General features: G+C 42.9%; 1 long non-coding RNA gene across 1 annotated transcript; it reads right to left on the bottom strand.

Annotated features, from left to right (window-relative positions):
* Window positions 1–19,967: 19,967 nt before the first annotated feature.
* On the bottom strand, window positions 19,968–29,583 carry LOC308471828. The gene is made up of 3 exons (XR_013983166.1): window positions 29,485–29,583; window positions 25,375–25,489; window positions 19,968–20,198 (listed from the first exon to the last, which is right to left on the bottom strand). It is a non-coding gene; the product is annotated as an uncharacterized lncRNA (long non-coding RNA).
* Between the last annotated feature and the right edge of the window lie 42,506 nt (window positions 29,584–72,089).

Here is a 72,089-nt window from a genome sequence, read left to right as displayed (position 1 = left end):
CATAAAAAGGGAGCAGCTGCTCCCCTGGGCTACACCCATGTGTATGGATTAACTACGCCCAGGCTATGATCTCCCACATCCTGCATCTTGCAACAGGCTCTTCTTAAGTTCTCAACTACATGTTGTTGTTGTTGTTGTTGTTTAAATGCTAACTTGCACTTCTAATCAAAAGGTTGCCACAGGGCATGGTGTTGTACCCAGTGCTATATAATTTTAAGCTGATGGGGACAATCAATAGGGGTGTGGGGACACAGTGTCACCAGTACACTGGTACCTCTGGTTGTGAATGAGATCCATTCCGGAGGCCCGTTCTCAACATGAAAAGCCCACAACCTGAAGCGCTGTATCTGCGCAGGTGTGCGGTGCGATTTGGTGCTTGTGCGCATGCGTGAAGTGGGATTTAGCGCTTGTGCACATGTGTGAGCGGCAAAACCCGGAAATAACCCTTTCTGGTACTTCCAGGTCGCCGCAGGATGCAACCTGAAAAAAACGTATCATGAAGCAAATGTAACATGAGGTATGACTGTATGCTGATGATCAGAGCTAGCTGTATTTCTTTGTAATGTATGAATCAGGAGAGGCTGTGCATATCCTAAAGCAGTGCTTTGATTCTATCGCAGACTGGATGATGGCTAATACACTGTGGCTGATTCATGGCACGAGGGAGATATTATGGATTGGTTGTGCTCAGGTCTAGGAATTGGGTTGTATACTGGTTCTGGATGGAGTTGCACCCCTTTGCATGAGCAGGTGTGTAGTTTGGGGCTGCTCTTCAATACATCACTGTCACTGGAGGCCCAAGTGATGTTAGTGGCTCTGTGTTGGTGTGTCACCTCTAAATGGATAGGGATAGCTTCGCCACTGTGGTCTATGCATTTGTAACCTCATAATTAGACAAACTGTAATGTGCCGTATGTGGGACTACTACTGCACCTAGTTTATTTAATAGCTTGCAATAGCAAAGAACTACACTTGCCCTTAACATAACAAATGTTATGTGTGTTCATGTGTCTGCCTTTGTACTGGGACACACACATTTGTACTTGCAAATATACCTGAGAAGGAAAGAAGAAAATGTGTGTCTGAAGAATATGTCTGCTTTAAATGGTGTTGAACAATGAACATTAATTCCTTGAAAGTCTTATCCTTACTCCACTTCTACATTGCTTTTGACAAGATAACTATCCCTTTGCCAAGATCACATTTTAATGTATATTTTAGTTCTGTAACACAATCTGCAAAATACAGCGGCCCAAGGGGTCTTGGAAAACCTTCTGGGAACTGGTAAACTCTTGAGGTAATGGCAGTTGTCATCTGACAGAGAAATTCTCAGCTATACAATTTAGGATAGTGTTACAAAAAAGCTGACAAAGTTATTGTTCTGCTGAGCTGCATGTCGGGGGCAGACTGCTGAAAAGCCTATTAAACACCTGTGTTATATTAGAGATAATAACTGAATTTCCCTTCATGACACAGTGGAGTTTTTAAAGTTCCAGCTTCCCAGCTGCCTCATCCTTAAATGTGCAGGCATGGGAGTTGTTGGACACTGAACACGAGGGAAGCTGGAGCAAATGGAGGAACTCAATGGCCAGATCCAGAAGCATGTAAAACTCCTCTCAAAAGTTTCTGAATTATTTCAGCCAGCTTGAAAAAGTCACCACTGCTGAGTGTGTTCACAAAAAGTGAAACAATCCCCTCCCAGATAGATTGCCTAGGAGCTATTCATCCCCATTTCCATGCCTACTTCTACTTGTTTACTTCATGTTTCCAAACTGAGAAGTTGATAACCAAACCAAACCAAACCAAACCAAACCAAACTGAGAAGTAGATAACCAAAGCTGGTGGTTCTACACAATTTGTATAAATCATACTTTGGAGGGAACAGTAGGCATTAGTAGCAATGTTGGGGAGCCTGGTTTTTAGTGGGGAGGTTACTTTTTAGAAGAGGACAAAGCTCACTCCTGATTAAAGGCAAGTCAAGTTTCTTGAAAGTATGTTTTGGAACCAAATTTGGGAAGAAGGGTTTTAATGTACACAATATTCAAGGTGACCTCATCTGAAATAGGAGCTTAAAGGACATATCTGACAGCATGGTCCACTTGTCTTCAGCTCAAGTTGTCAATCACTTCCTTTAAAAGTGCCAGTTGCCATTTTCAAGGAAGCACACATTTTTGGCTCAGCACTAGATAGGTGTCTCTGTTTGTCCCTTTGGAGATATGGCAAGTGATCTGCTGACTTTCACCTGCACCTTCAGAAGCCTTGGTGAAGGGAAAACTCCCCTGCTATCCACAGTTCCTTTCAGCATATCATGATGCCTGCCCACTACTGGAATGAGAGGACTATGATAAGTGAGGATCTACACAGGTATCCCATAGGATATCTGTGACAAGATTGTTCAGCTGAATAATTTTTTTCCCTAAAAGCAGCTGCATGTGTAGGAAAGTGGTCCCCAAATCAAATCACCCTTTTCAGTGCTGCTACTATTAAAGTGTCTATACTGGGTGTTATGCTACATCTCTCTCTCCCTCTCCCTCCCCCTCTCCCTCCCTTGTTTCATCCCAAATAATAATAATAATAATAATAATAATAATAATTTATTTATACCCCGCCCATCTGGCTGGGCTTCCCCAGCCACTCTGGGCGGCTTCCAAAAAAATATTAAAATACTGTAATACATCAAACATTAAAAGCTTCTCTAAACAGGGCTGCCTTCAGATGTCTTCTAAAAGTCTGGTAGTTGTTGTTCTCTTTGACATCTGGTGGGAGGGCGTTCCACAGGGAGGGTGCCATTACTGAGAAGGCCCTCTGCCTGGTTCCCTGTAACTTGGCTTCTCGCAGTGAGGGAACCGCCAGAAGGCCCTCAGTGCTGGACCTCAGTGTCCGGGTAGAATGATGGGGGTTGAGACGCTCCTTCAGATATACTAGATAAAAGCTTTTTATCCCTCAAAGTAGTGAACAGCATAATAGTACAATAACATAAAATCTATTATCAAAACTATAAAAGAGCAAAGCCCATGTAGAACTTCCACGCTGCTTGTGCCATGGTGCAATTCAAATTGGGTCCTCTGTGGCTGATTTGTTAAGCATCATTGCAAACCTGGATCTTCCACATAATCTTTAGTTTGACCCTTGGAGTAAAAACCATGCACAGTACAAACTCCCTTTCAAGCCATGTTTTTGAACGTCAATAGCACTTCCTTCCTAAGCCTCCGGGCACTATGAAAAACGTTGTAACCTCCAAAAGGCAAAAAGAAACCCAGTGTATCAATGGATTAGGGATATGTGTTTATTTCCAAGTTTTGATTACAGCCCTTTGCAGTGCTATTTTTTTCTAGAAAAAGAGTTTCCAAAACTCACTGTGAACACCTCCCTCTTTCTCTGAGAATGGCAATGGTGCCCACCTGAGTGGTGCTGGAACTGAGTTCCGGCGAGTTCCGGCTGAAAAAAAGCCCTGGCCCTTTGACAAGTCTAGCACACCCAACTGTTAATTGCACATTTTTGAGGGCTAATACCTATTCAGTAACATATTTAATGCTAGAGGATAGCCACAATGGACATTTCTCCTCCCGCTGCAGAGTGTCTAGCAGTGGTTCCAGGTGTTGTTGTTTTCTCAGCATCCACAGATTTAATCCAGATCAGAAAAATCTGATTTTTGAAACCAGAACACATTGATGCATGCAAAACAGTCACAGACTCACACCCACATATTCTGGTTTTACGAGCAGAAATATGGTGTCCAGGATTTTGAGGCCTACCAGTAAATAGTGGCATGACCAATTAATGTTTGGGAAACCAAACACTATTCAAACTAACAAAGCCCACAGAATTGACGGCAATCACAGAATTGATGGATCCTTTCTTTGCTAGGCCTTCGTATGCCAAGCCAAGGACAGCCTGTGGAGACAGGCCACTTGATTTACCTCATAGTTATTTCTCACAGGATGAAAGGAAACGAGAGAAAGGAAATTAAAAGCAGACTCCGATTTCTGAGTCAGCACAGATCCATAACGGCCGGATCCTAGCTCACTCACTTACACAACCGGCAGTGGCATGAGTCTAGCATTGGTTAAAATGTGTGGTGGCAGCAACCTTTTTGCTCAGAAAATGTATCACATAAATGGAGCAAAAGGAAGAGAACAAGAAGCTAAAGCCAAATGGGAACAGTAGCCAGCAGCCTACAATAATTCTTTGTGTTACCTACAAAAGTGGCAATAAGCTTCAAGGAGGGTCAGGATTCAGTTCCTATAGTGGTTTTGTGTGACTTTGGGAGTGCCCCATCATCACTGTAATGGGAAGGAAGTGTATTTTAATCTTACAGTGCTGTTACTCTGAGAATGAATGTGGCGAAGACTGTAAAGTACATTGCACTTTGGGATTCACACTTTAAATTATGTACTACAGCTCTCCAGCTAAAACACTGTATACAAAAATGTGCATATTTGAGGAAAATGTGCATAAAAATGTATATATTAATAAAAATAGCAAACAAAAATGCATTATATTATGGGAAATTGCAATAACATGCTCTGGAGGTGAGCAGGGATTATGAACCCAAGTCTCCACAGTTCAAGTCCAAGAATCTTCCCACTACACTACAAAGCTTTCTGAGTATGGTCAAACACAATATGGAAATTCAGGCATCTTGCGGAGATTCAAATAAATATTCATATCTCTAAAGGACTTCTTAAGCAGTAGAATTAATCTGTACACTTTGAAAATGAAAACAAAAGAGCGGCTTTGTTGCATCTTTGTTGACTGGCAAATTTACATGCAAAAAGTCTGGATGCTGTTCAGGAGAATGAGCCAGCTGTGTACCTTCCAGAGTGCAAATGTTTAAGGAAAGGGGGTGTAAAGAACGTTCTGTAAGAGCAAGGAAGCCAGGACAAGATGGTCACAGCTAATTTAATATGTAGCAAATGTACACCGTAGAGCGCAATGTCAGCATGCCATGTGATTTCCCTGAAGTCTGTTCTTTTTCCTTCCAGCTACTCTTTGTGTACCAGGTTACCAAATAACAGCAACTCACCTCAACTTCCCCTTGCCTTTAGATCTACATCCATCAGACTGGGAGAGACATAATAGTCTTGTTTATAGGTTGTTTCCAGCTAATGTATTCCACCCCGTGTGTACCAGCACTACATGTGTGGAAACAGTTAGGCAGCTTATCTGGCGTTGAGCTGGACTGTGATCAAATCTGTGTCATACTTGAGTGTGCTTTATTGCAGATGCACTGCCATTCATGTTTCTTGTTTTTTTCTTTTGATTCTTCTGTTTTCTTGAGAGCCGGACATCATGGCTCTGGTGGTAGCCGGTAAACAAACTTTTATGGGGTGCTTCATACAGAATATTTTCCTGAATAACCAGATGCTTTGTTGTTTAGTCGTTTAGTCGTGTCCGACTCTTCGTGACCCCATGGACCAGAGCACGCCAGGCACTCCTGTCTTCCACTGCCTCCCGCAGTTTGGTCAAACTCATGTTTCTAGCTTCGAGAACACTGTCCAACCATCTTGTCCTCTGTCGTCCCCTTCTCCTTGTGCCCTCAATCTTTCCCAACATCAGGGTCTTTTCCAGGGAGTCTTCTCTTCTCACGAGGTGGCCAAAGTATTGGAGCCTCAGCTTCAGGATCTGTCCTTCCAGTGAGCACTCAGGGCTGATTTCCTTCAGAATGGATAGGTTTGATCTTCTAGCAGGGTCTTCAGATCACTCATGTTCCCCCCTCGCTGAACTTAAATTGAGTTCATCTATATTGATATGCAGCTGATAATTAAATATGCTAAGTTTGTTCTTGGTATGAGCTTTCATGTGCATGCACACATCTTCAGATACACTTCTTATCTGAAGAAGTGTGCATGCACATGAAAGCTCATACCTAGAACAAACTTAGTTGGTCTCTAAGGTGCTACTGGACTTTTTTTTTTTAATTTTTAAAATATATTTCTACTGTGTCTGACCAACACGGCTACCTACCTGAAGTTAAATATGCATATGACTGCTTTGCCACATGCTTCGGGTTACAAACACCGCTAAACCGGAAGTAGTACCTCGGGTTGAGAACTTTGCCCCAGGATGAGAACGGAAATTTTGCACTGGTGGCACAGGGGCAGTGGGTAGCCCCATTAGCGAAAGCACGCCTCAGGTTAAGAATGGTTTCGGGTTAGGAACGGACCTCTGGAACGAATTAAGTTCGTAACCTGAACTACCACTGTACTTTCCTATTCTTCTTCTAACTACCAGCCATGTGGGAGGGGGAAAGACCCACCCATTTACCCTGCAGCACAGAGTAACGCCTTTGGTTATGGCAATCAAGGTGCTTAAGTGGCCAGCTAAAGCCATTGTCTCACAAATGCCTAATTCAGCAAGAGAATCCTACATCAGATTTTAACCCTCGCTGTGTATGGCACCTCAGGTTTGGATTTAGTCTTTATCCCTCTTCTCAAATACACTGTCACTGTATATGTGGTTTGAATCCAGCTATTGGAATGAGGTAGGCGTCTATCACAGCATACCACATACACAATACTCATTTCTGTTGTGTGTGATCCAATCTCAAAAGGGGATGTATTTGAAAAAAGCATGTGTGGATCACTTTTGATGGTCTGGGATAGCTGTGGTCAAAGTATGGGGTCAGCCATCCCTTTACCCTCAATTCATAGCTTCACTCTCTGGAAATGCTTTTTGTTCTTGATCTTTCTTTGTTTTGTTTTTGTGTTACCTTTGCCACAACATCTTTCAGAGTACCATTGTGGCTATGACATACATTGGATGGAATATTGGCTGGGTTCAAATCCTCCCTCATTCAGCCATCCGGCTCCATGGCCTGGAGAAAGTTCTTGCTTTAACCTACTCTGCCTCAAAGGTTATTGTGATGGTAAAACAGGGTGTTGTCATCGATGCCACTGCAAGCACATTGGAACAGAAACGTGCTAAATAAAGGTGGTGCTCAAACACAGGTTGAATTGGCTTCGAGGTGGCTTACATTTGTACCTTACGTTAAAGTACAATTACATAGTCTCAAGGACTATGGCCCACACTGCATGGTCCTGCTTCTCAAACCACATAGTCTGGTATGCTCCTATTAACGTCCATCAGGCTGCTACAGGAATGTTACAGGGAAAGGAGCCTGAGGATTGCAAATGGTAGAAAACAGAGACGAGTTTATTTTCAGAAAGAAAGAAAGAAATCTGGAGCCCACTCTGGATAGTAACAATGAGCCTTTAAAGTGCTACACCCCCCCCCCCCATTTCTTGCTGTCGTAATTATGGTCTCATTAAGATTCCAATAAAGAAAGTCGAGAAAACGGTTCACTTTATTTCTTGTTAAGGAAAACAGAAGTACCCACACTCCGTTTCTCTCCCAACACTCTATGCTTTTAAAATATTTGCATTTTAAATTCCTCCCTGCAAATAAGTCCAAGCCAAATGTAAATATAACACTTAGATTGCTCCCTGAAGAGCATACTTTCAGCCAGTAATCCCCTGCATCAGTTTGGAACTGAGCTCCCCCCCCCCCCCGCCTTTTTCGTTGCAAGACTCCATAATTTTACTGTATTGAGTGCAATTTGACAGGGGATGGTGTGTTCTGAGAGACATAAATCTGAGATCCCACTAGAGCTTGCTCTCTGTCAGCTCTTCTGTCAACTGATGTGGCCTTGTGCGCATCCCATAGTGGGGAAATGTCTTGTTACTTTGACAAAGTGACTGGGATGAAGTTCTTTGGCTAGACCTTGAGTGGATTATGAGCTTCTAGGAATGAGAGGCAAGGTGTAATAATAGAATATATGGGAGCAGAGCCATAGAACATGGGCATGATCCAGCCAAAGGTAAGCATACATTAAGTCCCACTGCTCTCACAAGGAGAGAGATACAGGCATTGTGCTTAATTTTCCCATTGAAGCTAACTGATACAAATGTTTGCTGCTGAATAATTTTTTTCTTTAAAAAAAAAAAAAAGATTTTGGGGTCGGGGGCTGAAATGTTTCCTGTGAATTTCCCCTCTTTTTTATTTGTTCAAAGCCTTTGCTTGGATGCTGATTTTATCCCATTCATCTCCCTGCTTTCAAATTAGGTCTTTTTCTTAGGAACAATGACATTGCCTAGATATGGCTGCATAATGTTTTTTTTGTGTGCTAATTCAGAATAAGGGCAATGTGAATTCAGAATGAGGGCAACCTCAAGCTGAATTCACTTCATTTACCCTCAGTAACGTCAGCACGTGGCTAAATCTGATTGGCAGTATGCGAGAGAAGCTGAGCCCGAAAGACAAAAATGGCAGTGAAAGCTTTGTGCCAGGCTGAAAAGAGTTTCAAGCTACTTTCACCTGCTCCTCCTACCCCAAAGAGGGAGCAGGAGTGCATTCTTGAATGTGTGGTGCCAAATAATTGCTCCTTTCCTTGAGGGTGATGATGGCAGAAATGATTGTGCCTTCCCTTGAGAAAATTTCAGCAATAAAGGGAATATGGGTAAGATGAGGGTTTCAGGCAGTGTTGCCAGGCAAACAGAATGAGCAAAGCTATAAAGTGAGTTATATAAAGGTGAGTTATATAAAGTTATTCTACCTTCTATCTGGGACCGGGTGGCACTGTGGGTTAAACCACAGAGCCTAGGGCTTGCTGATCAGAATGTCGGCTGTTCGAATCCCCGCGACGGGGTGAGCTCCCGTTGCTTGGTCCCTGCTCCTGCCAACCGAGCAGTTCGAAAGCACATCAAAGTGCAAGTAGATAAATAGGTACCACTCCGGCAGGAAGGTAAACAGCGTTTCCGTTCACTGCTCTGGTTCGCCAGAAGCGGCTTAGTCATGCTGGCCACATGACCTGGAAGCTGTACACCGGCTCCCTCGGCCAATAAAGAGAGATGAGTGCCGCAACCCCAGAGTTGGCCATGACTGGACCTAATGGTCAGGGGTCCCTTTACCTTTACCTTACCTTCTATCTGCTTAATAGCTTTGATTCCCTCTCTGTGCATGAGCATATAAACCAGGGTTGGATTAAAACATTGATTTCCTTGGTGTCCAGAAGTCTTTGAGATTATAGATGTAGTAGTGTCCAAACCTTTCCCAAAGAGGGCCAGATTTGATGAAGTGAAGGGCTGTGAGGGCTGACCAAAGGGCTAACCAAAGTTGTTGACCATTTTTAAGGATTGAAGTTGTGGAGGGTTTTACCCCAGGAAATAAACTGCCAGAGGGCTGGATTAAACCGACTGGTGGGCCAGATTAGGCCCCCAAAATGGACTTTGGACATGCCTGCCTGGTGTGGACCTCTGCACAGAAATGCTGTGAGAATAAATGAGAGCTGGAGTGCAAAGCAACCATGCTAGGCAGCACATGGCAAAGTTCCTTTCTCATTGAAGATGACAATTCCCTCAGTATGCTGCCCCAAAGTCACCTAAAATCATTCCAGCAAGTTTCTTAGATCTATAGGACACTGTGTAGCAATATTAATAAAGCTGCTTTGAAGTCTCAGCGCAAGTTTTCTAGTAAGGAGCAAACCTATGGGATATATGTTGGGAAAGCGTATTTCAGAAGCAATTTCATCACCAGGAGTAACACCCAGAGTTGCACAGCGTTGCACAAGCAATCATCCACTCATGCAATGGGTGTTCTCCTTCTTCCCTCCCCCTGCCAGCAGCTCCCTGCATTCCCCTACCCCACAAACTGCCCCAGAGGAAGATCCAGGGCTGATCTGAGTTTGGGGTTGCAGAGAGAGGAGACGGAGGGGAAGTCCTATTGTGGAAACAGAGGTCCATCCTGCTGAAGTGTGGGCACAGATGGATGTTGTCAACCCTGGTATATTTTACTCTTCTGCTTCCAAAGCCAAGGCAAATATCCCCCACCCCAAGTTAACATTAGATAGATCCTCTTAAGGAAGGCAGGACGCGGGTGGCGCTGTGGGTTAAACCACAGAGCCTAGGACTTGCCGATCAGAAGGTTGGTGGTTCGAATCCCTGCGACAGGGTGAGCTCCCGTTGCTCGGTCCCTGCTCCTGCCAACCTAGCAGTTCAAAAGCATGTCAAAGTGTAAGTAGATAAATAGGTACCACTCCAGCAGGAAGGTAAACAGCGTTTCCATGCACAGCTCTGGTTCACCAGAAGCAGCTTAGTCATGCTGGCCACATGACCCGGAAGCTGTACGCCGGCTCCCTCGGCCAATAAAGCGAGATGAGCGCCGCAACCCCAGAGTCGGTCACGACTGGACCTAATGGTCAGGGGTCCCTTTACCTTTTACCTTAAGGAAGGCAAATTTATTAAGCCGTGCTCATTCATGTTTTATGGATATAAAAAATGAACTGAAGATTGTCTATTTTCCCCACATCAACACCAAACGTAGGAAGAATCCTCTTTTAGAGTATTAAAGCAGGGAGGTTAAGTTCATGCAAAATGCAGACATTGAGGAGCACAAGTTTCATGTGGCTTTTAAAGCGATGATTGTTTAACACATTCAAACAACAGCAAAGCAGCAACAGAACTTAGATACTCATTCACAAAAGATTTGGAGGGGGAGGAATAGGATAAAAAGCACATTTGCTAGGAAATGGAAGTCAACCATTAATGGGGAACCTGCGGCCCTCCAAACGTTGTTGGGCTCCAACTCTCATCAGCCCCAGCCAGCATGTTGAATGGTTAGTGATGATGAAACTGCAGTCCAAAAACATCTCTGTTGTTTTCTCATACCTGTTGTAACCTCACTGTTTATTTATCAGAGGCCTTGGTAAAAAGAGGGAGGGGGTTAAAAGGAGAGAAAGGAAAGGAGGGAAGAGATGAAGGAGAAATGGAACAGAAAGTGTTAAGACAAAAGAAACAGATGGTTTGCATCAATGCTACGTCTGCTGTGTCCTCCTTACCAGGAACAAGATACAAAATCCTCCTTAACATCTGGAGAATTATGAAGGAAGCCAGAAGAGTTTTGATAAGACTGGCAACATTTGCCTGGGGGGTTCTGATCATGCACTTCTAAGCAGTTGAATTCACCTTGGAACTGAAAACTTGGGAAATGTTCCACTATGCCTTCATATTCATAAACCAGTGTTCCTCAACCTGGTGCCCCCTGATTGTTTGGGACTACAGTTCCCATCAACCCAACTCAGCATGGCCAATGGTCAGGGATTATGAAAGGTGCTGTCCAACAACATCCAGAGGGCACCATTTTAGCATCACAACAGCCCAGTGAAATAGGTCAGATTGAGAGAGAGGGACTGACCCCAGGCCACCCAATGCAGTACCAACTGAGGGTGTTTGTGTGGATGTCTTCACCCGATGCCCATTACCTGATTTATTTCCCTATAAAGGTAAAGGTACCCCTGCCCGTACGGGCCAGTCGTGACCGACTCTAGGGTTGCGCGCTTATCTCGCTCAAGAGGCCGGGAGCCGGCGCCGTCCGAAGACACTTCTGGGTCACGTGGCCAGCGTGACGAAGCTGCAACTGGTGAGCCTGCACCAGCGCAGCACACGGAAATGCCGTTTACCTTCCCGCTATAAAGCGGTACCTATTTATCTACTTGCACTTAAGGGTGCTTTCGAACTGCTAGGTGGGCAGGAGCTGGGACCGAACGACGGGAGCTCACCCCGCCGCGGGGATTCGAACCACCGACCTTACGACCAGCAAGTCCTAGGCACTGAGGTTTTACCCACAGTGCCACCCGCGTCCCTTATTTCCCTATAGGTAAAGGTAAAGGGACCCCTGACCATTAGGTCCAGTCGTGGCCGACTCTGGGGTTGCGGCGCTCATCTCACTTTATTGGCCGAGGGAGCCGGCGTACAGCTTCCGGGTCATGTGGCCAGCATGACTAAGCCACTTCTGGCGAACCAGAGCAGCACACGGAAACACTGTTTACTTTCCCGCTGGAGTGGTACCTATTTATCTACTTGCACTTTGACATGCTTTCAAACTGCTAGGTTGGCAGGAGCAGGGACCGGACAATGGGCGGTCACCCCGTTGCGGGGATTCGAACCACCAACCTTCTGATTGGCAAGTCCTAGGCTCTGTGGTTTAACCCACAGCGCCACCTGTGTCCCTATTTTTTTCCCTGTGGCAAGCTCCAATTTACTGAAGCTAGCATTTATGCCTGTGGAACTGCTCCCTAAACTGTACACACCTCAGCTTAAACACAACTTCCATTTTCTAACCCAATGGAAGTACATCAAACCGGAGTATTTCTCAAGAAGCTATGGGGTACCTATGGGGTGTGGCTAATGTCATGTGCACTTGGCGGTGGGAGCTGGAATAAGTGGTTATGTTGGGTGGCTGCAAAGAGGAAGCGTTTTGTTGTGCTATCACAGTACGGTAAATATTCATCACCAAGGAGCCCGCTACAAGAAAGCATGGATTCTCTGTGCCTTGAGGCAGGGGAAGCGATTAGAGTTGGAGTTCTGCTCTTCAAAAAAGGCATCAACAAAAGACATCCTCTGGCAGGTTTTCTAGCTTTATCCTTTGTTATTATACACACTTATGCAAATGCAAGGAAGTTCATCTCATCTGTTTTGCTTTACATGCTTAATGAGAGACACATTCTATCCTGAAGCTAAAATATGTAAATTAGGTTTAGAGCTTTCAAAGAAGCATTAGATATGTGTGCATTAGAGCTGGCTGGAAAGAGAAATTTCAGGTTTTGGAAAGTAGATTTTCAAGACTCCCATGTGAAGCACTATGCACGTCGCAGTGCACTCATTCACCAAAGCCTGCTAGGAAGGTGAATTTGTCATATGCCTGTAACCGGCTACTTCCTTGAAATCAAATGGCATTGCGTTCCAGTTGTGTAGGGCTTTAAGCATGCAGAGTATGATCTGATGGCACTTGAGACTATCAGCTTGCTGGAGCTGAACAGGTCTGGCTCTGGGTCTAGTCAGTTCCTGGATGAGAGACCACCTGGGAGCAATTACTGTACATTGCCTTTAAATGCATGTGTGATAGATAGATAGATAGATAGATAGATAGATAGATAGATAGATGATAGATGATAGATAGATAGATAGATAGATAGATAGATGATAGATAGATAGATAGATAGATAGATAGATAGATGATAGATAGATGATAGATAGATAGATACAACACACCACCTTAGGTTTCACAGTGGATAAAAAGGTGGGGTATAAATTCAAGAAAATAATAAATAATAACACATCGTCTCACAATATCTCTGAAAGGATAGTCAATTCAATGTGTGGACTCAATTAAAATTTCATTTTCATCAATAATTATTTTTTAAAAATTCAGGCAGAGATGATGCTCTTCCGCTTCCAATAATTGGGTTCTGCAATGCTGATATAAACAACACAACACAATTTTTCTGATTTACAAAAAACGAGCAAACCAAATTTATTAACAAGTGTAGCAACCATGTTTTGATCTTCGGGGGGACCCCAGTATTGGTATAGTATTAACTAATTAATACTAACAGTATTAGTATTAACAGTTCCCTGTTAGGCACCCACTAAATTGCCACAGCAACTTCTAAATGGTTTACAGGTATAAAAACAAATGAGAAAAAAACACATGTACAGTGGTACCTCGGGTTACATACGCTTCAGGTTACAGACTCTGCTAACCCAGAAATAGTACCTCGGGTTAAGAACTTTGCTTTAGGATGAGAACAGAAATCGTGCAGCGGCGGCGCAGCGGCTATAGGAGGCCCCATTAGCTAAAGTAGTGCTTCAGGTTAAGAACAGTTTCAGGTTAAGAACAGACCTCCGGAACGAATTAAGTTCTTAACCCGAGGTAACACTGTAATTAAAATAGACAATAAAGCAGCTTCATCAGAACGTTAAAATAAACAGCCACAATTAAATTCACAACAAAATAAGCCCATTAAAACAGCACAATCATTGTAACAGCGAAATCAGTGATTAAAACAGAAGGTTCAGGTCTGCTGCTGAGGAAAATGCTGAAAGACTAAAGAGTCTGGGGCTTTTCAGTTTAGAGAAAAAATATGACTAGAGAGGAAGACTAACAAAGGTTTACACAACTGTGCAATATATGCAGAAAGTGGATACTGGAAATAGTTACTATTTTTAATACGATATTAGCATCTGGGGTCATCCAGCAAATTGTCAGGAGATCCACAGCAGACAAAATAAAGTGTTCCTTAATACAGCTAAGACAGGTTTAAAAGGGAATTAGACTTATTAGCCATCGGGGCACCAACTTGCCCCTTCCACTCCTTATAGTTGGTGCCTCTGTTACCCACAAACTCACAGGGTAGTCTAATAATAGGCAAATCAGATTATCTTCTAACCACACCACTTTCACATGTGTTTATACATTAATGGAATGTATTCTGCTTCCACATTTATCACTGATGACGACAACTTTACTTAAAAAAAAAAATCATACTGGAAAGTCACTTTTGCATATTATGTCTCTCATTTCTCTCATATGCATTTTGAACTGAGAACTGCATTTAGGAAATATGAATACTTAGTGGGTAACTAAGTTCTGATTTGGATCAGATAAGGGTCAGGTCAGGCTGCACCAGAATTCAGTAAGATAGAACTCCTCAAGGATCATTAGGGTAGTCCTGGGGAATTCAGTTTAATTTAGTCACTTTAATACCGAAGTTTTAATAAGCTTTCACTCAACTCCTAATGTAAGTGCAAATCATATACTGTACATTAGGGCTTTATTGGAAGAATTTCAATTATAAAGAAATAAAGAAGATACAGAAGGGGGAAAAAGAAGGAAAAAAGAACAAAAATGTGTAGGAAGAAACAATATACAAAAACGCAATGTAATATACTCCCATACATTCATATATAAATATGCTGTGCTTTTTTTCATTAAAAAAATGTTTAGGGGTACTCTCATTTTCCTACTCATATTGCCCCTCAATGAGGCCAAACTTAAATTGACAAAATGTTTAGGGGTATGCGTCTCCCTGCGTCCCCCCAGAAAAAAGCACTGTAAATACGTATGATGGTATTATCCTAATGCATACTGTATGTAAAGGTTAATGTACATATTTTAATGTACATGTAATTACCATAGTTTTCCGTATATTAGACGCCCCCATGTATATGACGCCCCCTATTTTTTGGGACTCAAATTTAAGAAAATGGGGGGAGATGACACAGGGTTATTGAGCAGCAACCAATCATGCACTTATACATGCACTACCCATGTATAAGACGATGCCCACTTTTAAACATTATTTTAAAAGAAATAAACCTAGTCTTATATGCAGAAAAGTACGGCAATATCTTCATTAGGCTTTCCCCACCCCTCCAAATTCTTCCCCCACATTCACAACATGAATATGTAAACCCCAAAAGTTCAGCTGCGCACTTCTTACATGCCCTGTATTTATTGCCTTTCCGTTTGCAAAATGGGAATAATGCTGAATTTCCAACAAAAGTGCTGGGAAGAAAAACCTTTGGCACGCTAAGCATGCCCTTTAAATTCACCACAATCATCATGGCTGAATTTCATGGTGGAGAATAAGCAAGTAAGGTTGAGGTCCACACCTGAATTAGAAAATTCCAGTGTCTCTCAGGGATGCAGGTAGAGACCTTTGCCAGCCTAAATATCTGTCTCTGCAGCTCTTACACCACAGGTTTATTAGCATGTGTGTGGTGTCTTGGCCCCACCTTGGACCAGCAGGGTGCCTGACTATTTAAACAGAGCACTTAACCAAACAGCAATATGACGGTACCCACAAATTCATGCAGCCCCCGCAGCCAGGCAGCCACAGAGGTGTGCACAATGCGCTTCTATATTAGCTTCCATACGTCGGGAGCCCTCCCCCTCGGCTCTCTGCCACCCCTCCAGGAAGATGGTTTATGGAGTGTCTAAGGATGTTTTCATATGACGGGTGGAATGTTGTTTTCCTAAAATGGGGAATGAGAACTAGGGTTCAGTTCAGGAACCAAGGTGCTAAGCCTCAGGAATCTTCCTGAGGAGCCACAGAGACACGGAGAAGCATTGGTCTTGAAGGCTAATTGATGCCTTTCCCTCACAATGGCTCCTGCGCATGGTAACAGAAGAAAGAAGGAATCTCCTTCATTATCTGGTTCCCCTTATTCTCATGTCTCTGGTGGTTTTTTTTCAGGTGCCCATGTTTCATAGAAGCGATTTGGTGTGTGTACATGAGAGAGGGAGGGAGGGAGGGAGAGAGGGAGGGAGAGAATGTATCTGCACTTCTCTCCCCCCCTAGAGAGAACTGATTTTGAGGCATAGCTGGCAATGAACTGGCAGCGCCTTCTCATCACCTATGTTCTTGGCATCCAGCAATGTAAACAAGCTATCTAAGACCTATTCAAGTCGGTCCAGAGGTGGCGATGGGGGTGGAGAGTACTGCTTGTTTGCCCTGTTTTCTTAATTATTTTTAAAAGGTGTGTTATGAGGGGGATGCGTAAGAAAACGGGTAGGCGAATAGGTCTGGCATGAACCAGACAAACAAGGCGGCATGAACGTTGCCAATTTTTATCAACAATTCGCAGCATGCCAAGGAGCCTGGCAAGAGAGCACCCTTTTCTTATTAAAGGTTCCCTTGAGCCTGGACCTTATCACACCTCAGCCCAGATTCGAACCTCCCAGACCCAGTCCTTTAAAACCTCTCTTCATTGGCTCCTGGACGTTTGCTCAGCACACACCTAGAGTTTGCCAATTCCAGCCCTGACATTTAGGTTTGATGCTGCTGTTTTGGTGGGCATCTTGCTAATCCCCACTGACTAGGGGTATGCTAAATGTGTACTCTGGAAGCCTGACGCTCTTGCAGAAAGAAATTCAGATGTTTATTGTCTAGGCCAGAAAGCAATGTCAACCACACAATTACAATCTGAGCAACAGCACTGTAAAGGGAATTAGGCCATCGGTGTTTGCAAATATGTGACTGCTGGGGGAGAAATGCACTATTTTTATTTTTAATGGCCACATTACTAGGGAAGAAATCAACTACTCTCCATTTGATGGGTGAATGTATGTAAGTACAGTGGTACCTCGGGTTAAGTACTTAATTCGTTCTGGAGGTCTGTTCTTAAACTGAAACTGTTCTTAACCTGAAGACCACTTTAGTTAATGGAGGCTCCTGCTGCTGCCGCGCTGCGATTTCTGTTCACATCCTGAAGCAAAGTTCTTAACCTGAGGTACTATTTCTGGGTTAGCAGAGTCTGTAACCTGAAGCGTATGTAACCTGAAGCGTATGTAACCTGAGGTACCACTGTAACTATATTGTACAAATGCATTTTGAGGTTCAAGGAATGCATGACACGGTTCAAGGAAAAAGAACTCAGGATGGTTCACAATAAAATAATAAAAATAGTAAATATATACAGCACAACAAGAACAAAACTGTCAGGGATTCTTTAACTGTGATTCCTGAAATGCAGAGGGTTGGACTAGATCAGGCATAGGCAAACTCGGCCCTCCAGATGTTTTGGGACTACAACTCCCATCATCTCTAGCTAACAGGACCAGGGATAATGGGAATTGTAGTCTCCAAACATCTGGAGGGCCGAGTTTGCCTATGCCTGGACTAGATGCCTCTTCACATCCCCTCCAACTCTACAATTCTATTAAAACACCAGCAGCAGTAATGAAAACAAAGCTGCAAAATTCGCTAGAACTAGAGACTAGATAAAACAGTTTTAGGTCAGCAGGCCAAGGTGACTTAGATTTGAGGTGACACATTCCACAATGTAAGTAAAAAGCTCTTGGGGGGTATTATTGGGTTATTGCTTTTATTTTAATTTTATATACTGTGATCTTTTTATGTGAAGCACCCTGAGACCTCCGGGTATAGGGCGGTATATAAATTCAATAAATAATAATAATAATTTGATTGACAATGAAAGGGACGCCAATACTGGTGCCAGGTTAGCATCTCTGGGGAGGGCAATTTGAAGATGGGTTGGCATGACAGAAATGATCTTTCCTTTAGTAACCACCTGCCTAACTTTAATTGGTGGAGGAACATGGAGGAGATCCTCAGATGGTGACAACAGAGTTACTGTTCACAAACAGTCGTTCAGCAGTTCCATCACATCACCCAGAACTGATAACACTGGGGAACAATTTTTTTTTTTCATTTTCTGTTGCATAAGATTTTTCAACTGCTCTTATATGTTCTTTCGATGCTGATTTCAAATCTGAAATCGATTTTCGTGTACATGCTGTAGTTATCTTTCAATTTCTGATTTTTGCCGATATGTCATATTTACACTGGGGTTAAGTGGACACTGACACGTTGATCTACCCTAACCACATGGTAATTATTGTTTTGCAAACTTATTTTTCCTTTTTTTCTATAGTTTTGTAACCTAAATATTTATCGCATTGTGAAAAACAAAGATTCTGGTGAAAAGTGAAAAACATGAATTGCAAAAAAACTAGAGCTTAGAGAACAAAACCAACTTCAGATATGAAATCAGCATGTCGAAATTAGGTTAGAACAACTGCAGGTGTCAATGCAACAAAATTTTTGTTTCCCAGTGTAATAGAGTAATAGACTTGTGGAGCTGGAAGGGTTCCTGAGAGTCACCTAGTCCACCCTCTGCAGGTCACTCCCTGAAATCCCAGAATATCAACATGCAGTCCCCACCCAATTTGAAACCATACCGGTCAATGGAACCAGAAACTAACTATTCCCCCAAGTACAGTCGTACCTTGGTTTTCGAACAGCTTAGTTCTTGAACATTTTGGCTCCTGAATGCCACAAACCTGGAAGCGAGTGTTTCGGTTTGTGAACTGTTTTTGGAAGCTGAACATCTGGCGGGGCTTCCTGCAGCCAATCAGAAGGCGCGCTTTGGTTTTCGAACGTTTTGGAAGTCGAACGGATTTCCGGAATGGATTTTGTTTGACTTCCAAGGTACGACTGTATTTGCATAACCCGCTGGTGCACGTAACCAAGGAGACTCAGGCCTGGAAGCAGATTCAAAAGGATCCAGATAAGCAGATGCATTCAAGAGTGATTGGAACAGGAGAGCAGAATATGGGGATAATCCTTGAAAGATGGAGAGCAGGGATGGATGTTTGGGTGGGTGGCTTGCTTGGGGGATTTCTTTAGGTATACAAGGTAGTTAGGGCTTCTTTTACCCCACCCTCCCCACTTCATTTAATAATTCAAAAAGCTTTGGGGTAGCAAATTCACATAGGCTAGAAAAACTTGGGCTGCTATGCACAGACGATCTTTTCTTTTCAATGTTTTAAAGTTAATTGAAACAAGTGGTATGTGTAACAAAATGCTGCAGCATCAGAAGCCCCTGCTTAGGGTTTCAGACAGTGTCGTTCTGCCCTCTTGCACAACATTCCATTCCATTCCATAGATCTCTAGCCCAATGGTTGCCAAAAATTTGATTCTGAATTGATTTTAGAATGAATTGATTTTAAATTGCATTTCAATTAATTGATTGTGATTTTATGTAAACTGTGTTACTTTTACTGTTGTTAGCTGCTCTGAGCCCGGCTTCATCTGGAGAGGGTGGGATATAAATAAATTATTATTATTATTATTATTATTATTATTATTATTCCCCCTCCCCAGGTTCCTATCCTCCCAGACACCCAACTTCCTATAGCTGATGAGCATGCTTAGTCTTCATTGGACTGTTTTGGGTCTCTTTCCCCACTGCTAACTTTAGATGCCCCCCCCCCAAAGTAGTAGCAGTAATAGTTGCAGTTCCCCCAAAACTGTGGATACGAAGCTCTTGATGGTTGATGGGTTCAGTTTTAGCAATGTACGTTTGGGCATGCGGAAAGTAAACTCACTGTTTGTATATCAGACACTTTTCTATAGATGGAAGTATGAGAAGATTACACAGGCCATATTTGACATGCCCTGATCCTAGTGGTGGTAAGGGCTTTTAAAGCATTGCTTTTTCCCTACCCCCCCTTCTTCTTAGAAAGTGTGGCAGGGAGGGAATCGTTGCAACTTTTATGTTGTGGGGGTACAGGAAGGGAGCTGACAAACTTTTGTCAAAACTGACAAATGAAAGGTGATGGCTGCAGTTGCTCCTTATCAGGGAAGGAGGAAGACCATAAATCCATTTAAGTTCCCCCAAGTTTACTCAACAGTGCAAACAAAAATAAAGCAAGTGTCAGCTTGCCTAGTTAAGGAGGGCCATGAAAGGTGACACTGTGTCACTAATCCCTTGTTGCTATTCATTAAATACATCCTCCGGGTTGTTAATCTTCACACCTTCCTCTGGGGGCCACCAGGCGGCAAGCTGGGAGGTCTTGACCATGGCAGAGAATGTCGCAAGAGGCCAAAGGTCAGCCTGAAAGAAGGGAAAAAAGCAAAAGTAAGAAGGGGCTGTGGAGTTTCACTGTACGACCTTTATGCTTTCTCTCTCGACGTAACTGTGAGTGTGTGTTTGCCTATATAAGTTAAAAATGGCAGTAGAATAGCAAAGGCTATTCCCTTTTGCTGTCCCAAAGTCCCAGTGTCAATTCCTGTGTTGTAGCACAATTGCAACCATCCCTATTCAAAAGTTCTGTTTGAATTCAATGGGGCTTGCTCCCAGGTAAGTAGGCTTCGGATGGCAGCCTTCTTCTCTTACCCGGACAGTTTAGGCACAGAGAGCAACACAAATTCAAATTTTAGGCCTCATGGCACACTGTGTTCCATGCTCCTTCCTGTAAATAAACAAAGGATATGTGCAAGCATGACTCCCCCTGTCAGCTTCCTCTTCTTAAATAGCGCTCCAAAATTATACACTGAGGAATGTGAGGCATCTTGGGCAAGGCAGAATGGGCTCTTTCTTCAGACACTTGCTTATCTGCACCCTCCTCTCAAACCTGTTCTAAACATAGTTTTCTAGGGGCTATTTCTGGTCTTGGATGAGGATCAGACACTGTTTTCATACACAGTGTTTCCTCTTTTTGTAGATAAAAATGTGGTATCGCTGTGGAGAGGTGGCTGAAGAAGCCAAAAGGTGGACCAGCTGGAGATGTACAATGTCGTGCTGGTGTATAAATTCAATGATTTGAAATTGTTATAATTTTTGCACAGAGTTAATGCCTGAATTAGCTGTGGAGCCTACAGCTGCACGTCAGGAACTGAGGCTGGGGTGCAATGCAAGCTGATTGTTAACTGAGAAGATGTTTTAGATAGTTGCTAGTATTCAAAACACCTCACACGGCAGTTGTGGTGAAGAACTTTTTCATTCCCTCCTCCAGTGGTGAACCCTGTACCCCCCCCAAAGGATGCATCCTCCTGGCAGCAGTGCCTGGAGGCAAAATGGGCTGGATTCAGGGCTGTATTGCTAATTAGGACCTCATATTTGATTGGACCTCAAATTTTCCAATTCAGCCACACGGGCCACTCAGTGACCTTGAGCCTGTCACTCTCTCTTAGCCTTAACTTCCTTACAGAGAAATCCAGGTATGGATAGGGAAGGCCAATAGCTCAGTAGCAGAACATCTGGTTTTCATGCAGAAGGTCCTTTTGGCTTGTTTACAGGCATACCTTGGAGATATTGTGGTTTCAGTTCCAGACTACTGCGATAAAGCGAATATTGCAATAAAGCAAGTCGCACAATTCTTTTGGTTTCCCAATGCCATATCAAAGTTTGTTTATACTATATGGTAGTCTATTAAGCCAGGCCTCCGTGGCTGCAGGGGTGGGAGGGGGGAAACCCAGCTCCAACCCTAGCCTGCTACACCCCCGTGGCCAGAAGAGTGCAGTCGTAGTGGAAGTCTTCCATCCCCTGGAAGCGACTGGTTTGCCTGCAATTGCACCCATGTCCTCATAAGGAGCAATATCTGCACAGCACAAAGTAAGCCTGTATCCTTCCACTCTGGAATTTCAGCAAAGGAAGCACAACAGACATGGCGTACGTCCAGTTTTGATGTATCTGATGCTCTTACTGCCATAGATGAAAGCATGCCTGTCTATGCCGCTATACGAGGTATTTGCGAATGGAGGTGGGGTCAGAGTTGACATGTCGTGCATTTATTTTTTTGTTTACATTTGCTTGGGTTGGTGGCTTCCAGGAATAATGGCTTAAGGCCATATGGCCAAAGGCACAGTGAGGTGGAAATGACATGTACTTCAATTAACTTGGTAACAACAACTCTAAAACATGCTCTCACTTGATTTTTTTTTTTTTTTAAGTAATGCAACTGAACAAGAGATGTCTATCATTTTGCTTTCGCTCCCCCGTTTGAATGCTGCTATTGTCAAAGGTGTAACATGAAAACATTTACAAACAAGACCGTATCTTTTGAACTCAATGGGTTGTTTCCATACCATTTGCTTTGTGGCTTTTAAGATACCCCCACCCACCCAACAGTGACGACGTGCTCTCAATGTGTCTCGTGACAAATTATGTAACATACCCTTATGCTCTTTGAACACCGTTCTGGTTTTTGTTAAAAGGGTAGTGAACATTTCCCCTTTCTTAACTAAATATAAAGAATTATTTGTAAGTACCATTTGAAGAAACTTCTAGGTAGTTATGCTGGATACTTCTTCATCTTTTTGTCTTGAGTCAAAGCCCATGAAGGGCAAATGCAGCCAGTCTTGGGGAGCTGAGATGAAGTTGGTTTAACTACTGACAAGGTTGAGAAAAAGTAGTATCATCAGTCAGGAGGATGAAGCTGCGGAGAAAGCTACAATTGGGCCAAGCCACCAGCAGCATCAGCTTAATATAGTTGGAGCTCAAGCCAGGAGCCAGAAAACATTGATGTTGCACCAGTGATGGTCTGTCCTCTTTAAACACCTGAAGGCTAATTCTCAGCACCAGCTCTTGCGGTAGATCAGGCTTCCTCAACCTCGGCCCTCCAGAAGTTTTTGGCCTTCAACTCCCATGATCCTTAGCTAGCAGGACCAGTGGTCAGGGATGATGGGAATTGTAGTCTCAAAACATCTGGAGGGCTGAGGTTGAGGAAGCCTGGGGTAGATGTTCTTTAAAAAAATAAAATAAAATGGTGCATACACAGCCAGTTCCAGTCTCTGCCATCCTCAGTTAAAGCAGGAATGGCAGGAAGTTGTTGCCCTCCAGAGGTTGTGAGACTCCAGCTCACATCAGCCCTGGCTAGCACAGCCAATGGTCAGGGATTATGGGATTTGTAGTCCAGCAATATCTGCAATTCTACAGGTTCCCAATACCTGAACGAAAGGGTGTCAGGAAGCTTCAGGGGAATATGCCCCATTGAATACAGTGGGGCTTATGTCCAAGTAAACATGCACAGGATTGCACCGAGCACAATGTGAATGGTATTTGCTATTTACTATTAATGAAGGAAACTATTTAAATATCCAGTGTATTATTATTTTTTTGCAATTGCTTATTAATAGCTTATGGCCTACTCTGAGGTTTCTGGCACATGGGTATAAATGTAATCAAGGACTTTTTAAAAAGAGGTTGAAACCATTTCATTGGCAGGTCAGCACTGGCTTCATTTCAGAATAGTATTTGTGATTCAGCCTGGTTATTATGAAACCAATTAAATATTTTAAAATGACTCAACAAGCTTGTGATATCATCTGTTTTATGAGATGTGCCCACTAGACAACATGCCCTTTTCTCTCCTTTCCACCCCAGTACGCTCCAAGGTAAAATATGGAACGCACCAACCTAAATTCCTGTCAGAAGGAAGAAAAGGGTTGGCCTCCCAACTTATCATGAGTGCGAAATCACGTGTTCTGGGTTCCTTCCCAGTGCCAAGGAGCTGAATTCAAAACGGTAAAAGTCTCTTCACACAGAAACCGTCTAATTAAAGCATGATAGCTTGACGCAAAGCTCCCAGAATAAACCCTAACAAGTTAGGGAAAGAATTCCCTTTGCTTTGGAAATCTGGGTCAGCTGAAATGAACTGAGGCAAATGGATGCCTATAAGACAATGCCGAGATAAGGATTTCCACTTCTGGCTTTTTGGATAAGGGTAACTCTCTATAGATATACAACAAATTAAAAGCAATACCCATTTCACCTGTGCCATCAAGTGGGCCCTGATTTTTGTAAAGTCCATGTTCTTCAGATGAAAATCACCCCCCCCCCCAAAGAGGGCACGTATGGCGGTGAAACCTGGAAGACCAACATCCTGTGTTGTGGGTGGGTACGATTGGTCAGCCACAACACCCGATTAGTAGGTCCCTCAAAGCTGGGTGCAATCTGGCCAATGGGACGCAGTCCAAACGGTTCAAGGGACCTAATTATGCCCATGCATGTGACCCAGAGCTTCCTCTTTCAGCATGTGCATTTGGAACACCCGCCCACCTCTCCCTACTTTTAGGGTTTTGCGCTTGACCTTGCTATGCCGTTGTATGTCGCCTGTCGTTAGGTCAGGGGCATGGCAGAAATTTTCCCCACTTGCCTGATTGGCTGTTGCCATTTGGGTTTCGCCTGCCACGTAGCAAATTGTCACAACTTGTAAGGTTGCGGATAGGCTCTGGTTCAGGTGATAGGGATGGGAGAAAGCTCTCACCATCCCTATGTGAGGGGTATTTAGTTAAAGGAATCTAGGGACTCAATGGTTTGGTCAGCGCCTGAGAGGGGGTTGTGCCTGTGCCTGAGTCCAGGGGGAAATTTGGGTGGCAGAGATAGCCTGTTCCCAGCTTTCCGCTTATTCAGGTGTTCACCCTGCATGGCAGGGAGCTAGTCGAACCAGAGCCTATGCAACCAGTCACTTTCTGTAATCAATAAAGTTGTGGCCTAAATTCTGCCAAAAACTAAACCAAAATTTGAGTCAAGTGTGAATTTATTTAGAGGGGAAGTCTCTGGGTCTGAACACTCAAAAGTTGCCTCAGGGGAGTCAGTATGTATGCGGACTGCAGCTCCTGGCGTGCACATTTTTGAGGGGACGCAATCAGCCTCCCCCACAACAGGCTTGGAGCCCTGGTAACTGAGGCACAGGAGCAGGCAGATTGCTCTAGTGCAGGCTTCTTCAGACTTGGCCCTCCAGATGTTTTGAGACTATAATTCCCACCATCCCTGACCACTGGTCCTGCTAGCTAGGGATCATGGGAGTTGTAGGCCAAAAACATCTGGAGGGCTGAGTCTGAGGAAGCCTGCTCTAGTGGGCAGGTGGATGGAGGCAGTGGGCGAGGAGCCTGTTAGAGGAGGGTTCTGTTCACCCTCTGCACGTGCCCCCACCCCAGCTTCCCAGTCCACTAGGCTGGGTGGACTTGCCCAGCCCCAGGCGCCAGCAACCTATGCTACACTGCTTGGTGAGTCTTGTGCTTTTAAAAACTTTTGGGTGTCTCTCAGTGTGGATTTTCAACAGGGTTTCTTATTTAATTTTAATTTAAAAAAAATATTTATATTTATTGCTTGTTTTTATTTGTGCCAGTTTTCATTTATGATGTGGGCCTACTTAGGTTTTGCAGACAGGAAGGCAGAGTGTAAAGAAAATAAGTAAATAAATAAGTACAAATATTTTAAAAATACATTAGCTATTTTTGTTTTAAAAAGAAATTATTGGAATGTAGAGCTCCCAGCCTTCTCTTGCCTCCTGGTTGAATCCACTGTTACATGGTCAGGATCTTATAGCTGCCATTATTGTTGTGATTCATTCGCCATCCGTTCTTTAAAATCCCACTTCTGGGCTGCCATCACTGAAGCCACTGGAAAGTAAAAGCAGTTTGAGATTTATAAACTTGGACCAAGTTCGTTTCTCTCCCAAGCAGACACATGCGAAAGAACCGTGCAAGGTAGATTGAGCTTAAGTGCTCCTCGTGTTTATTTGAGTTAAACAAGTCCACTTTCCCAGCGTTTACCTAATAGCATATTGGGGTGGAGAAGAGTGGAAAGGTTGATAGCAAAGCAAAGTCTGACTTACTGAGGGATTTGTGTGACAAGCAGTCACTAAATCAGACAAAATAAATTAACAAAAATTTAATTAGCTTTTATCATTTCTGTCAAAACTGACAACTGAAACATGGAGAAAAGATCAGGTTTTCCCCCAAGGAGCATTTTATCCCTCTGCTCCCAACCCCATGTCTAAAAAGGAGCCTTAAGTTGAAAGTCTATTTATAGCCCTCTACATGCCCCTTGGTTTCCTGTGGTTTTGGACCACTCAAGAGTTAATCTATAAAATGAGCAGGGTTTTCTTCTTACACGAGAACTGCTTGCAAACTGCTTTATGTGCACTAGGTCGGCACTATCTTGTACTGTGGACTTGCAAAGGAAAGTCATCCGCCATTGCTTTGTTGGATGGGGTAGAGCTACAAAAATGTAATGTGCTACCAGCTTGTAATAACAGTGAGGTGAACGCATGGACATTTTAAAGGGCATCTCTGTGGAACTGGTGCCTTCCAACTTGATCACTCATTTTTCAGATGTGCAAACACATCCATGGCAAGTTCTCCTTCAAGCTCAGGACCAAAGGCAAAAGAAGCCATAGTAATATAACTGGTGGTGGATATGTGGGAATGGTTTTCCTCCCTCCCTTTCAATATTAGAACTCTGGGTCACCCAATGAAGTTGTTTGTCAAGAGATTCAGGGCAGACAAAGAAAAGTATGCATTGCGTAATGAATTTAGAGATTTCACCAACACAGGATACGGTGATTGCTACTAGTCTGAAGTGGCACAGTAAATCTGTGAAGGATGTCTAGGAATGGCTGTTAGATAAGTGATTGCTATATTAAACCACCAACTTTGGAGGTAATGTACCACTGAATACCAGTTGCTGGTGGTAAATAAAGGCAGAAGGCTATTGCCTAGATACTCTATGGTCTTCCAAGTGGCATCTGATAGGCAACTGCAGGTTGGCAGGCAAAGGAAGGTCTCATGTATCCCAAGAGGAAATGACTTCCTGAAAACATCCTTTCCTGTCCAGGTAGGTATGGACTGAGGTTTCCTCCCAGTTCTGTGAACACTGACGATGCTCAATTTAAACATGCTTCTGTCCATGGACAAATAAGGTGCACCTGAGAGCATTCCATGTGACTACCACATTTTTAAAATGTTCTTACGCATGTGGCATTAACACACCAGTTATCGCTGGCTTGAGTGAAATCATAAGCATATGGGCCAGTGCATTTGCTGAGAACATTAAATGAGATGGTGGCTTCATGGACTGCTTCCATGGGTAAGTGTTTTGCCCTTGTGATCACTGCCATGTTTAATTTGGTCCTGAGTGTCTGGCCTTGGAAAACATAAAGAGAACCTGAAGCAGTGCTGACTGCATCACTCTGTGTTTACAAGAGATTGTAGGAGCTGGTGCCTGGTTACTACACCAGGACAGATGGCTTTGGTCCAATTTTGATTTGATCTTATTAAGTGAATAAATTCCCAAAGCTCCCGACTGGTTTTTTGGACTCCAAAGTTGGCTCATATAAAAGAATAAATTCAAGAGCTTCCTGATCTATATGGCACAGACAGAAAACAATTTAAATGATCAGGTGGTGATTTGTAACATGTCGAGAATATTTGGTGACAAAATGGCAGTGCCAAATGTCTGGAAAAAGAAGTTCGTGTTTTGGGGGGGGGGGGGGAGAGTTGGTGGGTACAGAGTTCTTGGAAATATAGCACATTACTTTTATTTAAAGAGAAGTAATCTCTTCCAAGAAAAGAACATTAGTAACTTTGCAACTTAAAGAATGTCATATAAATAAAGGGAATAGATTAACCTCAAAGTAGAAAGGAGAATAATACTGGACTCTAAATCCCTCCCCGCCTGTTCTCTGTGGAGATATATTGAGCAAAGATTTACTTAGCAATTAGGGGTTTGATGAGAAAACGTTCAGTGCAGCACTGGGCAAAGAGTCAAAATCTACATTTGGAGGAGATGTCTAAGTATTATACAGTGCATGCGAGTCAGTGGGGTTGTTTCCCCCTGTTGACACAACACTTTGTTTTATGGTAGTGTAGTTGACTGGGCAGAAAAATGATATGAGTTGGGTTGATGTAGAGAATAAACGCCACAAAGTGAGCCTTATTCCGAGGGAGGAATTCAGTGTTGCGCTATTCTGATCATTCCATCAGGGCAAGCATTTCAGATTTTCAGATGGAATTATGCCCCATCTCTTTCCCCCCCCCATGCAATGTCCTGCAATTTCTCCCCCCCAGAACACCCCACCTCAAGCCAATTTCAGGGGTCCAGGGCATGGGGGGAGAAGGGGGGGAAGCCCCATTGCAGAACAGAAAGGACTTTTGTAGGCTTCCACTGACAGGACATGTTAGGTGGGTCCTGCCCCAAATTTCTAAATCCCTCACACCATGAGGGATAGTAAGAACAAGCACACCACCTCTGCCTTTGTTTCCCTCTATAAGTTGGAGCTCCATGCCACAGGGGAGACTATGGAAAACTATATAAGCAACAAAGGGCAGGGAAAATGCAGTACCGTTTCTTATAAGCCCAGTTACCCACAAAATAAAAACCTGCTTGATTTTTCTCAAACCACTGAAAAGTAACTTGGGTGGAAGTCTACCATGTTTTTACTCAGAGTAGACTTATTAAGATTAATGGTCCTAACTAAGTCACACTCATTCATTTCAATGGATGTATTACCCCTTATTTTATCCACGCTTTTCATTCTCTTTCTGTCCCCACCCTCCAGATAAAATATCCAAAACATCTGAAAATCTGCTCTACTTTGGCTTCCCAAAGGATGCCTGGAAAATTTCTAGGGAAGTACATTCTTTTCCCAAATCGCTCTCAATTGGCAAAGAAGATGGTATGCACTGGTGGTATTTCAACTTAACTTTGCTGCCATTGTAAGCCAAGTCATTGTGCATGTTGAGCATTTCTCCACTTGTTGGCTTGTTACATGATGGTGAGAGATAATATAACATGGTATTACTTTCTACAGTTTTTATCTTCCCGAATGTTTCTTATTAAGGACTTTACAGAGTCCACAAGTCCCTGTCCCCATCTCTTTTTCAAGGTCTTACTGGATATCAGTGAGCATTGACAGCTCGGTCAACTATCCATCATATACCCTCGGCTGTATGTGGAGAAGCTCTTGAGAACATAAGAAGTGCCTGCAGGATCAGGCCAATGGCACATCTAGACCAGCATCCTGTTCTCACAGTGGCCAACCAGATGCCCATAAGAAACTCACAAGCAGGAGTCAACCATAAGAGAACCCTCCCCTGAACTGGTATTCAAAGAGAGTTGCCATACACCCAAAATTTCCAGAACATACATTGGATTTGGCTGTCAGAAGCAGTGTCTGGGCGGAAATTGCTGTAAATGTCTGGGAAAATCTGGACATATGGCAAACCATGTCAGAAGTATAGGGGTTTTTTGGTGAATTTTCTTAACATTATTATTATTATTATTATTATTATTATTATTATTATTGATTTTTTTTGGGGGGGAGCTCCAACTGTGGAGGCAGAACATAGCCATCATAATGGCTGATAGCTGTCGATAGCCCTCTCTTCTACGAATATATCTAATTGATTTTAAAGCCATATAGATTGGTGACTATCACTGCTTCCTGTGGGAGCAAGTCGGCACTGTATGCAAAAGTACTTTTTAAAAAATCTGTCGTCGGGGCAGGGTGGCAGAGCTCAAGCTGTTAGCTCTTCAGCTTAGAGGATTTGGAGAGAAAGAGTTTAAAAGCTTGAGGGGAGGGGGTTAGGATAATAAATGTGGCGATCATACTCACTCCATGCTGTAGCGAGATCCTCCTCCACCATTTTCATCTTTACATTTGTATACATTTGTATTACTTCACATATAAATATCTGCTGCAACAGACAAAAAGCTCCGATAAAAATTATCCCCCACTCTGCTTTTCTTTTGAATGCTGTCTCTGATACATTAAAGTTACATTCCAGTCAGCTTCAAGGACATGTTTCTGAACACTGTTCAAAAATGCTGACTGCTGCTAATCGCCCAAGAAGAAATGTGTCCTTCGATGGATTGGGTTCATATTCAGCTGGTTCTACCTTTAATCTAGCATATGCGGCAAAATGTTCCACATTGTACGCTGAAAGATTAAAGGAGGGTTGATGTGATTCAGTGATGCCTGGTGGATATTACCTTTGGGTTATTAGGAAAGGACAATGGGGAGAAATGGATTGAGTGTTGTGGTCTGTTTGCTCAGCTAATGTAAAGTGGAATAGCTCCATGGGATTGTGAGTGTTTTAAATACATGCCACACTTGGATCACAGTTGGCTCAGTGCCCCCTCACTTGCAAAGCTGATGTGCATTGCCATTCCAATAGTAGGGATACACCTCAAATATTTTATTAAGGGGCAAAGGGACCTCGGCCCTTAGGAGTTGGCTCCTATGCCTTCAAGCCACTCCCAATGTACCGTATTTTTCGCTCTATAAGACGCACCAGACCACAAGACGCACCTAGTTTTTGGAGGAGGAAAACAAGAAAAAAAATATTCTGAATCTCAGAAGCCAGAAAGTGAAGCAGCAATCCCTCTTGCTCTTCTGGCTTCTATGATAGCTGTGCAGCCTGCATTCGCTCCATAAGACGCACACACATTTCCCCTTACTTTTTAGGAGGGAAAAGTGAGTCTTATAGAGCAAAAAATACGGTAGATAATATGAGCTATGTGAAGAAATGGTCTGACTCTGAGTAAGGCAGCTTCATCTCCACCCACGAAAGAAAGAAGGAGAAAGTGTGAACCCTTTTAAAGCATATTGTTGTTGCTAGATTTTGGGAGAATTCCCTCTAACATAAATGGGGAGCGAATCAAAACAGATTTCCCTTAATCAGCACATCATCATTTTCACAGCTATTTTTATCCTGTTAACCTAAAATGTACTAGAAAAAAATTATCTTTTGGAAAATCTAGCTTGTGTCTCAATGTTACATTGCACGTTCTTTTGTAATTCAAGAAAATCTTCAATGGAATTTTTTATTTTTTATAAAAGATAAGTGCCCATGATATTTTGAAAAACAACAAAACCGTGTGTCATGTATAGCAACCTATTGGAAATTAGAAAGTATAAAAGAAATAATGTTGAGGGCACATTGGTGAGGGCCAATAATTTCCCAGCAAAATTTCTCCCAACCAGTTGGGTGTTTGACAGGTTTCTGTCAGTCAAAATCTACTGACTATTATTTTTTATTTTTATTTTAAAAGGTCATAGCTTTTGGGGGTACATTTATAAGTATGCACTGACTTGAAAACCAAGCACACAATCCATTGCAAAGTTCCCCATTAAATGAATGGAGTTATTACAAGGCAAAGCTTCCACTCATTTCGGTGGATTTATCCAGGACAACGTTTTTGATGGATTGTATCCCAGTTCCCCACACCCACTGGACTAATTTTCACTGTGACTTTTTATCATCAGCCCACATGAACATGGTGAAGCATGAGGGATGGAATCTGTGCTAAAAGTGATATATTTTACCAGAACATCCATAAATGTTTCCCAGTACTGTAAACTTAGAGAGACAAATGTGAGCAAAATGTTTCAACAAAGTCCCATAATCTTTTGCTGGTAATCTTTACAGGCCCATTCCTACCCAACTTCATCCCTCCTTTTGAGTGATAGAATAGATGTTCTTCAAGATATGTTCCATCTAGAAGAGACAGAGGTATGCTCAGTTATTTGGATGTGCTTGGTTTTGTGTCCTTTTTCCTCCTCATCTCCTCCAGCTGTTTTGGGAAGAGAAACTGCACAGTGAGATGTATGGGATTTGCCCCAGCTTACCAGTTGCTCATGTTCCAGGGTGGAAGATGCACTGCATCTAGAACCCCATCTTACCACAGTGACCCCCCCCCCAAGCAGTTGATTTGTATTATATTGAAGGAGCATGGATGTTGCAGTGACAATAGGAGCTACATCTGGCCAAATTCCCATCAGGAATTAACTGCAAACCTATCAATCCAATGCTTCCATGGAATCCTCTCTTGCCTTCTCACTTCCTTCCCAGTTAGCCTCCTCTCACACGGTTCTCTCTTTCGTATGACTTTTTCCTCAAGCCTCATTATGTACCGACTTTTCCATTGGGTTCCTCTATCTCAATCCATTGCCTATGCTGTAGTATTCTTTCAGCCTCTTTGGCTCTGGGCACTCTAGTGCTTATCTTTCCTAGGCCCTATAACTTCTTCACTTGTCCTTTGTTTGCCCCTGTCTAAGGTGTTACTCCCAGCCAAACTAACAACGTTTCTCTCCCTCACTGAAGTTGGACTGCTAACTGCTCAGGTTTCTGAATAAAGGAACATTCTGAACTGGCTCAATCATTCAGTCAGTGCCAGAATCACCGGAAGAATATAAACATTATTACTATCCATAGCCATGTAACAGGTTTTTTTTTATTAAAATGGGCCCCACTTTCCACCTAGTTCCCCCAAATTAGAAAGTGGATCTTGCACTATTGGGTGAAACTGAGATGTGATGTTTAGCAAGAAATAACACAGATGTTTCCCTCTTTCCCCCTCAGCAAGACAGTGTTGCAGTTAGAATTTAAAAACCACAATTTGACTTTGCCAGTGTGGTATTTTCCACTGTGCACAGCTGAGGGTTAAAAAACAGCACCACAAACCCAATGTTTCCATCTCAGATGTTCTCAGTAGGTCCCTGGCACTGATGATCTGAGGCCATGACAGTGATCTTAGCCCCAAGCCATGTGTGATACCACTTGAATCGTACTATGCTCACCTCCCACAGACATTCAGTGTACACTTCCCTTCTTGATCTCTGCGCAACTAATAACAGCTTAGGGAGTTAGGAATGCATTTTGATACAGAAGCAAAGGGGAGGGAAACAGCTGTATTGGAATGATTGCATGCTCTTGGGAGATTCAGAAAGCTACAAAGTGTTGATATTTGATTTAGTTTGCTGGGAAAAAGCAAAGTGTATGCAGCAAAGCCAATGCCAGTAACTTTTTTATCTTAGAAATAAAGGATGGTAGATATGAGGATCATCATATTTTTCATTGTGCGTTGCATAAGAGGTGTGTTTGCTCAATTATTTGCCTCCTGCTGTTCTTCTTAGGCATAGCTGTTGGATTTTAATGTACCCGAGCCCTTTTAATGGTCACTGGTCATTGGGGGGTGCCAACCTGAATAAAATATTGTGGGGGCCCCCGTCAGCCCTGCCCTGCATAATTGATCACATAATTGATCACATGAAGAGCACACACACCATTTGAATGGGAATGCCCATCAACTTTGCAGGGGCCTGGCCCCCTCAAATATTTTATTGTGGAGGCCGTACCCCCATGGCCCCTAGGAGGTGGCTTCTATTCTGGTCATTGTCCATGGTTGGCAAACCATTGTCCATGGCTTGCAGTCCATCATCCATCTTGCTTGAAGTGAAAATAACAGAACAGTCTAAGAATTCTATTACTGCAGAGTACCCTGGTAATGCAACCTGAACGAAGGGTGGTGAAGGGGATGGCAGGAAACTTGGAGGAGAGACAGAGGGTGGTGTTCCAGAGGGTGGGATTTAAAAAGGGAGACAAATGAAGAAGGAGAAGGAGAAGGAGAAGGAGAAGGAGAAGGAGAAGGAGAAGGAGAAGAAGAAGGGGTCTGATTAGATGGCGATCACACTCCTGTTAGAGATACTAGAACGGAGTATGAAAAAATGTCTCCATAGATTTGGAAAGAACCTTAATGGAAGCAACACTTTATACTGGAGGTGCCAACAAAATGTCAGGAATTTCCAAGTAAAGAGAAAACACTTTTGTAAATCCTAGCAAAATTTTTCAAGAAGAGATGATCTTCCACAACTCTCTGTAGCAAGTTAAAAAAAGAGAGAGGAACAGGTGATAAATGCTAATATATTCTTTTTTAAAAAAATATTTTTATTAGATAATTTCAACATAACAAATTATCAATTTAAATAATCAATTACATTATTCCCCCCATCCCTCCCTCCCCCCCAGGACTTCCCTCAGCTCCCCTCTCTGGTTTCTTTGCACATATTGTTCTCTGCATGCTATAAAATTGTACATATCCTTGCCTTATCTATCATGTGTTCAACTAATAAATTTGTGGATGTTTATTCAAAACCTGCCAAGGAGTCCAGATCATTTTGATGTATTTTTAGGTAATTTGTAAAAAGTCCCCATTCTTCCTTGAAGTCACAGTTGTCCTTATCATGCAGTTATATGTCAGTTTAGCCAATTACTCATAGCTCATCAATTTTTCTTGCCATTGTTCTTTCGTAGGAATTTCCTCATTCTTCCCTCCTTGTGCTAACAAGACTCTTGCCGCTGTTGTAGCATACATAAATAAATTCTTTGTTTTTCTTGGCAGGCCTTGTCCTACAATCCCTAAGAGAAATGCTTCTGGGGTTTTGTTTTGTTTTTTACAAAAGTCATTTAAAACATTTTTTTCAATTCATTATATATCATTTCCCAAATTTTTTTAACTTCTCTATGCTAATAATAGATTCATATAGACAGCTTGTGCCATTTGTCCAGCCTAATGCATAGAATCATAAGGCTGGGAGGCCTCTCTGAGTGGCTACTCAGAGACAGATTCCTGCCTTCTTCTCTTATGGGGCCACTTGAATCAGGTTGCTCTGTTTTGACCATGAGGCTTGATCACATGAGTGCTGCTGTCTTCTCTCCCCCCCCCCCAATGCAGTTCAAACAACCCTTTCTTCTTGTCAAGTTTTGGTCATTTTTCTAAATAAAAAATGTATTGACAACATTGAAAACACACTGCACAGGATAAGTGAATGCGTCTAATGGTTTGAAAGAATTATTTGGTAAACTGTCAATTCTGCTGTGTACCTGGGTTGGACCCTAGAATGCTCTTTATAGCTGAAGTATTTTAAGTTACAGCCACAGTCTTAGTCTGGAGAGGGAAAGAAGAGCACACATGGGGAGAGGTGTTCGGAAACTATTGACTGCAGCTAATTAACTGGTTGAACAGGAAAGCTGGTTTTAAAAGAAAATCATGTCTGTCTTCCTGGGTGATCTGCTACAAGAGAATCTTAAAAAGACATCTTCCGCACATGTGCACCTCCCAACCATCTAGAATTGTGACCTTAGCCATTAGCCTATACTCTGATTAAAACATGTCCCATGCAGACAGGAAAAGATCAAAAGACCTATAGTGCAAACCTATACAAGTCTACTCAGATGCATGTCCCATAGAGTTCAGTAGTCCTTGCTCCCATGTAAGTATGTTCAGGGTTTGTGCTATTAAGTGTTTTCAGTGTCATAATTACTTATATTTTTGCAATGGTGCATAGCAGCTTTAATCATTGACTGGATCTCCATTACAGAAGGTACCAGCAGAAGACAATAATAGAATCCCTGCCTGAAAAGACTTACAAATCGAATAAGAGAAAAATAAACAAGAAAATTCGTATTAAAGAACTGGAGGAACATGTGGAAACAATGAGGTAACTCTAGTTATGCAAGGAGGCGGAAGATTCTATCCACCAGTTGTTTAACTTTTGTGATCTCCACCCACCAATTGCCTAACTGGAAAAAAAGTTCATGAATTTTTTTGCAAAGGAGAGGTGGCACAAAGGTGGATGTCAACTGCTGCTTAAAGGTGCAGGGCTGAGGGCCGGGCCATATATAGACTCAAGTTCTGTTTACATAACAACAGCATTGTGTGCTTCATTACTTTTGTAGGCTGCGTTCATGGATTATGAATAGTCAGAGTCAATATCAAATTGTGCTGCAATGTTTGCAGATTTGGTTTAATATGCACAATTAAAATCAAGGATGAGAAACCTGCGGTCCTCTCCATATTGTTGGACTCTCCCATCAGTCAGCGATAATGGGACTTATAATGACCGCTCCCCACTTAAAACGGGGGGCGCCCTTTGCGTGGACGCGCGCAGCCCCTAGATCTGAAGCGGCTCCAACAGCATAGGCTTGGTTTGCCTTCCCTCAGGTGGGATACCTGGAGGTCTCCGCCTACCTCAGTCAGTTGTCCAATCCCACCTGGGGGAAGCGTTGCCAAGGAGACCAGGCCAGGTAGGGGAGGGATTACCTGCCCACACAATAGAGGGAGGATCTTACCTGGGAATCCTCACTTGGCTCCAGAGCTTCTCCCACCCTACCCACCCTCAGTTAATGTCTTATTTGCAGGTTAACTTTTCTTCACAGGTTTTGCAGGTTAACTTTTCTTCACAGGTATGCGGGCGCTGCTACGTTAAGGTCGCTGTTAAAGGGCCGGAAAGGAATTTCCCTGCATTGGCAGGTTTTGCCTTTCCCGTAGCAAAACGTCACAACTTTGGCGGTATCAGGCCTTGGGCGGAATCCTTTAGTCCATCTTCCTCTTTGCGGCGGCGATACCAGGGTTCCCCATTAAAGGGGTTTCTGAAGGGAGGCTTTGACCGTACGCCGAAAGGTCGTCATTGCTCTCCCCTGCGGCGGCGGCGTAACGGGGGCGGCTATCTCTGCTTGAACATATGTTCTCCAGAGCCGGCCCATCCCCCCCCACACACACTGGATAACCCTGATGCTCCCTAGGTCCCCGGCTGGGGACTGGGGAGGGAGAACGCCCAATGCCTGAGCCAAGGTCTACCCACATTTGAAATTTAATAAAGTTGTGGCCAATTTAATCCCATAGCACGTTGTCATGAGTCGTTATTCCACATGACGGGGGGACCGCGCGGGATCTGGGGACTCCGACTGTCCACGCAATGTCCAATGATATCAGAGGGCCACAGAGGTTCAATGATATCATGGCTGATTTACATTCTGCTCAGCAGTGCAATCTTATTCACAAACATGCAAATCCTTGTTGTTTTCCTAGTGATGTTGCCAAGTTCATAACTCCTGGTCTCAGAATACCAATTTCAGTTATTTACATTGCTCCCCTTCAATATGGTTAGTGTGACCTCCTGTCCCAATTATTCTTTGCCTTGGTTTTTAATTTCAGCTTGGTAATAATTGCTTCCTTTCACTCACCTCTCCCTCTATATCCCTCTCCCTCCCTGATGGTTTTGTCCAGGCATAGGCAAATTCTGCCCTCCAGATGTTTTGGGGCTACAACTCCCATCATCCCTAGCTAACAAGACCAGTGGTCAGGGATGATGGGAGTTGTAGTCCCAAAACATCTGGAGGGCTGAGTTTGCCTCTTCCTGGTTTTGTCTCTTTTCATTTGCTTGCTGTCCCCTCCCTCTTCTTCATCAATGATAGGAATGAATGTGGCACAGGGGGCAATCTTTCTCCTTTTTCCTATCTTCCTGGTACATGTATGACACTGTTGCAGTGATTCAGACACCAAGGAGAGAGGAGGGAACGACCACCACCCCAGCTGCTACGCTGTAATCAATTACTTGCTGGGGTAGGTATTCCTGCTGTCAAAACAACAGTGACAAAGTGTGGGAGTGGATTGAGAAGGCTCGTGGACTGGAATGTCAGTTTAGAAATATTCACCTCTTCTATTAGCAATCTGCTAGACTCAGTCCAAACTGATTATTACTAGCTCTACCCTTTACTACTTCCTTGAAACTATTTGTAGTGATGTCGAGATCTCAAGCGGCTTGCGGTAAAAGGTGCCAAACATTGCTGAATTATGTCCCCACTTATTTTCACAACTCAGTTTCCCGGATTGAAATATGTGGGTTGTTGGCATATTTATGCCAAGAGAACAAACCCTTCAGAAATTATTTGTGGGTTACAAGCATTCTGGACTTCTTACGTTTAGACCCAAATCACTCACACTGTAATAAAGGACATTTTGCTTCTAAACCTTTGTTCCTACATTTTAAACCCATTGGATGGTGCTTTGAAAAGTAAAGTATTGGGGGAAATCAAGAAATGCAGTGGTTCTGCAGGCTAAATCAAACAATACTTTTTGTAGTAGTAGTAGTAGTAGTAGTAGTAATAATAATAATAATAATAATAATAATAATAATATTTATACCTCAATCATCTGACCAAAGACATGCAGGGTCATATGCTTACAAGCAACCTGTAGAATAGCTAGTGCCATCCATAATCATGGCAGAATTTCTTTAAACCACAGCAGTCATGGAAATTACTATGAACCGTATCTATGAATAGTCAGTTCCATAGGCATGATCCAACCACATGTGCTTGCAGTCTCTTTGGATGGATGGATGGCTGGATAGATAGATAGATGATAAACAGATAGATAGATAGATAGATAGATAGATAGGTGATAGATAGATAGATAGATGATAGATAGATAGATAGATAGATAGATAGATAGATAGATAGATGATAGATAGATAGATAGATAGATAGATAGATAGATAGATAGAGATAGATGATAGATAGATCTGATCCTTTGCAGGAGCAGGAAATGGGGAGCACTGAATCCAGAGCCCTGCTTTCCATTAATCAAATGATGTGTGCTATCACTAACTGATTCTTGGGCTGGGCCAAGAGCTGCATGCATTAATTGATCATTAAGATTCCTCATCCTACTATGATGAGGATTGGTCATGTGATCCCTCATCCATATATGCCTGCTGGAGGAGACTCTTGAGAGTCCCATGGACTGCAAGAAAATCAAACCTATCATTCTTAAGGAAATCAGCCCTAAGTGCTCACTGGAAGGACAGATCCTGAAGCTGAGGCTCCAATACTTTGGCCATCTCATGAGAAGAGAAGATTCCCTGGAAAAGACCCTGATGTTGGGAAAGATTGAGGGCACAAGGAGAAGGGGATGACAGAGGACAAGATGGTTGTACAGTGCTCTCGAAGCTATTAACATGAGTTTGACCAAACTGCAGGAGGCAGTGGAAGACAGGAGTGCCTGGCGTGCTCTGGCCCATGGGGTCATGAAGAGTTGGACACGACTAAACGACTAAATGACTAAACAACAACAAATAAGGTACCTATCTGACCAAAGCTAGGAATCTGTGGTGGGGGAAAATGGACCCATTGCAGCCCAAAATAATAACTGTTGTGCCCATTATTCTTCACAGGAGAGCCATTCCCTGTGTGTGACTCTGCTCCACTACAAATGGCACTGGGAGTTTTAAACTAGGCTAACAAACTCTTCATTTTAAGAAGCTAGTGAGTATGCTGAAACAATGAGCAACCAGTCCATGCATTACATCTTTAGGTGACTTTATTTGCTATGGAAATAGGACCTTTACAGTAGTGAAAACATCTCTGATGGGATAATATTCCATTTAAATAAACAGTCCCTAATGAAATTTGGAGTTGCCTACTACTTTGTCATGTTGTGGCATGCTGTCGTAATCTTAACACTCCTAAATGCTATTAATAAATCTTTTCAGCCTAATCTGCTTCTGAAAACTCAAGCTAATGTCTCTCATGCTTCAAATTAAATTATGGTCGTGTCAAAGTCGTTCGTTGGGCCTAAATATCCTCTTTGAAATTAAACGGCACCAAACCATTAAGAGTGTTGAGACTTTCCCACCTAATGAGGAACTCCATTATCCAAGTCCTTGTAGGTACTACCATCTGCTCCTTCAACCTAAAGGCAAAGCCTCCATTGATCAATGTATATGAGAGAGGTTTTTATAGGTCTAAACTACACATCATGGGGAGTGCAGAGCTGCTGCCAACTTTCATTTCTCCCCTCTGCGTCCTTGCACAGAATTCAGTCTTTTCTAATTCAGGTTTGAACTAATCTGATCCACACTTCTTGGACTAATGTGTGAATCAGAACTTAGTAATTATCTGGCTGTCATGTGTTCCAAATGTCCCAATGCAATTCTCAGGTCAAAACTGTATATTCTATTGTATATTAGAAAGATATATAGAATAATAATAATATAAACAAATAAATAAATAAATAAATAAACCCCTGCCCATCTGGCTGGGTTTTCCCAGCCATTCTGGGCGGCTTCCAACAGAAGACTGAAAGTGCATTAAAACATGAGTCATTAAAAACTTCCCTAAACAAGGCTGCCTTCAGATGTCTTCTAAACGTCAGATAGTTGCTTCTTTCTTTGGCATCTGATGGGAGGGCATTCCACAGGGTGGGCACCACTACTAAGAAGGCCCTCTGCCTGGTTCCCTGTAACTTCGCTTCTCGCAGTGAGGGAACCACCAGAAGATCCTCAGCACTGGACCTCAGTGTCCGGGCAGAATGATGGGGGTGGAGACGCTCCTTCAGGTATGCTGGGCCGAGGCCGTTTAGGACTTTAAAGGTCAGAACCAACACTTTGAATTGTGCTCGGAAACGTACTGGGAGCCAATGTAGGTCTTTCAAGATGGGTGTTATGTGGTCTTGATAGATAGATGATAGATGTATATAAAATTGAATTGTATATTAAAAATGTATATGCATGTTTTAAAATACATATTTTGAGAGAATAAATGTATTTAAATCACAGGTCAATGCAGAAACTGGAGAGAGCAGGCTAGTGGGCGAACATGTGAAAATTAGTGGAATGGAAATAGACTGATCCATCAACATCCACCAAGGTGAGCAACTGGCCATCAATATGTTACTAGACTCCCGTTCCCATTATTTCAGATCATTGGTCTTGCTGGCTGGGGCTGATGGGAGTTGGAATCCAATGACATCTAAAGAGCCACATGTTAGAGTCCAGACACGTTTGGAGGACCACCCAGGATTTGGCTAAAGAAGGCCTGTGTTGTGCCATCATTCTTCTGTTTTGCTATTCTCACTCCACTTTAATGGCTACAACCCTGAGACCAATGACATCATCGCATCAACTCATCCTGTCTTTTTTAAATTTAACATTACTAGACAGATCTAAGGAGAAGGTGCTGGTCAGTGTCAGCCACATCATGTTCCTTGTAACATGTAATTTGGACTTCATAGCTCTTGATCCACTGCAAGCTTATGACTGTTGCCTTTAACCATAGTGGATGGTTAACAGAGGAGGTGAATAATTGCTCTTATTCATCTAGCTGGGAATCTCTGAAAACTGTTGGCATATGTTGGCCTCAACCTTTTGCTTCCCAGACCCACCCCCCTTGTCCCATTCATCCACAGCATTCATTATCATATGTGTAAGACTTTAAGAAATGCTTTCGTGGATCAGAACAAATGCCCATCCGGTTCAGCAGTCTTTCTTTAAAAATGGTCAACTATATGATAATGTTTACTTTACTGCCAGGCTGTAAGAGGAGTTTAAATGTTTCATTAATTTTTTTTAAAAAAGCTGCTTTATATATTCTAAGCTAAGATTTTTGCAGAAGATTTAAAGCTGTGATGTTGCTCAGCTCAGGTTCTAGAAAGTCTCACCCATTTCCTTCCAGCCCAACGAAACTATGCTGAAAAATGCTTTGTTTTAAGATAGAAATCCAAGATCTTTCTTATCTTAGTAATGAGTTACAGTGTTTTAAATATTTCTCTGCATTGGCTCTCCTGTGGATCAGCCTTAGGGTTTGATCCAACATTGGCCCCAATCCTGCTGGCCTCCTATTGCCCAGTCCAGACAACTTCCCATAGAGATCTTGGCACTTTAATTGTTTTACGGCTTGGGACAGGTAATATTCTGCAGCTCTGCCCCAAGTCAACTACATTCCCCATGTTGGCATAGAAGCATCATGCCCATGCTGGCTTCTTAGAGACAAACTGCACCACCTGGTGTTAAAACAGTGGGGTCAAATAATGTTCTCACCATTTAGTGTAATTAACTCCAACCGCCTGTCTGCTGCACACCCCTGGCTCAGCCAACACAAGCAAACTTGGGCCAATTGAAAATTTCTCCTCATTATTAAGCCCAAGTCTAAGCACTTGTCTGTCTGTAAAAACAGAGCAAAGGGAGGAAAACTGAAACCAGTGGACAGGGGCTGAGGTTTCAATAAATGTCAGAGAACGTCAAGTCTGTTTGGATTGCAAATTATTGCTGGCTGATGGTCTATTATTGTACAACTAGCGATTGCTGTCATGGAGGTGGGGAGAGCTTTCTTCAAATTGCAGTTATAGAAAAACGGGAGTTACTAATACTGTGACAACTGGGGAGGGGAGTAAGGAATGTTAACATAGCACCTTTAATATTTTACTTAATTTAGATCTTACATAATAATAAAAAAATCAAGTGATACGTTTTGCCTATCCTTCCAAGTTCTATCATGGAGAGATTTCTTCAGCGGTGGTTGGTTTCATATAGGCGTTTGTCCATGAAAGCATGACGGAGTTAAAAATGAACACAGAGATCTTTTTTAAAAAAACAAAACAAAACACCAATAAAGCTATTTTAGTGATCTATACAAGCAGATTAATGTCACACACTAAAAACGCAATCTAAAATTTTATATATCGTTTTCAGTGTCTAAGATTTTCACAAAAAGAGTTGATATCACACTAAAGCATGTCTTTAAAATGGTTAAAGTAAAAGCGAATGCCTTTTTCAGCCCAGCTTTACATAAATATACTATTTTACACATTTTGAAAAATGTATAATTTTTATCCCAAAAAAGAAATGTGAGAAAATCAAATAAAAACACTTAACCGGCCTCTCTCTTATACACATGGAGAAAATGGTTATTAAGCCGTAGCTTACAATTTTGTACCAATAATATCTTGAGAAGGGTGCCTCTCTTTTCCCCTGGAGCAAAGGAAACAGGCCCAAATAATCAAGAGCATTTTAAATTGGCTCTATTTAGACTTTATTGTGCTGAAACTGGATGACTGTAGAATATAGTCTGGTTTGCCAAATGATTAAATCTAAAATCTAACCAATTGTCTGGAACTTTATTTAGGGCCATGGAGAGACGATTTAAGATGCAGAAGCAGATGGGAATGCCTTTGATAGCATCTATCTTACCATCGAGAAGACTGCCTCATTTGGTAAAATAGGAGACAATGGTTAGTAAACCATTGTTGTTGTCGTCATCATCAGTTTATTACCATCAACAGACCAGAAATAAATAATAGAGTACACCCAAATCTTAAATATAGAAATAAACAGTGTAATGTATCAACAGCAGCTTAACCAGGTCTTTTTTCCACCAGATCTCAGTTCCATCACCTCTCAGGTGGGCACCATTGTCATTATAAGAGAACAAGGGAGGCGTTCATGGTGAGCTCCAGCACTTCTTTTTCTAGAAAAATAGCACTGAGTTATATATAAATAACAACCTTAGGGAATAATATTTCCAGCTTCAGGAGGTTAATTGCCTCCTTATTGTCAATCCTACTGATAGAAATATGACCGCTTTCAATAACACCCATGAGACTTTATCTTCCAGCAAATATTTAATGTAGAATTGAGTTGACCTTCATGGTAGTTTGGCCAATAAAGTAACATTGAAATAGATGGCATTTCAAACCATAACATATAGAGGGGAGGTTAACAAACAGAAAGTGGACTTGCCCCATCTTTCATGGAAGCCTTTGGGGCCTATATGTCTAGCCTCAGTGGTGGCCAGTGCCCATTGGAAATAGTAGGGCAGAATGCAGGGTTGCTGGAGACAAGAGTCCATGACAGGCAGGGACTACTAATTCTAGTTCTGCTCCCATCCTCCTGCTTACTCAGTTCTACAAGGACATCACTGAGATGAGGAAGGAGGAAGCTGAAAGGCAGTGACAACCCCCTTTACTGGAGAAAGCAGGCAGGTGAGGGCTTCCTGGGAGTAGACTGAGGTTGGTGGAGCTGTGCTCCATCTACCCTAATGGCAGTGAGTTCTCAAATTTTAGCAGCACCCTGTGTGACATCAACCTTTGCCCCCCCACCTCTTACCATCCATTATACAGCATAAGAGTTGTACCTCCTGCAGCACCTCCGAGGCTCCACAGCCTGTGCAACCGACCTGGTCAAGATCCCTTAAATCCGCCTCTGCTAATGGACTATCTTCCACTGCCTAAGCTTTCCCTTATCAAACATACATACCTAAATGTACATGGGACGCGGGTGGCGCTGTGGTCTAAACCACTGAACCTTTGGGGCTTGCTGATTGGAAGATTGGCAGTTCGAATCCCTGCGATGGGGTGAGCTCCCGTTGTTCGGTCCCAGCTCCTGCCAACCTAGCAGTTCGAAAGCACGCCAGTGTAAGTAGATAAACAGGTGGCAGGAAGGTGGCAGGAAGGTAAACGGCATTTCTGTGCACTGCTCTGGTTTCGCCAGAAGCGGCTTAGTCATGCTGGTCACATGACCCGGAAAAACTGTCTGCAAACAAACATCGGCTCCCTCGGCCAGTAAAGCGAGATGAGCGCCGCAACCCCAGAGTTGTCTGAGACTGGACTTAACTGTCAGGGGTCCTTTACCTTTTCAAATGTACATACCTAATCAGGCCACAAAAATCACACCCCAATAAAATACTTGAGGTGACCAGCCCCCCCCAAAAAATTGACAGGCATTGCCATTCAAATGGTGAGTGTGCACCACATCATGTGATTGATTATGTGGGGTGGAGTTTACTTGCTCCCTCTTTTAAAGAAGTATTTTTTTATTCAAGTAGCCATCCCTGCAGCTAATGCATGGATATCTGCTTGCTGTCCCTTCATCATGTAGAACAGTATAGCACATGAAGGGGGCTTCTTTCAAATCTAATCAAGATCAGCAGAGAGGGCCCTCTTGGTAGTTCCACCACTTTTCAAACCTTGGGTGGTGGCGGCCTGGAAAAAGACATCAGTGTGGCTGTCCCTCACCTGTAGGATTCCATCCCCAAAGAGGTGTACATGGCACCTTCATTTTACAGCTTTTTTTTTCATATACTGCAGAGTCATCTTACGCTGGCCTTTGACACCTAAGGTGTACCCATTCTTAGGATGTACAGTGGTACCTCTGGTTACATACTTAATTTGTTCCGGAGGTCCATTCTTAACCTGAAACCGTTCATAACCTGAGGTACCACTTTAGCTAATGGGACCTCCTGCTGCTGCCATGCCACCGCCGCATGATTTCTGTTCTCATCCTGAGGTAAAGTTCTTAACCCGAGGTACTACCTCCGGGTTAGCGGAGTCTGTAACCCAAAGTGTTTGTAACCCGAGGTACCACTGTACCCTATTATCATGATTGTCATTTGTTTTAAACTGATTTTAATGTTGCATTATAAATTGTTGTGACCTGCCCTGCGACCTTAGGGCAGGTAATAAACATCCTTGCTGTGTTGCTAGCACAGCAAGAATAAGTTCCTGTGCAGCAGTGTGTTTTCTGTCCAAAGAACCTTTGGTACAGGGAAATGCCTCCCTAGAATTAACTCAGTGTTGGACCAGGACTTTCTGATACAAAAAATGACCTTGCACTACTGTAACTGTAGCAGCGTTGGATTAGACTGTTATTACGTTTTCATCGTTGACGTAATGTGTTTCTAATGTTGTATACTGCCCTGAGATCTTTTGATAAAGGGTGATATATAAACTGAAATAATAATAATTTTGTTAGTAAGGAAATAGCTTTATTGTTGTGCTAGCCAAAGGCCATGACAAATCGAAAAGCAGAAGACAAAACAGAAAAAACAACCCACGTTATATACAGCTGGGGCTGTCAAGACATAAAACACATGACTAGGAGATGATGGTGATTGAAATAACAATGCAACAATGGCAACAATAATAATTCTTAACCTTTTTTATCGACACAAAAGGACCTGCCCCCGTTTATATCTCAAGGAGTTTTGTTTACTGTACTTGCACCCAGTGAGAAAGACCCAGAAATGAAAAATCTCCCTTCCTCTACTGTCCCACAAATCTCTACATAATTTAATTCACAGAGTTCCTTCCATATAATAGCCTTGTGTGTGCTTTCTGTGGCTAAAAAAAAAAAAGAAGTATAAGCATTTCTCAAATTAGTTTGGCCTAAGCTCTGTTCTTCCCCTTTGGCAGTAGTTTTCTTAGAATGATAGATTAACAGCTCAAACTATCAACAACTCTCCCTTCTTTCTGTATTGGGTTTAAGTGATTTAATGCCATTAGTTTCTAATTTGCTCTGTACAGACTAACAGGGATATCCTTCAGTTTGGTTAGGAATGGCCAGAAACAACTGAAACAGCCCGTTGCTTCAATATACAGTTACGACTGAATAAAAATGGCATTTTCCTATAGGACACAAGCCCAAAATGTTTCAAAAGGAGCAGCTTCTGAGAAACTCATTGGTTAGCATTAGATAAATCACTGTCACTCAGCCTCAGTTCGCATGTCTTATGTAGAGAGAGCAATACCATTCTAGCTCATGGAATTCTTGTGTGAGAAAGATTACCTCAGAAACACCACAGAAATGGTTCATAATATTTGCACATATCTACATAGTGGCAACTTAACAGGGCCCCATATTGTACTCTGTAGTAATTAACAAACTACATTTGTTTCCACTGAGGAATGAAACGGCTCAAAAGTGAGGGGTGAGTGGGTGAGATTTATGTTCAGTCATCATTTTATGCTCTGTTTAACTTCAGCCTGGACCAGGAACAAAGGATTCCCTTCCCCTTTAACTTTTGTGTAAAATTACGTAAAAAGGAAATGCTGTTCAACTCTCTCACTCTCTCTCTCTCTCTCTGTGTGTGTGTGTGAAATGAACATTTGAGAAATGAAACCCTTCCCCGTCAGCCTGCTAAGCAACCCGTCGGCATGGCCACCCTGTGCTCAAATATGATTTAAAGCTGGTGTAAAAAGAAAATAATAACATTGTAGTGCCAGTGTCCCATGGTGCCTCTTTCAATCCACCTCTGGCTTGGCAGGCTCCTGGTAATGATTCATTCCTCGTGACAGGAGGGACTTATTGGGTGGAGCCAAGTCAGTAGGAAACAAGATCCAAGGCAAGCCATTAAATATTATGTGGGGCGATCCCCAGCCATTATTAACATACCAAATACATGGAGGACTGCTTAGGTCTACAGTAGGGAGCAAGCTGTCTGGTGTGCCTTTGCCAGGCGGGTGGTGGTGGGATAATAATGTATGTGTACATACTGTTCAGTCTACGGTGAAACAAACCCCAGCACAGCAATGTTGACTAGTCCCGTTGCAGCAGTAACATCTTGTAAAAGATCAAGTTTCAAGACAATTAGCTTCTGGCTGCAGTTTATTACCCCATTTGTGGTTTAAAATATTATTTCCCTCCTCTCCCTCCCCACTGCTTTCCAACAACCTTTAAGTGTCTAGAACTGACACTATTAAGCAATAATGGAGTGACAAATGCCTGTCTATCTGGGCTATATGTAGAAGGTCTGGAGTGGTCGAATGTAACGTCGTATTTTTCCTGCTTGCAAAGAAGACTGACCCTTGAAAGTAGAAGAACCCATCCTTTTACTGTTTCACATCACCCAGAGCAGTTGTTTTCTATGTGTGTTGGGTGGGATCCTGCAGCTCCTCAGAAGGTTACCAAACATTCCCCAATGGAAAGTTCATTAATGGTAGACATGCTTTCCCAGGGTTCCTGAGACTTCTAGGTGTGTGCACCACAGTGCACTTAGAAGCCCTTCAGAAGATCAGGGGTGGAGCACCAAGGCACACAGGAAACATTTGGGGTTTCCCCGCTCAGCTTTACATTCCCCATTCAGGCATAATGTCTAGGGTTTCTTTTATTTAGTTATTTATCAAATCATTACTATTCTACCTTTTGAATTCCGCAGCCCTGAGGTCATGCCTAACTTTGTGAGGAAGAATTCCATAATCCTGGGGCTATCTCCCAGAAAGACTGGTGTGTACACATGCATAGGTCCTATGTATAGTAGGGGAGTAAGATTAAAAAAAAAAAAAGGTAAAGGACCCCTGGACGGTTAAGTCCAGTCAAAGGTGACTATGGGGTTGCAGCACTCCTATCACTCCTATGGCCGAGGGAGCCAGCGTTTGTGCACAGACAGCTTTCTGGGTCATGTGGCCAGCATGACTAAATCACTTCTGGCACAAGGGAACACCATGACAGAAACCAGAGTGCATGGAAACGCCATTTACCTTCCTGCCACAGCTGCACCTATTTATTTTCTGGTGTGCTTTCAAACTGCTAGGTTGGCAGGAGTTGGGACAGAGCAACAGGAGCTCACCCTGGCAGGTCAAACTGCAGACCCTCCAATCAGCAAGCTGAAAGGCTCAGTGGCTTAGACCACAGTGTGAGACCTGCTGACCTGATCATTTTGAACCCCCTTCCCGCCATATTCAGTGTACCTTACTTGACACCTGAACAGGGCTACTGATTTGCGACAACGCGCACACTTTCCTCACAGGTACCTTACTTCATATTCAACAAAGCTTCCAGAATAGAGTTTGAAATAAATCCTAACACCCTACTACTACTACTACAGCTAACAATGACAACAAAGACAGAACAGAAGAACAGAATTGAAGATGACTTAAAAAGTCATCAAGTCCAGCCTCTCACTGTGGTGGTAAGTCCCTCTTAGACAAGAGGTAAGTGGGCACCCTCTTAAGCAATGGTCTTAAGTCATTATTCATGACTGGCTGTACCATTAGGGAGGGTGAGGCAGCTGCCCGTGTTATACTCTCCAACAGTTCTCTGATGAAAATAGGGATGATGATGATGATACCCCACCCATCTGACTGGGTTGCCTCACTGTCAGGCAGCAGAGGAACCAACTCCCACAGCAGGTTGCCATGAACGGATAAGACAAGGAAAAGTCCTTACCATCTGCTTTTTAATCAGTATTTACAGAGAGAGGCTTGGGAATGCAGCCTCTTGGAATACTGGCATCCTGTGTAAATCTCCACCCCCCTTCTCTCCCACTTCCTCATTCATCAACAGTACCACCACCCCTACGGTTGCCACTTAGGGCCATCTGTATCCGAGCCCTTTGCTCTCCTACTTTTAAGGCTCGCCGGGTTCTGGGAGATGGTGGGTCTGGAATGCTTTCTAGTGATAACGTTTCAGCCAGCTGCTCCGGCTCTGCTTCCTCCTCCTCTCCCATTATTTCCCAACTTTTCACCTCATCTTCCTCTGAGCTGTGATCTCCCTCAAACCCCTGTTGTAATTCTGAACAGTCTTCTTCTCTGGAAGGGTCAGGATGGGGAGGCGATCTCCACCACTCCTCCTCTGCCCAGTCCCTGACACCCACTCACTCTGAAAGGCTTCCAACATATTAATAATAACAACAACAACAACAACAACAACAACAACAACAACAACAATAATTTTGTTTATACCCCGCCCTCCCTGGCCAGAGCCAGGCTCAGGGTGGCTAACAACAGTAAAATTACAGTAAAAACATAATGGGGGGGGGGGGCAATTTAAAATACAGGTTAAAATGCAATTTAAAATGCAGCCTCATCAAAGCCATAAGGGGAAGGAAACATAAGGGTCAGACTGAGTCCAAACCAAAGGCCAGGTGGAACAGCTCTGTCTTGCAGGCCCTGCAGAAAGATGTCAAGTCTCACAGGGCCCTAGTCTCTTGTAACAGAGCGTTCCACCAAGTCGGGGCAAGTACTGAAAAGGCCCCGGCCCTAGTTGTGACCAATCTAACCACCTTGTGACCTGGGACCACCAAAATGTTGTCATTTGTGGACCTTAAGGTCCTCTGTGGGACATACCAGGAGAGGCGGTCCCATAGGTACGTGGGTCCTAGGCCGCATAGGGCTTTAAAGGTCTTTAAGAAAACATTAAACATTGAACAACTTCCCCACACAGGGGCTGCCTTCAGATGTCTTCTAAAGATTGCATGGTTGCTTATCTCCTTGACTTGGGGGGGGGGGATGTCACATAACTCCATACCTTGCAACATTTGTCCAATGAAAATAGGGACGTCCTAAGGAAAAGTGGGACATTCCAAGGTCAAATCAGAAACCAGGATGGCTTCTGTAAATCTGGGACTGTCCCAGGAAAATAGGGACACTTGGATGGTCTGTCAGCAGTGGCAACAGCCCCACACCATTCCTCCTGAGTCCCCTAGGCTAATCTGCACTGCGCCTGCTATACAGTGGTACCTCGGGTTAAGAACTTAATTTGTTCTGGAGGTCCGTTCTTAACCTGAGACTGTTCTTAACCTGAGGTACCACTTTAGCTAATGGGGCCTCCTGCTGCCGCTGCGCAATTTCTGTTCTCATCCTGAAGCAGAGTTCTTAACCCGAGGTACTATTTCTGGGGTAGCGGAGTCTGTAACCTGAAGCGTCTGTAACCTGAAGCATCTGTAACCCGAGGTACCACTGTAGTAGCTTGCTGTTCTCAGATACAAGAGAGGGGAGCACACTGCCCTGTTACCGTCGTAGGATTCATCTGTCGATCTAATGATCTTGGCTTTCACCTCAGGCAGCAAAATGGCTTGGGGTGGCCCTGCCTACACTGGCATTTGGGGATAGGAAGACTCCTCCCTTCTTGTGGAGGTTGGCATTGCAGAAAGAACAAGTTCTGTAAAAAATAGTTCCTCATTCGGAGGCCAGTGAACTAGTTCTTAGGGGAAAAAATATTTGGGGGAAAGCTATAATGGGGGGAATCTACTATGTTCCACTCCATTAAAGACTGAGATAGAGGAGTGGAGTGATTTGAGACGGTGGTTCTGTCAATATGCATCAGATGAATACAAGCTGCTAATTTATTGATATAACATTTCTGGGCAGAACTCTGCTTTTGATGTTAGTCTGGCCTTTCCTCTCCCAGGCTGCTTTAAACTGATGTCAAATAAGAAAGTAAAAGGGAGAACGAGAGGGCGAGGGAAAGACAGCATGTGCTCACAATGTCTTTTTAAAAGCCTTGTCTATTTTTAGAACACTTGGGACTCACTGGTCATTCTCCAAGGAAAATGGCCTAATGACCTAATAACAGGCCAGTAAATGAAACTGGAAAGACTGAATCTGGGAAGCAGAATCAATTTTATGACCTTTAAGAGCAGTTACCGAAAATAAGAAGCTAATGCCACTCTCTTAATATTTGGTCATAATATTAATAGCCTTTAGGAAACAGCCAGCTCAGTTTTGTCAGGGACTCCTCTCCTTCTGGTTAAAGTTAATCTGAAAGGCCACGGATGACAAAACAATGAATAATTTGTTTTGTATCTTTCCCTATACATAGATTCTAGGTAATTATTCACAAAGGACAGGATTTGTTTGGGAAAATGAGAGTTGAAGGGAAAATATGAATGAGATAAATTTGTGTTTGCCAAGGAAATCAGCCAGGAATCTTTAAAGAAATAATAAAAAGGTTAGTTTAAGCTTTGTGTGTCTCCCTCCAGCCAAAGAGCAGCAGTTTTCCTTATGCAGCACTAATTCTTATAGCCATGTGGATTGTGGCTTCTTGCACTCCAAATGAATGCTGGCTATCTGTTCTTGTGTGCAGCTGTTACTATGCTACCATCATGCACAGTCATGCAAACAAACAAATAATACAAAACAACATCCCTCCTGTGCACTACCCCTATGATGTTGTTGTTGTTGTTGTGTGGCGATTCCCGCCCCCTCCCACAGATGGAGTAAATAAAGACACCGGACACCGGAATTTAGGTTAATGGGCGAAAATGGCCACAACTTTATTGATTACAGGTAAGAGCGGTATTGGCTTTAGGCATTGGCCCTAACAGACTATCCGGTCTAACCGGGAAGGGTTAAGCACCAACAGGGGGAGCCCCTGAGATGCAAATCCCTAGGCGCTCCCCAAGGGGTTACCACTCAGGAGCGTGCTTTAGGCCCTAGCCTCCATAGGTTTCGGACGAGGCGACGCCCCCCGGAGTCCTTTAACAGACTACCCTTCAAGATTTGGGGGAGGTGATGGCGTTCCTCCCCCCCGACTTCATTTGCATGACAATACCCCTGCCAATGCCTAACCGCCACACGAGCCAGGCTCGCCGCCAATACCCTCAGATCTGTAACCAATCCCTGATCCCCTGAAAAATGTCAGCTAGCCAAATATCGTAACCAGCATCGGAAAGATGCACGCCATCCCTGCGGTAGAGTGCTTCCTTGCTAAACTGGATGCCCGGGTGTTCTAGGACCCGCCCACCCATTGCAGCCACTCTACGCGCCACCGAGCACTCCAGGATCCTCCTGGCTCTATTAACAGCCACAGGATTTGTGGCGTCCCGCCAACAGCGCCTTTCAAGCAAAGATGACCATATAATTGTTAGCTTCGGATAGGAGGCCCGCAACTCCTCCAGGTCATTGAAAATATTCCACATTAAGTCCACCCCCTTTCTGTAAGCCAGGTAGTTCTCGTCCAGTTGGATGACCAGCACCTCGGGTGGGCCTTCAACTGCAATTTTATCTGATACAGCTGGGAAGAATTCCTCCCAACGCATTCCCCGACGTGCGATCCAGGAAACTTCAACATTGTTCGGGAGCTGGAGATCGCTGCGACAGCCCATGGTAACCACCCGCAGTCTTGCCCAGTGGACAATGCTGTGGCCAATGATCCAGAGACGCACAGCCCCGACACCTGCAAATAAGAGAGCAAGAGAGCCGGGTCGGGGGGGGGGCAGATGGGGGAAAGGGGAGTTAGCGTGATTTCCGGATGTATCCCCTGTAGGCATTCGACTTCCACCGCCCCATGTCCATTATCCTCTCTGCCGGTAGACAGGGGAATCCTGAGTCCCGCGGGGCTGGTGCCAGCCCCACGAGATTGTAGATGGGGGCGTGAGCCCGCACCCCCCCTTTAGGTCGGGAGTGGCTTTGTTGTTGTTGTTCCCCTTTCTTTTCTTTTTTTTAAATGATATTTATTAAAAGTTTAAAAATTACAGAAAAAAGAAAAAAGACAACAATAAAAAAGAAAAAGAAACATAGAAAAGCAATACAACAATACATCAAAAAGAAACAAAGAAAAAAAACCTAAAACACACATCCAATATTCCATGTCTTTACCTTTCCTTTACTTGTTTCATCGACCTCCTCACACCTCCCTTTTTTTGTATTCTAGTTCAGTTCACTATTTCAGCAAATTCTTCCCATCTTTCTCAAAAAAATTTCTATAATTTATCTTAACGATCTAACCTTAATTTTTTTCATTTTGTTGTTGTTGTTGTTCCCCTTTCTCCCATGAGAGCCCGAGGTGGCTAATGGGGGGGGGGGGATCATTAAAATAAAATTGACACCACAATACAAAAAATCCTATACAGCACAATGTAATTAAATAACATTAATTAAGTTAAATTATACAAACAATGCAACTCCTGCTGTGTTCCAAAGGATTTCATTGCACCAATAATGGAGCCCAGTAGCTTAGCGTGGGTTGCCAGTGCCCGGGGTCACATGGAGGATGGAGTTTGCATGCGCATTCAACTGCCTAACAGTGTCTGCATCACCCAGGAGATCGCAGCTAAAGAGATAACAAAAGAAAAGTTGTTCCGTTGTCTGGAGAGGTCACTTCCTGGTTTGCATGGAGAAGCTGTTTTCATTGGAGCCCAGCAACGGAAGCACGCAGCTGCGTTGAAGCAACACCGGATGTTGAAATTTTGCGCCCCTAACAATTTTGTGACCAGGGCAACCACCCCTGTGCCCTCCCGTGATGGAGCTCAGGGTGCCTGATCCTATGTTCCACTGCCACTGTGGTGCTTTTGTTTAAAGAGCTGTTATATTTCTAATAAAATACTGTCAACCCTTTTGCCTTTGCCGTTGTGTTAGCAATATATTTTACATTTCCTTGTTACTTTAGCCTTGCTGTTTGCATTTAAGGCTGTCAGAAACAATTGCATAATAAGAGTTTGCTAAGCGAGTAAAATGGAGATCACGGCCCTGAGAAAGCTCTAGTAATTTCAGTGAGTCTGTGATGAAATAATGTTGGCCAAAGCTGGTTTTGAAGTGGCCTTCGGTACCCTACTTAAAACTAAATCGTACAAAATCAGTGTCTTTCCCAGAATATTTGCAGCCTATAAATAGGATTATGAATAACATATATTAGTACTGGCAGAGGGATCTGATGAAATGGTTGCATCTGTGAGATTACTAACAAAAATGTGATGACCACGCTTGCAATATGCCTCCTTTTTTAAAAAAGGGGGGGGGGCTGGATTGGTGGTTGGGGATGACTAATAATTTTTAAACCTTTGTCCTAATATAAACCCATGGAGAAATGCTAGGAGGGCAAAAGATTGTCAGGGGGATGAAACAATATTCTTTATCCTTGAAGTTGCCCTTTAACGTTTTGCAGCCTTAAAACAATGTCTGTGGGGAAACAGAGCCTAAAGAATGCTAGAAGGCATGGGTATTGAAAGCACAGAGTTGAGACTGGCAAATACCAAAATTAGGCCCCCTCATGTCTCCTTCCCAATGCTCACCACCCTTCCTGAGGGCACTTTGTGATGGAAAATGGGACATTGAGGCTCCATTCTACATAGTGGCAGCATATTGTGAAGTTTGTCACTGCCTGAAATATTAGTAGATCATAAAAAACATATTCCACATTACAAGACAAGCAGACATAAATCTACAGTGTGGGTCATTTTCATGTCTGCCTGTAAAATTTTCACATTGCAGCTTTCCCAGAAGTTTAATGAAACTTTTTCAGCTACAGCCTGATTTTCCTCAGACTCTGACTGGCCCCAGCTCAGACCTCGGACTGACCAGATTCCTCAGCATCTATTTCATAGAATCATAGAATCATAGAATCATAGAATCATAGAGTTGGAAGAGACCACAAGGGCCATCGAGTCCAACCCCCTGCCAAGCAGGAAACACCAGGACTGAACCAAAGAAAACTGGCCTCCAGACTTCATATTGTGGCTACCTTTTGCAAAAGATTTGTCTTGGCTCCCCAGTTGATTTGGCTATTCTTGCATCTTGACTAGTGTTGCTACCTACCATTCCAGTCTGTGATGTCTGCTCTTCGGCCTTGATGCACAGACTGCGTGCTGGATTTCTAACCCTTGCTTAGCTTCCACACTGTGATCCTTGCCTCTTCTTTAGAAGACAAAATGATGGTCCTTGCTGCCATCATAACCAATGCTTTCTCTCCTTGTTTAACCATATGTAAACTAGAATTAAGCTTTCAGTGTGTCATGTTTTTGCCCCTGCAGTTGAGGAAAAGAGTCTGTGATACCCCCAGATGTCAGTGAACTACAGCCCCTCTCATTCCAGACCATGAGAGTTGGAGCTCGGCAACATCTAGAGGACCACAAGTTTCAGCATTCGTGCTCCACAAAATGTGAATCTGTATTGTGATTTCTTTTCCAGGCAGGTGCTGCAAAGTGGAGCAAAAGCCTTTGGCCATCCACGCTAAGGGCAGGAAGCATCTCTTTCACTCTGAACTGGGTTCATGCCATGAGAATGTAACCAAGTTTCATGAGCTGTGTGGCACCATCACATCATCACATCCACTTGATCACTGACTGGCTTCTAAAGAAAACGGGTTTCTTGTGTGCTGCTGCTGAAGCAGCTGCCAAGAGGGGTATCAAACTGGTGAGAAAAAGCACAAAGGCACTGGGAGAGGGACATCAGGGAAAGACTTCCAAACTGGCTTCTATCCATGCCTCCCACCTCTAAGCACTGTCTCGATTTTTGTCAGCACTGATCATTTTTCTTGTGCTTGGGAATTGTTGCCAAAAGTGAAGCGTAGCAATAGTACAATGAGCACCAGCACTGGAGCAAAGCCACAACTTGGATTATGCCACTAGCACATTGTGGAAGAAAACACGTGGCCATCTTTTGCAACATCAGGAGGAAAGCTGCGTCAACTGGATGTGTCCTTTCCCAGCAAAAAGCAACAGGGGACAAAAAATGAAATACAGTGAGCAATAGCACCACCTGGTGATGTTTGTTTACCATCGTGCCATGCTGCATTTGTTTGCATTGCTAGGTGAGCAACTCATGAGGTGCTGCAACATAAAGAAGGATCCTCCTGCTATTGAGCAGGAATCCTGCACCTTTCTCAGAAGGCTTTGCACAATGGTGGTGGTAAGACAGGGGCTAGGCATCAGCACCATGCCGGTGTACAGCTACTGAATTGCTAGCGTATATGTGGACCACTGCTATCAGTGGGTCAGCTGGCAGCAAAACACATACATGGATAGTGCTGATCTAAATCCTTCTTATCACCATTGCCTTGAAACAACTGCTGGTAAACGCATCTACATCTACAGTGGTGGCTTCTACCCATATGCTACAATTCCCTCTTCAGGTCCTGTTCCTTCAATACATAATAATTTCACAAACCAGTCCATCGGTCTATTTCTACTCCGCATCCTTTCAGTGTGGGTTCACCTGTAACAAACTTGTTCCAATCCATTTCTGTGAATTTCCTTAAAAGATGTATGAAAATATGAACACAAGCATGTGTTTAAACAGTATTTTGAAACATGCATCTCTAAACTGACTCTCAAAATGTGCATTTCTAAAACATGTTTCCACATGGTTTTCGGTGCTGAGAACTGTGCCAGAACATTTAAGATGTGCAAAAAGCCTGTGGATACTGCGTTCCGATCCGCACATCAGTTCAGGAGCTAATGGACCTGGTCTCTTTGTATTAGAATTTGCAAAGAACAAATACTGCTCCTCAAGCAAGTATCCCTACACGGGGAACATCTAAGCACAAAATCCAGGGGAGGCCTAACACCAAGTTTGCTAGTTTTATTTGACCTGCTAGGAGATTCCATGACATAGATAGTGCACTCTCATAGCGTTAAGGAATGTGCTACGAACTCTTAAGCTCCCCACCACCACCTGCAACATTCACCCAGCTGTCTTTAGATGACATCTAAACTTTGGTGTGGAAGTATATTTCCTCAGCAATTATGTTCATTTAGCTCAAAGCTTTGTTGTTACTTCCTGGTCTCATTAAATAGTGTGATGTTGGAACATACTGGGTGTGGATGTGGGAAGGACACCACACCCTACTTTACAGGTTGGTGATAATGTGATGGTATTATTTGTAACCCTGGGAACTGGCTCATTTTTCATAAGCCAGATAAACTACCAAACCTGTTTTGGATGGGTATTTCAAAACCCATTGGCCTAAAGTGGCATTTTGTTCAGACATTTGTATGAAGAACCTTCTATCATCTGGCTGCACTGGATCCATAAGAGGCTATTTTGTATAGACCCAGTCCATCAAACTAAATCTCTCCAAATTTGAAAAACAAGGCATCTGTCACTCTCTGATTCATTGTTCTCTATTGCAGCCATTATAATTACTTTTTGTCCTTTATGAAAATGCACATTCAAGCTGATTCCCGAAGAATATTTTTGGCAACTTGGTATCTCATTTCAAAGAGCTTTGAAATCAACATTTCCTCCAGTATTCAGTTTCATTTTTCTTGTGTAGCCAAACTGATGACTTTAAGTGGAATACTTTGAGTTTTTAAACCTGATCTGCCACCTTCTAACTCTGAAATTTGGCCTTCTCTTTCTTCTGGTCAATCTCACATTTAGTGAATTCGCAAACAATCTAAATTAAGGTAAATTGTCCAAAGGGTTCTGTTACTTTGGACTTACTTTGGAGTAAAACTTTCTAGGATGAGTTACAAGGCAACTAGCAGGCTGCAACTGATAGACAGTGGCTTGTTAGCATCAACAAGTTGTTGATTTTGTATGGATTTGGTTGTGTGGCTGTGAAGAAACATGTCTACATAACAAGGAATATTCAGACACTTAGAGAGAATGTCCTTGAAATTAAAATAACAACTTTTAAAACTCATTTTTTATATGCAATTTTATTGGCTTGATATCTGCATTTAAAGGATGTCTCTTGCATGCCACTGAAAAGATAGTTCAAAACTTCTCTTGAAGTTAATGGATCAGAAGTTTCTTCAGTTACAGTTCAGATGTTGATTACTTACGTATTTTTATCTAACTCTAAATCATGATTTGGTACTCATAATCACTATTGGAATTTTGCTATTAAAATGACAATGTCAGTGCACCACCACAAAAGTTTTCACAAGCAAAGGACTTTGTCTTTAAAAACCTGCTTGGTCCATCCTACTCATGACTCATTTAATTGGTGGCTTTCTTCACTGGACAATGGTAGCCATCCTGGGGACACAGTTTTTGGCTCAGACCTAGGTCTTTGCCTGAGAGTGGAGTTGTGTCTTGAGCTTCTCAGCCAAAGTTTCCATCATACCTGCCTGCAACCTTTTATATATATATAAAGGGGGGGGAGCAGGGAAAGACAATGGTATATATCAGTGATTGCCAATGGCCATTCCATACAGGCTAGAATGAAGGTGGCCATGTACCCTACTTTACAGAGGACATTCTCTGTTTCAGACTATGTTGAAGTCTAGTTTAAATGTTGTTTTTTAACAACCTTAAGGAAGAGCAGTGACCTTGAAGTAATCCATCAACAGCACCTGAACAGGAGAATGATCAGGCAGATACGTCACAGATTATAATAACTGTTTCCAAATCTGCATCTATATGCATAAATAAGCATATGCAAATTTATCCCTTCTTTTGCATGATTTATTTCTTCTGTTTTGGACATGCATAAGTGGCAACTCTAGTAAGGGGAGACCCCCCAAAGTAACTTTGTCTATTCCCCAGTTGCCCTACCAAATCCTAAGCAAAATGATACCCTTAAAAATATGCACATCTCTGAATTTTGCAACACAGTTCTCCAACCAAATAATCCATTGCAAAATTCAGAGATGTGCAAATTTTGAACAATAGCAGTATTTTGGTCCACATATCTGGACCAAAACACTGTTTGGTCCTGATCACTATTAATGCAATTAGTAATGTTGTTTCATTGCTTTGTTGTGATTATTTTATTGTGAGTTGCTTTGGGAAGATCTATGATCCTGAGAAGTAGTAACGGACTGGATCTGGGCTATGGAGAGTTAAGAAAGAATTGACTGGGTTGTGGAAACTATTGTGAGACAGTGATGTACAGCAGCTAGTGTATCAGGCTAGAAAAAGGAAGGACAGGGTTCAACTCCATGCAAAAGCCAAGGAAGTTCACTGTGTGACCTAGGGTGAGTGGATTCTATGCCTCAGATGCACACCACCTTGATCTCCTTGGAAGAAAGGTAGGATATGAAAATAGTAAGATTGATGGAGATTTTTGGTTGCAAGCTTGAACATGGTGCTTTCTTAAGATCTGTCTCCCATTAGACATTTCCCGATTCCAGTCCCTTTATGGGATGGAGGTTTCAGGAATACGTTTTGTCATCTGTTTAGCACAACAACATTAGCCTTAGATTTGGCAATGCGGCACAAGACATAAAATTTAAGAGTGAGCTTTCTCAGAGCATAAAAATCACAATTGGTCCTGCTAGTAAAAGGATAAAATAAATGTCTATTCTCTGTAATTACTATCAAGCTTGTGATTTTTTGGTCTTGTTGTGTTTCCTTTTCTGTGAAAGTAAAGCCAACTTGGTTTTTATTGTATAGAGTGCAAATGCTTACCATATAATAATATAAATCCTGCAGAGAATTAGGCCTATGCACATTCCCTCCCCCCTTTCTGGCTGTTTCTTGCTTTAACTCGAAACGGCTGTGATCCCTGGCACAGGGAAGAATAATGTGGGCAAGTCTGCACTTACCTCTTTCCCAATTAAACTCTGGCTTCTCAAAGCATCTGGTAGTGTGTTTGTGACAGCAAACTTATATGTGGAATGGTGTGTGTCTTCATGCAGAGAGGAAAGGGGCTGAGGGCGGCTGATGAGTCATGTTATGCAGAGAGGAATCAGGATACTTCTTGGGTGATTGGCATGGGGGGGTTTGGTCATGATGCCTCTGAAAACAAAGGCTGAGCAGGGCAAGGGAAGGAGACAGGGAAGTGATAATAGAATCATAGAACTGTAGAACTGGAAGGGGTCACAAGGGTCATCAAGTCCAACCCCCTGCAAGGCAGGAATCTTTTGCCCAACATAGGGCTTGAACCCACAACCATGGGATCAAGTCTATTCGAAAAGCAGCACCACTGCAAAACCACATAGCCACCCTTTTGCATAAAAGACTCAGGAATCGAGTTCACACTGCAAAACGTGCAGTGCAATCAGTTGCCCAATGCACAAAGCAAAATATGCATCAAAATTAAAAGTCTAACTCTGAACTTTGATTTTGATATAAAATACATCCTGCAAGACTTGTTTATTTGCATGCTGCTTAGTGTCCAGATGGCTTCTAAGCGGTTTACAAAGCACAAGGATCAATTGCATGGCATTGCAATAAATAAATAAAGGGCAATTAAAAGCACACCATAATTAAAATACACAATAAAACAATCCCATTAAAACAGCACAGCAATGAATCAGCAATTAAAACAGATTATTCGGGTCAAGAGAGCATGGGAATGTCTGTGTAAAGAGGCGTGTCTTCAAAAGCTAGCAGAACGCCAATACAGATAGAGCGTCTTGCATTTCTGCAAGAAGTGCGTCCCACAACATTTGTGTTACTAGTGAAAAAGCCAACCTCCTTTTGAGCACAATAATAACAATGCCATAATGCAAAATGCCGGGGAAAGTGAGGACCAGACTAAATGAGGTGGCAGGAGATCCATGACCACGTCTTCTCCCTATTCTTTCCTCCTTCTTTTTAAAGATAAATGCATCTCTTCCTTCACACCCCACTCATATATCGGGACTATGGTAATGTGGACAGGGACAAAGCAATTGCACAGTGCATTTGCCAGTCTGAATCTCTCTCTCTGCTCAAAGCTGCTATCTTAACCCTAAGAGAAATTGCAGGTACCATACTGGCTGCCTGGGCAGAGAGTTCACATCACATTGATAAAACAACCTGTGAGTCCCTACAGCTACTTTTACCCTTTCAAAAACATGTTGGAGATCTATTTACAATGAACATCACCAAGCTGGTTGCCCCCCAAGTCCATACTGGTAATGTGCATGACAATGTCAGTCTGATATCTTTTATTATTTTATAATTTTTTTGTATGCTTGGTTTATAATCTAACCTGGTATCAACGTAGAGGAAAGGTGAGTAATAAATCTTTAAAAGAAATAATTTATAGGCTCAAAAACACCATTATAAGCCTCAGTGTTGTGTAGCCTCTAAAAGTGGCATCTGCCGGGCTAATAAGTTGAGGATGGGCACACATGGATGTGCCTGATGAGGACTACAAAGGAACTGGGGACGCGGGTGGCACTGTGGTCTAAACCACTGAGCCTCTTGGGCTTGCCGATTGGAAGGTCAGCGGTTCAAATCCCTGCAACAGGGTGAGCTCCTGTTGCTCTGTCCCAGCTCCTGCCAACCTAGCAGTTTGAAAGCATGCCAGTGCAGGTAGATAAATAGGTACCGCTGTGGTGGGAAGGTAAACAGCGTTTCCATGCACTGTGGTTTCCGTCACGGTGTCCCGTTGCACCAGAAGCGGTTTAGTCATGCTGGCCACATGACCCGGAAAGCTGTCTGTGGATAAACGCCGGCTCTCTCGGCCTGAAAGCGAGATGAGCACCACAAACCCATAGTCGCCTTTGACTGGACTTAACCGTCCAGAGGTCCTTTACCTTTACCTTTACAAAGGAACCAAATTCCAAATCTGTCAGATGAAAAATTGCCACAGATATAGCAAGTTAAAAAAATTATGGAAATTGACAGTTTGATCCCTATTTTCCAGTTTTCATAAGTATACTTTTAATTTTGTCAAAAACTACTGATATACTTTATACAGACTTCCCATGGAGCACCCACTCTCATTGTTTGGGTGAAAGTCGGATCAGTGGTTTTCCTGTAGTTTTCCTGTCCGACTGGAAGTCTATGGCAAACAACTTGTGGCAAAATAGTGTTGTGCATGACTTAAAAGCCAATGTGAAGCTAACATTTTGCCCGGACTGTAAAGTTTGCAGAGGGAGTCCCCAGTGGATGCTATGTGCAATGCATAGTCTTTTACTTATGAAATATCACTGTGGCGTATTGATTTCTTTGCCTTCCCTTTATCAGCCTTTCTTTTCCAATCTTGCAGTTCTTTCCCACTTCTTTCTATTTAATCTTGCTGTTTGCATTTGAGGCCTGTGTTGCTTTCGATGGCCCATTAGTTCTGGATTCATTGTCCTTAAGTTCTGTGGTGAATTTTATCTTGGACCCATCCACACTAGGATACCGGTTTAAGCAGCCATGACTCCCCCAAATAATTATGGGAGCTTCGGTTTGTTAAGAATGCTGAGAGTTGTGTTTAATCCTCACACAGCTACAAAACCCAGAGTTCCTTAGGAAGAGGAACTGATTGTTCAAGGACTCTGAGTATTGTAACCCTCTGAGGGGAAATGGGGGTCTCCTAACAAATCTTGGTACCCTTAACTGCAGCTCCCAGGATTCTTTGGTGGAAATCATGGCTGTTTTGAAATAGCATCACAGTGCTTTGAATGCATAGTGCATACAGGGACTTTGTTGTGATTTTTGTGGTTGTCATTGCTGCTGACGATATTCTTATCTGTGCCTTTGTATCTGTGGGGTGTGCTCACACAAACTGCTACTATCTGTTCTTGGACTAGTGCGCTAAAGTGTGCATAAGCACTCGTTGTTTTAAGAAGCATCACATATTACACATTTTGTCATTCATCATAATCGCCGCCACTACGCAATAACATCCCTATTATCTGATCGTGAGGCACTTACGTGGTTCAGGCAGCAAACCATGGGTGTGCCAGTTCTTTCTTTCTTTCTTTCTTTCTTTCTTTCTTTCTTTCTTTCTTTCATAATTTTATAAAAATTACAAACATAAAAGTCTCAAACAAAGCAGGAAGTCACCCTGGGCGATGCTGAATCAGGAGACGCTACGAGGACTGGTGGGATGTTGCCCTGGGCCAACCAGTGTGGCCTGGCGCTCAAATGTTGCATCGGGAGGAAGCCTGGTCGGCCTCTCCTGGTGCAACAGTCGTCACACCCATGTGTGACGCACGTGACGTCACACGCACGATGCCTATGACCTCACACGAAGTCCCCCCCCCCAAAGTTGGGTGCAACTTGGCACCTGTGTATTCAACCATCTCCTACTCAGGTTAGACCCACTTTGAAATTAATCAAGCTATGTTGGTTAAACCACAGAGCCTAGGACTTGCTGATCAGAAGGTCGGCGGTTCGAATCCCCGCAACGGGGTGAGCTCCTGTTGCTTGCTCCCTGCTCCCGCCAACCTAGCAGTTCAAAAGCACGTCAAAGTACAAGTAGATAAATAGGTACCACTCCGGCGGGAAGGTAAACGGCGTTTCCGTGCGCTGCTCTGGTTCGCCAGAAGCGGCTTAATCATGCTGGCCACATAACCCGGAAGCTGTACACCGGCTGCCTCGGCCAATAAAGCGAGATGAGTGCCGCAACCCCAGAGGAGTCTGTGACTGGACCAAATGGTCAGGGGTCCCTTTACCGTTTATGTTGGTCACATCCATTAACTTAAATGGGTCTACTCTGAGTAGGAGTAGTGTTGAACAGCAGCCCTTGTGATGTCTCTGGGATGGGGGTGAGGGGAGCTGAGGGTAGTGGCAAAGGAGGCAGCAGCACTGGCCATTTGATGTCCCTCCCTCACTGAAGCTCAAATGTACCTTCCTTGCAGCAGAGGCAAATTTAGGGTCGCACTGGACGCAGAGCCTCTGGGGTGCCTCCAGGGGCACCACAACTATGATGTAGAATGGCAGGTGAGAGGTGGAGGGGGTGCCGAATTTTGGCATCGCACAGGCAGACCCCCAAGGTCTGCTACTGCTTTAAGAAGGCAACAGCAGTGATGAGATTCAGCAGCTTACTTGTTGCATTGTTATCACCAAGACCTTTGTGCGGCTAATGGAAAACCCAAATTGCCATTTGCTCCGATTCAGCTTTAAAGAGCAGGTTTTTGTGGGGAGAGCTCGGGGGGGGAGTGCTTGGATACAGAGCTTTAAAGCACAGGCCTGTACCTGGGAAGGGGTAAAAAGTAAGCATGGATAAGCCCTTTGTCTGGATCAAATTCTAGGGGTACCTAGAAGCCCCAGTTTGTCCCAGTTTGGCAGTACAGTGGTACCTCGGGTTAAGTACTTAATTCATTCCGGAGGTCCATACTTAACCTGAAACTGTTCTTAACCCGAAGCACCACTTTAGCTAATGGGGCCTCCTGCTGCTGCTTTGCCGTCGGAGCACGATTTCTGTTCTCATCCTGAAGCAAAGTTCTTAACCTGAAGCACTATTTCTGGGTTAGCAGAGTCTGTAACCTGAAGCATATGTAACCCGAGGTACCACTGTATGTGGGAACAGTCCTATGAACACTGAACTATCATCAATTAGGAAATATAAGAGAAGGCAAGGGACTCCTCCAAATAGAAATACTAAGGAAATAAAAATGGTGACTGTTTTGCAGGTATGTGCCATTTGCAGCAATGACTTTCCAGAGAGAGGCAGGCTTGATATTTCCAAAGGAGTCCTGATCTAGCGACAGAGACACAAGTGAATGATGCTGGGAGGGAGCAGGAAATTAAAAGTTATGTCAAATTATGAAAAGCAATATTTTCCTGCCCGTATTAGCAGTGAGTGGGTGAACAAGAGTGTCCAGGCACGTGCGGTCCTTCAGACACCATTTATAAAGTTCTGCTTATTTAACCTTTCTTTGTCTCTTCTTTAAATTCAGGCCTCACTTACAAGGCCAGATTTGCTTCTTCCTCTGTTCACTCGAGTTTGATGAAGAAATATACGTCTATAGGATTAACTGACGAACAATGGTCCAAAGCAAAGAACTTTTTTTTTTCCTTTTCCCTTTTCCATTTCAGGAAGCCATTGCCAAAATAGGTTCTTTGTTAGACAGTCCCCTGTATGTCACGAGCTTTATCTTACTAGAATTTGGATGGCTCTTGCTTTAAACTGCTTTCCTTTAATTTAAGGGCTGTTTGCCTGGTATCCACATACAGTCCATCTATCACATCTTACAACTTTCACTTTGCAGGTCAATACGCCAGCCAAGCCTAGTGATTTAGGGTCGGTAATGTATTGAGGTGTGGTACCAAAAACTATACATACAGTCCTCATAGCAAACACAGGGGTAGATAGCTTTAGCATACTCAGGAATCAAAGGTTTTGGGTTTCTTTTATAGAAAACATATACTTTTCGTGCATTCTGCCATTATAATATTTTATGCAATTATAATACTGCATACAATTATTGTGTTTTATATTTATTATAACTTATATACTATGTGCAATCCAGCCCGTTTCAAAACGGTTCTGTGATACTCTTAGATGGCTAGCCAATGCTTCTCAATGAAAAGCCTAGTGATCAAGGGTGTGTAAGCTAAATAAATAAAAAAAATCATTAGAATCATAGACTTGTAGAATTGGAAGGGACCCTGAGGATTATCTAGTCCAACCCCTCGCAATGTAGGAATATGCATCTGTCCCATACAGGGATTGAACTTGCAACCTTGGTGTTATCAGCACCGTGCTCTAATCAACTGAGCTGTCTCGGTCCTTCCCCCTATTTTGTTTTATTATCTGTCCATCACTTTGCATTCATTTCCATATTCTTTTATTATCATCATTATTATTTATTTACGAACCAGCATTGATTTTCTTTCCCCTGCTTGAAAAAAGAAGATACATACAGTACAATGTTTTTTTTGCTTCCTGTTGTGGTGCTAAAGGCAGAACTGATCACTGTTGCCACCTGGTGGCCATTGTTTGTTCCCCCTCCACAAACTGTTGGCCAGTGCCTTAGTATCCTGTATCTGGTATCTTTGTATCTGGTGCTTTTGGTGCAAAACAAAATTGTGGCTGCCACAAAAAAAAAAACCACACAAAAATAAATGGCGGACTCCATGGCCAATTGTTGTTCCTCCAGGATAAGCTACTCTTTCTCAGCCTAACATTGCCATCTGTAAAATGGGTACAATGGTGATCCTCAAAAGTTGTGGGTTTTTAAAGAATGTATTGGTGTGGGGAAAGATTCGGGGAGGAGTGGGGGATAATAGTGATGGGTCACCAAAGCCGAAAAAGGCTCTGCTTCACCTGCAAGATGACATTTTGTGGACCCCTGAGTATGCTGGTGGAACAGTCACCCAGAACAGATGTACTGCTGATGAAAGGGCCCATAACAGTGCCTTTTAGGGACAGCGCTGGGGCAATATTGTATCTCCATGATCCCAAAAAATCCTCCCTCTCCAAATATGGACATTATTGGACCTGAAACTAAGCCAGCCCTGGAGCTGACACAGTTAATTCACCTCTCATTAGGGTCAATGCGAGGGAACAAAACAGAAAACAGAAGGAGGGAAAGAAGAAAAATCTGTCCGCACCTCTCACCTCGGCTGCAGGGAGCTGGCAGGGTTTTTAATGTAGCAGAGCAGTTGCCATGGAATCTCCTTCCTCCTTCTCCACCCCCGTGATAGGAGTGCAGTCCAAGTGGCTTTGCGCAGTTAATGTACAGCGGAAATGCTACAAAGTAAAAGGGCTATATAACCAAAAGGAAAAGGAAAAATGGCATTGCTAGGATTTCTTGCATCACAAAGTAAAAGAACTCTGGGAGAAGACTTTGTTGCTAAAATTTGCAACTGTACTGTTTACGGAGTTCCAACAAAACATGACGGTCCTGACCAAATTTGGTATCCAGAAATGTTTGTCTCTTTATTTTTAGGAATATGAGAAGTGGGTGGGGCAAAGACACACTCTCTCTCTCTCTCTCTCTCTCTCTCACACACACACACACACGAGAGAGAGAGAGAGAGAACACATTGAGAATTGTGTTTGTAAATGCTTCTAGCAATTTAAGTACCACCTTGCAACTTCCTACAAAAGTGGTACTGTGGGGATCTCAGGAGGAGAAAGAAGTCAGGCAGACCGAGGATGATCAGCTATAAAGACTCAACTGTTTTGCTTAGAGCAGAGGAACACAGTTTGCTTTGAGCTGGTCTACAATTCCCATCACCCCTGTCCAAATATTGTTATAAGCCGGCTGAGGTAGCAGAAGCTGGGTAGCATCTAGAGAGCCACAGGTTCACCACCACTGGCTTGGAGAACCAACTGCTAGTGTCCATATGAGTATAACTCTGAGGAAGTGGTACAATCATTATGGGACTCAGTATTTGGTTATCTATTAAATTCCTACCCCAACCTTCCTTCCAAAGGAGCCCAGGTTGTCAAACTTCAAAATGATAAACAAAACACACACACACACACACGTAACACAGACAGAAAAATGATACAGAGTTGTGGAATGAAGTAATAACAGCAAACCAGGTCTGTGTCTGGTCAAGTGTTCCAACAAAATGATGTTCCAGGCAGTTGGTGAACATGGTAAAGTATCAGCTAAAACAATACTATTATTATTATTATTATTATTATTATTATTATTATTATTATTATGTTAAATAGAATATGCTATTAAATACAGTAGTACCTTGGAAGTCGAATGGAATCCGTTCCGGAAGTCTGTTCGACTTCCAAAATGTTTGGAAACCAAGGCATGGCTTACAATTGGCTGCAGAAAGCTCCTGCAGCCAATCGGAAGCTGCAGAAGCCCTATCTGATGTTTGGGTTCCAAATAACTTTTGCAAACCAGAACACTCACTTCTGGGGTTGTGGCGTTTGGGAGCCGAAACGTTTGACTTGCAAGGCGTACACGATCCAAGGTACAACTGTACTATTAAAACAGCATAGCTTCCTTCCTTCCTTCAGCCCAATCCTTGGGTGTGGGAAGATTATGACAGGGATGTTACTATTTAAAATGACATATCTTCCATTTAACAGTCTGCTTTTTCTTTTTCTCTCCGGATGTCAGAGTTCTGGGTGGGAGATGGATGGGAAGTCATACGGAGGGGAGACATACATGGTAAATAATGTCCACCATGCTGTGCTTTTTGCTTTAGTTACAGCTATGGTTTTCCCAGTGGTGATGTATGGAAGTGAGAGCTGGACCACAAAGAAGGCTGATCGCCAAAGAATTGATGCTTTTGAATTATGGTGCTGGAGGAGACTCTTGAGATTCCCATGGACTGCAAGAAGATCAAACCTATCCATTCTGAAGGAAATTAGCCCTGAGTGCTCACTGGAAGGACAGATCCTGAAGCTGAGGCTCCAATACTTTGGCCACCTCATGAGAAGAGAAGACTCCCTGGAAAAGACCCTGATGTTGGGAAAAATGGAGGGCACTACGAGAAGCGGACGACAGACGACGAGATGGTTGGACAGTGTTCTTGAAGCTACAAATATGAGTTTAAGCAGACTCCGGGAGGCAGTGGAAGACAGGAGTGCCTGGCATGCTCTGATCCATGGGGTCAAGAAGAGTCGGACACGACTAAACGACTAAACAACATGCTGTGCTGCACATGTCTGCAAGCACTGACAGACAAAGTGGTCCATCTATGCAGTGCTATTTTTCTAGAAAAAGAGGTGCTGGAACTCACCATGAACACCTCTCTTGTTCTCTAATCATGGCAATGGCACCCACCTGAGAGGCGCTGGAACTGCGTTCTGCCTCTATGTATTTATACCCCTTGCCCTCTCAAGCATGAGCAGGATAGGCATTAACTGTAAGAGTTACTTTCAAATTCTCCTTGCTGTATGACCATTCAGAGAACAATTTGTGTTTGGATAAATCTACAAAGAACCAGTTCCCAAGGACATTGTTTTGATGCACAATATAAGAAGTGGGGAGGGGGAGATTAAAACCAATGCACCTGGCTTTAACTTGAGTTACTGAAATATGAGAAGAAGCACTGGCTTTAACTTAACACTCAATCTATTATGTTTTAATTAACAGATAACACCATGTCAGTTCATGGTACTGCTGGAAATATATATAGAGAAAAACACCTCAAGGCCTCCTTCCTGTTCTTCATGTTGCATGGCCTCAGTGAAGAGGATTGGGTTGGGTTTTTTTTTTTATTAAAAATATTACCCTCTTGCCATTTTCAAACCCTGCCTCATTTCACTCCATGTTTTGAAAACATGACGCTGGGAATCATTTTAATTAGAGTTCTTCCTGAAAGGCTGTTATTATGAAATGTAAAGAGATGTGTCTCAGATAACCAACAACACCCACCTTCCTTAGCCTGTGGCGTGTTTGGAGTGGCATCTGTCCAGGAATGAGGCAACCTCAAGCTTTGTCAACAGGTTTCATCTGATTCATAGAACTTCACATCTCTGAAGGGTGTCTAGCCCATCTGGGGGACTCCATACTCAAACCATGCCTACTAGGGTAGAAGAAAGAGATTTGGTATCTCCTGCGTAAAAGGCTGCAAAAATGCACGAGGCGAAATGGACCGATGCGCAGTAGTGCCCAGATTGCTGAAGGACGAAATAATCTCATAAACTGTCACAATTGGCTGGCAGTTACCTGTAGGCTGTGATGTGGAAGCAGATTCCTTGTGATGAGAACTCACAACACTGTAGGAAGGTGTGTAAGGAACCATGTAGCTAGAGCTGATGAATGAATGTAGCTTTTAGAACATGTCCTTTATCTGATCCTAAGTATTTTTATCTACCACAATTTAAAATGTATCTCTGCACCTGCAAGCCAGAAATTTACAGTGCTTCCTCTCTGCCCTTAATCTTAATGGAGTTAAAATGCACACCTCCTGTAACTTGTCTTCATAGCATTCTCTCTGGAGTCTGAGGACCATACAAATCTTCTGTGCAAAGGCTGATCACTTATGCATAGCCCCCTGCACCCAAAGAAAACCCATCACCAAAACAGACAACAAATGATGATGCAGATTTGCTTAAAACATTCATTACTACTTTATACAGTGAGATTCAGATTTACAAAAATAGAGAGCCTAAAATTTAAATATAAATGCAACACATCTTAGCACAGGCTGTGACCAACCGACCTGTCCTGCTGTCCAAGTACTAATTATTGATGGGTATCTTCAAATTCCGTCCTTTCTAGGGCTCTATCCTCAAACCCGTCTTGGACTGGACAGCCCCTCAAATAGAGAAATGCACTCTGTAAAGTTGGACACATGGCCACCCTTGCCTTGTACTGCCGGCATCTTCCAATGCAACATGGAAGCCATCCACATCTCCATCCCTCCCACGTCTTGCACATCAAAGTCGTCCAAAGGAGTCTCCAATGACCACTCATCTTTATGTTTGGCCCTGGGCCACTTGGAGGACTCTGAGCTGCCTGTAGCTCTGGACTAAAATCCAGTGAACCAAATGCATGGATATTGTCATCTGCATCTGGTGGCCGCCCTGGTTTTTGTTCTGATCACAGATGTTCATGCCACTCTGAGTACCAGGAGCAGCAGCTAGTAGAGGGTTGAAGCAGAAGCTTTCCTTCACCGCAACCTTCTGGATCCTGGCCCAGATGTTTTCTAATTGAATTTGGATCTCTGAAGACCGAAACTTCAGACTTTGGCAACATTAGAAACACTGGGACAGGAAGAACATGTGTCTCCCCCCTCCAAGAGATAGTAACTTCCCCCTCTCCATTCTCAAACTCTTCTAAAGGAAAGTTCTCTTGATTTTGCTCTGCAATCAATGATTCAAACAAGCCAAAAAATTCAAACCAGTCATCAGTTTAAAAATTTGCTGCCCAGTTTATTACGCTAATCTTTAGATTAGGTTCTATTTTCTTTTCCTCTCAGTAAAATCTGGTCCAGAGTATGTTTCCAATAACCAAAGCAAGCTGTTGCTAGACCAACTCTGCTACAGAGCTGTAGGCTTCATCCCCAGCTATGGTAATAATTCTTACAGCAATCGTTATGATACTTCCAGATGTCAGTACATGCATTATGCTTTCCAAGTACAACTCAAAACCTGCATGTATCCCAAAACCACATGGAAGGGGAATATTAGATCTGGGGGTGGACAGTGTCTGTGTAATTTCCTCTGGCTTCTACAATCCCCTGTAACAACTGCAAACAGGTGTGAAGTATTAGCTGAAGCTAAAAGCAGCATATTGCAAGAAGCAAGCCTTGAGTGTAGGCAAGACTGGAGACAAAACTCAAAGGCCATGTTTCACCCACTGAAATGGGGCCTATTTGAGGCTTCTTGGATGAATCAGCTTGTGTGTGACAGCATGGTTGCTAAAGAGCCATGAAACAGGGAGACCTTAGCTCAAATCCCAGCTCAGCTATAAAGCCATCTGACTGAACTTTGGGCATTTAGTATCTCTTCCTTAGCCTAACCCACACCAGAGGGGTGTTTTCAGGATAAAATGAATGTACACAGGTTATAGATGTCATAATATTTTAATTAATCAAGAAGAGGGGAATTGATATTGTCTCTCTGAAGCACACTACTATTCAGAGGAACAGATGTCTTCTTACAAAGGCAAGTTCCAAGACCTAATACCTGATCAGTTGGGCTACTCAGGTCTAGTAAAGTTGATTTCACTTAACGTGCTAAAAAGCAAATGGCATGGGAATCTGAGACTTTAAACCGAGACAGAAACTCAAGGAAGTTTAAAAGGAGGCTGGAAACATCTGAGAGTAGCTGGTGAGAGAGGAACTTTCAGGAAAGCAACCAAGAACATTCCTATGCTTTAAAAACTACTCAGTTCATTAGATACATCACTTGCAGCAGTAGTCTATTTGTGTGTGATGGAAAATTATGGATAATGATACCTATACACCTTCTGATTTGAATCCCACACACTAAGGAGTTTGCATGATAGATTTATGCATAAATGCATGCATGTAGATTCAGAATGAGGTCCTGGAGTAATAGCTTACATGCACTGCAATAACCAAAGGTTATTGTAAACTGTGGGCTCACATACAATTCAGATTACTTGTTCAGATTTTAAAAATCCCCAGGAACAAAATGGGTTGATGATTTTTCTTCTGACAGCTGCGAAGTTACAGGTGGCAACTAAGCAGTGAAGCAAATGAGCAGCTACAATTTAAAAGTCATTTGAAAACATTTAGGACTGCTCTATTATGTATGACTCCTGCATTCCTGCAGACAATCAGGCTGTTTTAAATCCTAGTGGCTTCCATGAAAACAGCTATAAGGTCTCCAAAAGTGAAAGCTATCAGATTTACTTTGATGGTTTTCTTCCTTAAGTTAGGAAGATATTATTTATATTCTTGCAAATATTTAGGGCTGTATCTGCTTGCCCAACAGACTAGAGAGTTCCTAGGATTCTGTAGGGAAAGCCATGATTGTCTAAAAGTGGTATGAAACTGCTTTAAATAGTGCAGATAGGGCCTAAGTGACAGAGGAGAGAAGCAGGACACTTTCCCCTACCCAACTCCCCTGAGCAGTTTCACACACGTAAAAATAAAGTTTTGTTGTTGTTGTCGTCATTGCAAAATGAAAGCAACAAATGCTCACACAAGCCTACGCACATGAATATTCGGGTGGGTGTTGTTTTGAATAGTTCTTAAATGTTATATGTTAATTTGTATTTTAGTTTTCTAACTTAGTTAATTTATGTAAGTAATTTGCTTGGGGGTTGTGATAGTCATTATTTATTGTAATTGTTAATAGTGAATTTCTGTCTAATTATTATTTGTTGATATTTAATTGTATTGTGTAATATTATATTCTAATTTGTTACTGAATATTGCTTTATTGTTTATTTTATAGATTTGTTTCTATGATTCTTTGCATTGGATCAAATTTTTATAATGTGTGTGACCTTTGTTGTGTCTTTTGTTGTTGCTTTTCTGCTTGTAACCCACCTTACATATAGTAATATAGAAAGGCAGTATTCAAAAAGTGAATTGAAATGAAAATATTAGAGGGCATGGGTGGGGAACTTGAAGGCCTCTAGGCACTGCTGGGCTACAACTCCCATCATC

This window comes from Podarcis pityusensis (genome assembly GCF_964106645.2).
Source record: "Podarcis pityusensis genome assembly, chromosome: 2".
NCBI lineage: Eukaryota > Metazoa > Chordata > Lepidosauria > Squamata > Lacertidae > Podarcis > Podarcis pityusensis.
Note: the sequence above shows the minus strand (reverse complement) of the source record. Positions and strands in the feature narration are given on the sequence as shown.